At 41.6% G+C, this 72,089-nt stretch overlaps 2 protein-coding genes and 1 long non-coding RNA gene across 5 annotated transcripts in view; all 3 read right to left on the reverse strand.

Annotated features, from left to right (window-relative positions):
• Positions 1–10,342: 10,342 nt before the first annotated feature.
• On the reverse strand, positions 10,343–40,203 carry PRRC1 (proline-rich coiled-coil 1). 3 transcript variants are annotated; one of them, XM_014954813.1, is made up of 9 exons: positions 40,071–40,203; positions 32,629–32,739; positions 28,688–29,074; positions 26,906–27,063; positions 23,868–23,970; positions 19,243–19,406; positions 17,795–17,898; positions 15,505–15,607; positions 10,343–11,868 (listed from the first exon to the last, which is right to left on the reverse strand). In XM_014954813.1, exons 2-9 carry the CDS (start codon positions 32,723–32,725, stop codon positions 11,659–11,661), a joined length of 1,326 nt encoding a protein of 441 aa, XP_014810299.1. In that variant the 5' UTR covers positions 32,726–32,739; positions 40,071–40,203; the 3' UTR covers positions 10,343–11,658. The 3 variants fall into 3 exon arrangements, with proteins under 3 accessions (XP_014810299.1, XP_014810300.1, XP_014810298.1); XM_014954814.1 differs by having other exon boundaries at positions 39,958–40,100; XM_014954812.1 differs by lacking the exon at positions 40,071–40,203 and adding an exon at positions 39,781–39,910.
• A 17,761-nt stretch (positions 40,204–57,964) lies between these two features.
• On the reverse strand, positions 57,965–65,232 carry LOC106895402. The gene is made up of 3 exons (XR_001413414.1): positions 65,177–65,232; positions 63,373–63,579; positions 57,965–62,401 (listed from the first exon to the last, which is right to left on the reverse strand). It is a non-coding gene; the product is annotated as an uncharacterized LOC106895402 (long non-coding RNA).
• Positions 65,233–66,203: 971 nt separating this feature from the next.
• The window catches only part of MEGF10 (multiple EGF-like-domains 10), a 99,862-nt gene continuing 93,976 nt past the window's right edge, over positions 66,204–72,089 (reverse strand). The window contains exons 21-25 of the mRNA XM_014954815.1: positions 71,136–71,263; positions 70,843–70,966; positions 69,212–69,256; positions 67,408–67,614; positions 66,204–66,436 (exon numbers count right to left, since the gene is read on the reverse strand). Coding sequence (XP_014810301.1) covers positions 66,276–66,436; positions 67,408–67,614; positions 69,212–69,256; positions 70,843–70,966; positions 71,136–71,263 — 665 coding nt within the window. The 3' untranslated portion in view covers positions 66,204–66,275. The remainder of the gene's footprint in view (positions 66,437–67,407; positions 67,615–69,211; positions 69,257–70,842; positions 70,967–71,135; positions 71,264–72,089) is intronic.

The raw sequence follows: 72,089 nt of genomic DNA on the forward strand, positions 1-72,089 counted from the left end.
TTCTGCCCTTGGCTTTGGACGGAGTAGAACATGGCAGATTTATGCAAGCATTCATGTTCAGTAGAGACACACCAGGTAGATGGAACTGCACCAACTGCAACACCCAACACAGGGGTCTGGCATCTCTCTGGTTTTCTCCCTTGCTTTCTTGGCATTGGTATCCCTGGAGTGGATAATTACAGGACTGCTTTCAGAGTAGCTCATCCCCCTTTTAGAGGAGTACACAGAATGAAATACAGTGAGGGATTACACATCCAAAATTTAGAAAGCCAAATGCTTTCAGCCCAGTACATGGCATGTGCCACCTGAAAAATTAATATAGAAGCCCAGCACTAAGGCTGTCGTATGATTAGTGCTAAACGCACGCAAAGAAGGAAGGATGCAAACACAAGCATTTGCTCCATGGGAACTTGCCATTAGCAAAACACTGGCATAGTCAAACTGAAAAGGGGCTGCTGTCACGTGTGAAGTGATTTAGCTTGCTCAGCAAACAGCCCCACATCCCATTAGAGGAATGTCGAATATTTGGATTCTTTCAGTTGTAACCTCTCATGAATACTACGTCTTTGCTGAATGAAGTAAGAGATAAAGAAGCAAAATCTTTAATGTGCTAGGGTACTCAAACACAATGGGAAGGCTATAAATAAATAAATGGATATATGCAAATTCTTTTCGTTCTGATACTTTTGCAGGCAACAGTCACTTTTATGCAGATAGCTCAGTAGAATGTGCAAAACCATATGGTGTTTGTGACTGCGCACAGACGACTTGGGTTTTCTGCCTCTGAGCTGCTTCCCTACAGTGCCTACTGCATTGAAGGTGTGTAGAAAACACAATTACATTCTTTACCAATAAATGTTTCCCCCTCACTATACAAACCTAAAGGGAGACGAGCTGAAACTATATTATTGTAACATTTACTCATACCAGTGTACTAGAATGTGCTAGAATTTCCTCTGCAAGTAGCAATTTTCTGAGTAGGTGCTCTGAATGGCTTCAAAATGTTCCGCAGAAATATGCCTTTCTTTTAAAGCTAAATTTAAAGGTAATTAGGCAACTCCGCAGTTAGAAGGATGCTACATTGGCAGAGGCAGGATGTTCTGCTCAACTTCATTCTGAAAACATGTGTCAACACTGACTAAAGGGATATGCTCTCACAAAACAGTGTTTATTCATCTTTTCTTTTTAATGCCAGATGAGTTCAGCTAGCACTAATGAGAAGGGTGTTTTTGATCACAACCAATGAGTAGCCACATTCATTTCTGAGGCTACAAAATACCGGGCAGCATATGAACTCGTTTCAGTCCTCAAAACTATGAGACATTTGCAAGATTAGATTTTTGTGTGTTTCATTCAACCTTTTTTTTCATCTGTGGGTTCAAACCCAGTTTGTTTTGGTTTTGCCGTAACTCAAAAGTTAAAACAAACTGCAAAGAAAACATTTTTTCCTATTAAATTAATTGTATGGGTGCAATGGATTGGTATGAGCCAGTTCTGCGGAACTCTGAAAAGTATTTTATGACCTGCTGCCTTTAAATGAAAACATATCAAAATAATGAAAACATGGGGATACCTCATCAGCCTGCAGGCACTGCTATGTTTCCACTGATGTTAATAAACCAACACTGATTTAAAGTAGCAAAGGATTGAGAGTTTGACCAAAACCAGCCATGTTTCCTTCAACTGAAATGGGAGAATGGGGTGGGTTTGTGCATCAAGAAAAGAAAGAGCAAACTTTAGGTAATATAAAAAGGCTGCAGTGAGATGTAACCAAGATTAGCAAAGCAAATCAAACAGATCACTCAAAATGTTACAAAAGTCTTTTGTGGACGAAACGACAAAACTTTCCCTTTCATACTAGGAGAAATTTTACTACTAGAAATGAATGTAATAAAAGGTAGCCCTCTTTTTGTTTCTCTTGTCTAAAACAGGGTGCATTCACACACATGACTTTACATAGATATTGCTTCATATGCATGAGATAACAGCTAGTCTTTATTCTGTTTCAGTGTACCAGTCTAATCTGTAAACGCATATGTTCAACCATTTCCTACCCAGTATCTGACAGTCTTCCAAGAATAAGTAAGAAAAGCCAAGTTGCTCTTGCAGTGGCTTCCAAAGTTATTTTGGACTGTTACAGTGGCCAAAAAAAGATACGGCAACATCCATCATCAAGATTGTCTGGATTTTGCACCAGCTCTGACCCACGTTTCCACTCCCTTCACACTCTTAATACACACTCTTAATACCCCAAAATACAGCTTCAACTCCTCATCCTTATAATTTTACTCTATCATCTTAAATTAGGCTCACATTCCTCCTTCCCTCCTCAGCTTTGTGCCATATATTTCATCACTGGTTAGCTCTTCCACAGCTTCCTATGGCAAAAGAACCATTTCCACCATGGATGGTTGCTAAACAGCTCATGGGAACCAGAAACAAGTTCTGAAATCCAGGTGAAGTCAGCCATGGCATCTGCAGGCATCACCTTTTGTTCCTTGTTTGCACCTAAGAATCCAGAAAGCAACAAGAAATTGGGAGCTCACTCCCAATTTTACAGCCATTAAAAGTTGCTTACTTAGTAATTTGGCTGTCACTAGTGGCAAGAGAACCTGCCCTCATAGATTCATGGGATTTGTAGTACTTAAAAAGTAGTGATAATTTTCATTTCTTAGACTCATCAATTTAAGACCAAATGTTGTATGTCCAGTATTACTGAGTTGCAATGTCCAAGAAAATAAGCTCTGCAGATACAAAGGATTGCATGTACATAGGAGAGAGCGAGCTTATAATGCTTACATTATAATGCTTACAACCTTTTACGTATTGGGATGTGCATTTTTATAAATACCCTGAAATCCACAAATGAAAAGAACGGTGCAATTATTGATGACACTGGTTCGCACTACATTAAAAACAAACACTCTCCTGTCCTTTCCTCTTCAGACATAAGTTTGTTGGTTTTGTTTCGGTTTTAACACATTTCATTAAAAACAAATTGTAGTATCTGCTGTGCATACTCATTCATCTCACAGCAACATCTCAAGTACACTATTGGTAGCAGGATAAGCATTTGGCCTGTCTGGGAAGACTTTCTAAACCTGCTCTCTTCAAGGTAGGTGTTTTTTACCTCTTATTGGACAGCATAGCTATTTCAGAATCCCACCGCTGGTCAAAATATTCTCCCTTACACAAAATACAACTTCCTGCACTTTTTCAAGAACTCATGGAACAATGACCCTTTATTTGCAACAGTTGTTCCTGCAACTGTAAGAATTAGATCCTCAAAGTGATTCCCAAGTACTATGTTTCATGTGTGGTCTATTTTAAAAGCAGACAGAACAACGCTCTGTTTGATACTTGAGGAAAAAATAAATTAGGGTGCTTCTTGCTGTGGTTAAATGCTGTTCTTTCCACAGCCTGTTCCAGGTTGGTAAATTAAGCCTCTCTTATCTACTCGTTTTCCCACCAGAAGACATAATCAATCTGTTTTTAGAATACAACCAGGGCAACAGCTATACTCTTCTGTTGTTACTGAGCTGCCTCTAGCATCCCGTCAGCTGAGAAAAGTGTTTGCATCCATTAGGAAATAGCCCTGTAAAGTTCAGAGCAGAATTGACTCAACTGCACAAGATGTAAGGCATGAGCATGCAGATACTCAAACTAAGCCTTTTCAAGTGAAGACTTAGAGCTCAGAGAATTTCTGATGGAATACAAGATAAAATTGAGGGAGTACTTTGACTCGGTGGTTTAATGCATTGCTCACAACAAAACAACCTCATTAGTTAATTTTAAATTTGATCTTCATAAAATACATGCTGCTTGCATTGATCTGACAAAAATAGATTAGGAGAAGCTTAAAAGTCTTAATGTATAATTTCTTGCACCAGATCTTAAAAAAAATTTAAAAGAAATCACATTCACTCCTGTGGCAGTGTATACTTCTGAAGGCGGCATGTTTTTGTGATTAATATCAAAAAACCCAGACATAACACAGAATTCTATGTTATTTTGTACTAAAGAAAGCCAACATAGCCATAGAAAACCAACTCATCTCCTCTCTCCTCTGCTATGCGAGGTGCTTCCCTATTTGGCACGGATGTCCATATCTGTTCACTCACACTTGTATAACATAAAGCCAGTTGGAAACCCCTTTCTCAACGTAAAATATTTCAAATTTGCCTGCAAATATGAAGAATCACTGCCTTAGCTCAGAAGCAGTAGTTGAGTGGTTTTGGATCTGTTATTCCTCTGTAGCACTGTGTACTCACAATTTAATTGCCAGTTCATAGTCTGGCTGCTTTACAAAGTCAACTGGCTGGAATATCTAACACTTTGACAGAATTCTGCACAATGAGACGATAAATCAAACCCATTGGAATTTTTTCCTTTTAGGAACTGTAGCTCTGTACACCATTCTTTTATGTGAATAGTTTTTCCTTAATTGTATAACTATGGATGGAACAGAGCCATAAAGTCAAAGCCAAATGGCTCTGAGATTCAGGATGTCAAAATGTGAGTTCTTGACAGATTACAGGCAGACTTAATTGTTGGAGTTAAAATCCACATTGGAAAATTAACCAAGTTTGAAGCTATATTACTCTGGTTTTCAAGTCTGTTAACAACTTTTGCTGGGATACGGAATGTTCTCATTTGCTACTCAATCCAGTGTCTGCTAACAGTAGGAAACAAAGAAAGGCTTTTTTTTTTTTTTATTTGCTTGGTCAAAAATTATTAAATGTAATTGTAAACTAGACCCACAGAGTTCTATCTTACAGAGTGAATACTGTTCAGTGATAAATTTTTATTTTCCATCTGCAAAGTTTACATCACACCATTCTATTATGAAAAAAACGCTATTTTTACAAATATCCTTATGAATTTTTACTAAAATTCTCCTTTCTGTAGGTTTATACATATAGAAGTTATTCAAAAATCTCCCACTTGAACTGAAAAACCTACCCTGTGCTGCATGCAAGGGTAAACGTCAAAAGCAACTGGTAAACTTCATCAGACACTGAATCACAATTAGGCTAAACCTCTCTGCTGCAAGATTCACATGTGTGTTGGTGCTCTTCCACAGCTGGGCAAGATCAGCAGTAGCAGACATACTGACTGCTTCCACATCCTTTCATACTTCATTCTTTTCTTTGCCCTCTTCTGCCTTTGCTCACTATCTTGTCCAAATTGAGCAGGTGCCTAAAAAAGAAGACTTGTACTGGAAGGCATTGCTAAACACCTTTTGTTAAAGGAGATCATTCTGGAGCGTACATGAGCAGTCCTCGATGCTGTTTTGTTTCTGATTTTGAATAAAGATGTTCCATCAAACTACATTTGCTGTTTCAGCAGGCCTCACATCCTTTCTTCACAGATACTTACAGGAAATCTTGAGACAGGGCAGCTGGGTGAAAGTTATCAGATTAGTTTCAACAAATGCATGGGGAATTTTATAACGAAGGTTTTTCTAACAGAGAAACGAATGGTGGTGCTCTGATGAAAATCCCAAGGCCAGGCCTACAGCAGTAACTTGTCAACTCAGCCAAGCTGCAGAGTGTGAGAGCAGCCCCATGTAACTTCAGACGATTGTGAGTAGAGAGAGCTTATTCTTCTAGGAAACCTGCAGGGGCAGAAGCCTCCACCAACAAGCCACTGCAGCTGTTTGTAAAGTCAATGTCTGACTACGGCCACAGCGTAAGAGCTGGGATAACTATGTACTTTCTAAGGCAAAAAGCTGTTGAGACTACTGACTCTCTGCAAACAAAGTCCAGAAAAAGAAGTTTTGTCCAAGCAAAGCAGGTTTTGTCCACTTAAATTTCCAGCCCTTCTCTACTGATAACCCAGTCACACTCTCCTTCAAAATCCTTATCTGTGGCATCGTGCCTAAAATCCATCTACCTCATCTCACAGAGAGGGCATGCTAGCCTAGTTGTTCTAGAGAGTACTTAGGCTATTTACAGTTCCTTAAATGTGTAAGTAGTAGTTATTTGCTCTTACTCATGGCTGCTGTATCTTCAGTGAAATCAAATCAATTGCAACAGGACTCAATTCGACCCTGGCTCACAATTCATTCTAACCTTTGCGATTACACATCGTGTATTCTGAGGGCAGGGCACCCTAACAAGATCGAGGTGGAAACGCAGCACACATAGACACGCTTTTTTCCACCTGTACCTTGACACAATTAGTAAGCGCTTGAAAAAGCAGTGCTGAGGGTTGCATTGCAGAGTCTCAACCAGAGCCCAAATACATCCCTGTGTTTTTCCTTCTGTTGTCCTCTGCACTAACTAGAATAAAATTAGCACATGTATGCTCTGCTGCCACCCCATGCACCCTGTGCTTCACAGGTACACCTGTAACTGGTAGGCACTTGTTCCTCTTTTTAAAGATATTGAGACAATTAGCTGGCTTCCTTTTGCAAAGCTTTCAGCTTGGACCTCTGTTGGATAACTTTTAAGCAGGCTCCAGGTATTTTGGGGAAAAAAAAAAAAAAGAGCATCCTTGGTTTTGTATACTAATGATGGGACAAACAATATTGGGAAAAAGAGATAAAATGACAATATTGGGAAAAAGAGATAAAATTAAGTCTAAATATTTCGCTCTCTCCTAAATGGTCATTTTTAAACCAGACAGGCAGGCAAATTGAGTGCTTGCAGCAAGCTTCTGAGAAACTTCCTTTCTGGGTTCTGGCCTCCCAGCCTTCCGGTCACGCAGTTGGGTCCAACTTTCACAATTCATACATTCTGCTCCTGGGAACCTCTCAGCCCATTAAAGTTTTCAGCCTCCCTAGCGCGTGGGATTATTTGTGGCAATATTCCTTAGCTGAGCCACCCTTTTACATTTTCTGCTTAGTTTCTTTAAACGTTATCCTCTTGGGGGGGGTGGTTACTTGTTGTGAAGCTGGACCAAACGGGCAGAGTGCATTCATTTAAAAAAAAATTATCAGAATTTCCCAAGCCCATTGATAATAAAAACTACCCAAAACTCCTACTTAATATGGGAAAGGATCATAGTGGCCACTAGGAGTAAGTTGTCACAGAAAGTAAGTGTGACACAGAACGTCTTTTTAAGAGGATGGCTGATGACATAGCAGTTTCTTCCCCTTCAGGAAAACAAATTAGAATAAAAAAGCTGGAAAAGTATCTTTAGCTTTTCTCTGTTCTACTAAAATCTCACTAGCAGAAACAAACAAAATGTCCTTAACCGATTCTTAGAACTGGCATTACATAGACATAATAAAGGAACTTCAGAGGCTCCTACATTCATTAACAGGCGCTAACCCTTATGTCTTAAAACAGCTTCATGAAGTCAAATTTGGTGGTCTTCTACAACAGCATTACAGCATGGGTGGATAAAGGAAGAGCAACTGACATCACCCATCTGGAATTATGCAAAGCACTACACACTGTCCCACATGACATCATGGTCTCTAAACTGGAAAGGCATGGATTTGATGGATGGACCACTCGGTGGATCAGGAACTGGCTAGATGGCCACACCTAAAGGGTTGCAGCCAAAGGCTCAATGTCCAAGTGACAAGTGGCATTCCTCAGGGATCAGTATTAGGACCAGTGCTGTTCAATGCCTTTGTCGGAGACTTGAACAGTGGGATTGAGTGCACCCTCAGCAAGTTTTCAACGACACCAAGCTGTGTGGTGTGGTCAACACGCTGGAGAGATGAGATGCCATCCAGAGGCACCTGGACTGGCTTGAGAGGTAGGCCCATACGGACCTCATGAAGTTCAACCAAGCCAAGTGCAAGGTCCTGTACACGGGTCATGGCAATCCCAAGCACAACTGCAAGTTGGGCGGAGAATGGATTGAGAGCAGAACCGAGGAGAAGGACTTGTGGGTGTTGGTGGATGGATGAGAAGCTCAACATGAGCAGGCAACATGTGCCTGCAGCCCAGAAAGCCAACTGCATCCTGGACTGTATCAAAAGAAGTGTGGCCAGCAGGTCAAGGGAGATGATTCTACCCCTCTATTCTGCTCTGGTGAGACCCAACCGGGAATTCTGTGTACAGTTCTGGAGTCCTCAGCACAGGAAGGACATGGACCTGTTGGAATTAGTTCAGAGAAGGGCCATGAAGATGATCAGAGGGCTGGAGCAACTCTCATATGAAGACAGGCTGAGTGAGGTTCTTCAGCCTGCAGAAGAGGAGGCTCTGGAAAGACCTTATGATGGCCTTCCAGTACCTAAAGGGGTCCTACAGGAGAAATGGGGAGGGACTCTTTATCAGGGAGTGTAGCGATAGAATAGAGGGTTAATGGTTTTAAACCGAAAGAGGGGAGGATTTAGATTAGTTATCAGGAAGAAATTCTTTAGTGTGAGGGTGGTGAGGCACTGGAACAGGTTACTCAGAGAAGCTGTAGATGCCCTATTCTTTGAAGTGTTCAAGACTAGGCTGGATGGGGCTTTGAGCAACCCAGTCTAGTGGGAGTTGTCCTTGCAAATGGCAGGTGAGTTGGAACTAGATGATCTTTAGGGTCCCTTCCAACCCAAACTATTCTATGATTCAGTCCTGGAACTATCTTCGGCCTCAGAGTAAAAATTTAATATTCTTCCTACATATAAAATCATTGTGCTGATTTTTATGAAGACTCATCTACCTCTTATTAGCCTATACATATCCGTCTTAAGTTCAACCTGAATTTATCACAGCTCTGCATATTTAGCTTTCCATTACAAAAACTAAAATCCTGCCATTTTGCAATGCACAAGTGACGTAAGAGAGTCACTACCTGAAGGTGTACAAAGCAGTACATTTAAACACTCAGTGTGAGAGGGGTTGCCCAAAAGCCGCAAGCTGCCTAGAGCAGCAGGCAATGGCAGAACTAACAAACTATCTGCAACATTTTAAAAACTCTGCCTCAATTTAAAGATCACGTAGAACTGCTTCAATTTAATGCCATCTGGAAGAATATGGCTGCACCTATCTGAAACACTCTTTAAAGAACAGTACAACGGACTAATATATATTTCGGTATTCATGCCAGCATGTAGAGGTTTTTAATCAGGACATCTTTGTCAGAGTGACAAAATAGCAATTAGGCAGTGCTGAGAAGCACTGGTGCAATCATCTGCCACATTCCAGCCCCCAGGAACTGAAATGACCACGGGTGGGCAGTAAATGGAATCACAGTTACCATTATAAAGATGTGCAACAAAAACAACCAATGCCACCAACGTCACAGCAGAGCATGCAGTTATGACCTTTTGGCTTTCCTACAGATGCAGACCATGCCCCGCAGCCTGGCCTTCTGCTCCCTGCTGATTATGGTGCTTTAACATTTGACTGCAGAAAGGCTGGGGCTACAATAGAAGTGGGTCAGGCCAAATTACGCTCTTTTCACAGTGTTACTCATCAACGAGTATTTCCTTGCTGAGGCAAGTATCTCCAAAACATCATGAGAGTACTGAACGATTTTTCCTTTCCTTGGCCTTTCAGGGAAGAAGCTAAGATCCTGACTTTTATGTGAAGATGTTGTTCTTTTATTCATAAACAAGCAATGCTCAGTAAAGGGAGGGAACTAACCAAAAGTTATCAAGTTGAGCCATTTCTTGGGTAAGCAGTCAAAACTGTATCAAAAGACCTTCATTGATCCAAAGATTTTGAATGGAGAAAGACTGTTTCACTTGACAACGTCATATTCCAGGACCCAACCATGAGGGGAAAAAAAGAGAGAAGAACAGCATTTGCTCTAATTTTGGCATAAAGTAAGCAGATTTCTACGGGATAATATAGACACAAAAATTCTCTATGGCAGGCCAGGGCAATCTTGCAGTATGCCACATTAGCAGACTCAAAAGAATGCTGGGCCAATGTCACCAGAATGAACCAGGTACTGCAAAACAAGAAGCCACCTTCTGGCACCGCTCTTATCACTTATGAAAACAGTGAAGGCCAGGTCCGGGACCAGGAAAAAGAGAAAGAAAATGGAAATTCCTCTTCAGTTTTAATTTTAACTCATGCTAGTGCACATAAACCTACTGAAGATTTCATATCCTCTTCCTCTGCATCATGGAGGAGGCTGTAAGCAGGGGATAAAAACAGTATTAAACATATTATACACTACAAACTGAAATTACAATAAAAGCAAAGATGCCTTTGATGAATAATGACAAACAGAATTCCCTGTATCATCCTTTTAGCTCCTTTAGATCCTTTTAGAAGTGCTCCCAGTGAGAGACCTCAAGACCACAAGAGTAAAGTTCTGATTATTTTGTTTTCAGACAAGATATTTAACTGTGCCAAATTTGTAACTTGATCATGTAAATGTAATTACAATAAACAGATGTTCATCAGCTATATTAAAAAAAATAAAACCTTTAAAATAGATACACTCCTCTAGGAAAAACATTTATTCAACTAATTTACAAAGCAAGCCAATTAAGGCAAAATATATTACTTGGAAATAGACAGGCTTTCACTGGGTACAAATATGAGCTGGCTCAACAGTATATTGTATATAAAAATGTCCTTTGAAAGCACCTAAGAAAAGGTAAAGGCAGAGCAATACAAGCTGAAAACTGTGTCTTTAAGGCAAACAAAAATTATTTGTTTATTCTTTGTTTCTTAAAAAAGGTATTATTACCAAAATATTTTCTTCACAATTAATTCCATATTTCTAAATAAAGATTTAAGATTGTGTGAGCATGGATAGAGGGCATTTATAGCCACGAAGAAAATCAGACACCACTGAAGACTTGTATGAGAAACAGTGAGCTCATGACATCAAGAAGGCATTTAAGATTTAAAAATGTTTAGAAAACCCAGAAAAGCAAAGCAAGTGATACACATCTCACCATTTTCCACATCAAAATACTGACAACCATAACTTGATAGAAGAAATTACATAATTCCATATAAAATATGAAGTTTGGAAGCACTGGAATAAATTATGTTTTTGTAACTGCTAAGATAATTTCATGCATATGTGGTACCTGATCTAAAACCCACTGAAGCAACTTGAAATTTGTCTAGTGTTTTAATTGGACGTGAATTTCATTACTGTTACATAAAAAGACGCAGCATAGAAAGCAAGATTTCAAAATTACTTAGCAATTACTTCAACTAATGGGCATGGATTTGTGCTCTTCTTCAGCAGCTCACTGTTATGTATTGTAAAAACTACTCAGCATGACTCCTGAGAACTTATACAGACAGCAAACCCATGATGTGTTAAGTACCACCTAAGAACAGGCACCAAGAAAACATCTAATACAGATAATAGTCTCTCTGGATTGAAATGCATATATAACATACATGTTATGCTGCCAGCATGTTTGTATTACTAATATAACAGAAATAACTGAACACTTAACCCCTTCTTTAAAAAAGTATACTAACTAAAGTATCTCCATAAATGTCTCGTAAGGTGTCAAATAATAGCACATTCCACTTACAAGCTGTAATGCTATTTATCCCCCTCATAAATATGTTTGTTATGATTTCCTGTTCTGTGAATCATATTGGAAATCATATGGTAGTTAAAAATTGCAATCCCTCATTTCCACTATTGGAAGTTACCTTCACTTCTTAAAAAGTAAAATACAGTTTACAGTTAGATTACAGATCTGTGTTGTATCCACTGAGAATTAGAAAATATAGCCTTCAATTCCAGAATCAAAAGCTGTATTCCTTAGTGTTCAGCCTTCTTTCAAACGGTCCTGGGTGGTAACTGTTGTTTGTACATTCCTGCTAGAGCCTTAGCTGCACTGTAGATCATCTGTCGACGGGACATGCCAGTGAAGACCATGTGCCAATCAGTCCTGTTGACGTTCAGTAGACTCTTCTCAAGCACTTCGCCCACCGTCACCAACAGGCCTGACCATCTCAGATTGTAGTCCTGAGGGGTAAGACTCCTAGCCTGTGTAACATTTTGAGAAGTGATTATTGGAAAGAGTTCGAAATAAGCAATTTATTTTTTTTCCTGTCTTCACTTTTACCAACTTTTGGTAGTAATCATTCCTATATCAATAGGGTTACGTGGCCAATTAAAGGGTATCAGAATCCAAATTTCAGATTGCCCCATAACTTGCTTAGTCAGTTATACTGTTTGGATTTGTACATATCATGATCCAAATGACATATGAACAGCATAAAACTAAAATACAACACTTAGGAGAGTAAAGCCATTATGTCATTACTAGGAAGTAGTTTTCTCTTTTGAAGTAGTTGATAGATGGAATCAATAATGATACGTATTTGCACAATGACTCTAACCCTCCAAAGGTTTTAAAAACGGTTAAGATGTCCCTCTGAAGCTGGCAAGTAGCCAAATACAAGAAGAAAACTGAGCCTGGTAGAAATGAATGACTAAGATATTTGCTTGAGATCACAGGGGGATTACACACTGTAATTCCCTGAAGTTGCAAGAGAAGGGAAGCAGTGGGGGAAGTATCGTGGCTTTTATCTGTCTGATGCTCATCCTAGGCAACCACCTCTGGTCATTGTTGCACACAATGAAGAGCAGAAGGCTTCTAGCCTCCGCAAGACTGTTCTTAGTATTACTCAGTTTTTCACAGCATTGCACATTAGGCCAAATTCTGCATAAAGATTTTATTTTGACAAGTATTTGTTTCCATTGCACATAGAGCAGATCAAAGTTCATTAGTGTGTTCCAGCCTTCCTAAAGCTACTGTCTTGCAACAATAACAGGATATAAAATTTTGTTAAGAACATGCAGTCTGCTTCAAATATTGAAATAATTTGTTATTATCAAGAAGTACACAGAAGATTTATTAAGCTAAGGAATGGGAAATTTTCCTTGTTATTCAGAACATATTGGCAATAAGAAGTAAATAAGAGTCCATCTAGCTGCGAGTAGGGACTGAATATCTGATTATGAGATTCCCATTATGATCTACAATTGCACATAACTTCATAAATTAATTATTTGGTGTTTTTACTGCTGCAAATCAGTGAACTTCAAATAAAATAAATAAAAAACACCTTGCAGTAGTTTCCCGTCATAGTTGCAATTTCTGGCTTAGCAAAAAACATCATGACACCCGGACTCTCAACACAAAAAGGTTCTCAAAACAAACCCCCAAATTCCCCTTTTTATCTCTGCAAATTAAGCTACATTTAGTGTTACTAACAGCTATGAGTCTCGTATTATGTGTTGAGAAAAGCCTATGCCATTGGTAAAGACATTAATAAAAGAGTATTTATTCTATACAAACAGTTTTACCACTATTTCCATTACATAGAACAATAAAGCACATAGCTAGCAAGAATTTTCAAAGAACATAATTGTGTTTAGTCTAGCCTCTAAACATTGCCTGTCTAACATGTATTTTTTCTCTGTTCTTAGTTTGAAATATAAGTATACAATTGCTGGGGTTTTTTCCCTATCATAAACTAGATTTTGCTTAAAGATATTGGACTGGATTTCTACAAATGTATGTTTCTTGCACACCCCTGAAAGAAACCTACTCTACTTCGAGAAAAGAAATAATGGGAACAAAGGTAACAACTGGTGCACACACACAATCAAGAGCCCGATGAATCACCATCACCCATTGTGCATAAGTTAACTAAAATATATAATGCCAATACTAGGAAAACTTTAACTCTGAAAGTATAAAATAAAGCTATGTTTTGCTGTTCAGGTCTATACAAGAACAGTTTTCTTTAAACAGAGAGTAGAATTTGATCTAATTCAAGTTTAAAGGCTTACAGTTCTACTGAATCTGTATTATACACCAAGCTATACACCAAAGAGGTTGCATAAAAATTAAAACAAGAATATTTTTTGCTATTACAAGGTAAACATTACTTTTCCAAGTTACAAACTATCTTCATCCAAGAGAAAAAAATGCTAAAAAAGCTATTAAATGAAAAAACAGAGAATATCTGTGATTTTGTAAAGGAAAAATTAAAGATACCTACTGTGCATTATGTTAAAAAAAATGTTTAGTTCATATAAGCATTCCATAGAGAATGTGACAAGTACTTAAGTAGCAACTTCACAGTGCTATGCCTATTTTCATAGCTTCATAGAATGTTTTGGATTGGAAAAGACATTTAAAGATCATCTAAGTCAATGAAATTGTATCTGCTTAATTAGTAATACTTTTTTTTCCTGTAGCTTCATGTCTTTCTCTACTCTTTTTGAAAAGCATTCTGGAAAACTACAGAGAGACAGAGCAGTATTTCTCCTTTTGCTTCATCAGCTTTTCAAAGTTGTAAGAACTCTGGAAAATAAAAACTAAAACTAATCCCACAAATGTTCACTCTATTGGAATTGGTACTAAAAATACCAAAAAAACCCCCAACCCATTAAACAGTTACTATTTGTTTTTGCAAAACACCCCCTTAGGATAAAACCCCAAAAGGTTTTGTTTTGAAATTCTTCACAGAAACGTTTATTTTAAAAGAATTTTCAGACCACAGTTTACTAATGCATGACTCATATCTGCTGTCAGGCCACATGCAGTGACTGGAGTCTGGAGTAATTCCCAGTGTGTGCCCCAAAAAATGTAAACAGTCTTATGAAAAGCTTCTATTGGTGATAATAAGAACTGCACAGTACTACGTTATTTACAATGGAATGAACCATGATGTTTCCAAGATTTAAGTCTTTCCATGTCAGAACAGCACAGTCAGAAGAGGGAATGAGTCTTGCATTTTAGGTGAGAGTCCAAATGTTCATGGGGGCACCAAGTTCAAGCACAGATCTGAAGAATGGGTATTCTTTAATTATTTATTAGGAATGAGTTTTCGGCATACTAATCAGTATAGTATGCTGTCTGTCTGCTGGTAATTAACAAAATAAATACCAAGGCTTTATAAGCTTTATTTACAATTGAGTGGCAAGATCTCAATTTATAAACTTGTGTCTAGAAGGAGTGCAAGTTACTTCACTGAACTGCTAACGTACATGTGTGCACCATAGACACCTCAATATTACACAGTTTTGTTAGCATTAGATGAAACTGCAATACATTTGTGAAGTAAGTTAAGGAAAGAAAACCAAGCCTTTGGATGGATAGGAGTGCTTACTGCACTCTCTTGGTGCAGGTGCTTAGTGCAGTTAGACTAAGCTGCAGAGACTTCTGCACCTGAGGAAGAGTCAGTATTTTACCTATGTAGATTCACGAGGGCTAATTCTGAGTCACTGAACCAGACTGATGACAATATTTCAACGATTAAAGTTATTTTTCTTTTATGAGGGAGTACTTCTTTGTGGCTAATTTATTCTTTTTAATGTTACCTTTTGGTTAATTTCTTCTTGGCATATTTATCCTTCGTTAATAGAAAAGTAAACCTGGGACTTCCAAGTGCCATGTAATGAATGAGACTCCTGACCAAGAACTGCTTTGCCACAAATGCATAAAGATTTTTAGGTAATACAGAAATACAATTCAAAAATAGTTTTTATCCTAGTTTCATAAATTAAAACATGCAAGTGGAGCAATTGCCAGTAAGAACTGACATCATAAATTAAAATAAAACTTATGTCTCAACTATTAATCTAATGTTGGTAACTAAAACTCACCTGCTGAACATACTGCAAAGGCACTGGTGTTGCTTGGGTAAAAGCTTCCAGATGAATTCCATGAATTGGATCCTCAATAATCAGACATCCAATGTCAAACCATCTGCAATGACATGCAAGCTACTTTACTTTTGAGTACTGAGTATCAATCCATTGAAAAACAACATGCTAGCAGTTGAATTATTGCCATTTTATAAACTCTACTACAAATGTGGCAATAATGCAATAATGATTTTCATCAAAGTGTTCTAGTACCTTTCAAGTAAAATTTGCATATATAGCAATTTATATATATACAAAATCCTAACGTAGTGCATGTGTATGCATGCAAAATACATAATATATATAAAAATATACAAAATACATGAAACATAGATCAAAGAAAGAAAGAAAGCTGGTGGGGTGGGCACATGTGCAGATACGTTCTTTTGGCTGTATTTATTATGCTACAGTTTTCATTGAACCATTGAAAGAATGTTTCTCATTAAGACAGCCTTCCCTAACAACTGAAAAACCAATATTCTATTTACCTTTCATGTTCTACATTCAGAAGATGTTTTAGTATGTCTAATCCTATAACAATTATTTAAATGATTCATTCAGAGAAACACTTCTGCACCTTTGGTGCCTGCTGTAGCAGACACAATGAAGGCTATTGAAGCAGTTCCCAAAATGATCCCTTATCTAGCTTGCAAAAACATTGTCATTTCTCCCTATCAACAAACAACACTGACATGATCCAAATAAAACCAAAGGCAATATATCATCACTACCTCACTGTATTCAGTTCCTCTACCAGTTTTACAGTTGAGTTGCCACAGGAGACACATACTTCAGGGAAAGCACAAACACAAAATCAAGCTCAAGAACCATAAAACATGTAAAAAGGAAAATACTAATGTAGTTGTTGTTTCATATATATATTATACGTGTCTACATAGAAATTGTATTTTATTCTTTAAAGCTTAGTAAGGATGTTGTTATACAAAGAAAGACAAGACTGCAGTTTTAAGAAAAGACTGGCTGGGCTACACTGGCTTCATGTTAAGAATTTAGCAGAGCAAGACGGAAATAAGTACTTCCCTTGCATTATCTTCACAGTGGGGAATAGAGCACAGTAATGCTCTGTGACAGAGGACTACCTCACTTGCAATTTTGAAGAACTGTTCAGAAAGCTTCATGGTTTAAGATAACTTCCTCCTAGTTAATAAAGGACTTAAGAGTCTAGAGGATAAAATACAGATAAAAGAGTTTGCAACCTTTTCTGCAAACAGTATCCAAGATTTGTAATTGGGAGGGGAATAGTCTGACAGGCAACTGAGAAGCTTAGCTGTGCGCTGCGATTGATCTGTTAGGTGCTAGGTCCAGAGCTCTCACTATTGATGGGTGGTTCCTTGGAAACTCCTCTGCTTCAGACCATTCTGCGTAAGTGTGGTAAACAATATCAGCAAAACACAGTCTGCATCCCCCATATTAGAACTGTAACACTATGGTGCTCACTTCAGAATAATAATAAATTGATTACTAGCACTCTGACCTATCATTTCATTGCAGAAAAAACCAAGGGCCGATAACAGATCACATGATTTTCGTAACATCATGCAAAGAAGCTTTCAATGTTGTCTACTGAGTAAAAATTAAATCATGCATTAAGTTATTCTTTGTCTCCACTATAACTAATATCAAATATCAAGACATTCTTGGGGTCTCTAATGTGTGGACAGAAGAGTTAGCATTCCTTTCAGTAACACTGCAGTCCTGGGTGAGCTCTTTCTTGCCAAATACTTTAAACAACATTTTCAGATTTAGGAATGAGCAAACTCAAAGGATGAAAACAGCTATTATTTTAAAACAGAGATGTCACTGTCATACTGCTTTGTGGAAATATGATAAAACAGACTAGATGGAAATAAATATGAAATAAAAATTTAAACACTTCCTAATTCTATTTATTTTAGAAAATTCACCATCCATCTTCCACTAAGGATACTAAATGTACCTTTACAAATGGAACAAAAGCACAGCAGGTGTAAAAAAAAAAAGAAAAACACTATTTAGAAAAACACTACTTAAGTTTGCATTAACAAAACCCACGACATTGTCCTTAATGTTTTGGAAATCAATTATAAAGCTACTTCAAGAACTATCTGTCAAAAAGCATGTTACAAAGTCAAGTTGGTAATATATTTGAAAACGCCATTGTGATGTGTGTGCAGTGCAAATTAAAATTAGTAAGTACATTCTCTTTGAAAAGAAAAGAGATATTCAGTAAGATATTCAAAGTTCTTACTTGTCAGGAAGCAATTCCTCAATGAAGTTTTCTACTGACACAGCAGGCTGTTTTTCATGTATTACTCCTGTCCGACGCAAGCTGTCTATCCTTTCTTGTGCTCCCTAAATGGTAATATAAGCTGTTAAACAACATTCTCTTTGAATCACAACATATTACAATGCTTATAGATGAATGCAAAAAGAAGTCTAGAACATACTTTTCAAGTTAAACAGAAAATATGAGAGATTTTTAAAAATTACCCTTATTTCAACGTTAGAAAAACAGAAAATAGAACTCATGAAAAGCCACAATGGAATCTCAAACTAACAAAGCCTATGATAAAATTAACTGAATCTTTTTAGTTTGTTATTTGCCATGCAAAAGACCGAGATTAGCACGCAAAGAATTCCTAACCTCTACCTGTGTGAAGTTTCACTATTAGGTAAAGCATCAGTATATATTTCTGTTACTGACACTGGTGTTTTTGCAGCTTAAGATTTGCCAGGTTTAGATCCTTTAAGAGCTTTGGACCAACTCTGCAATAAGACCAAGGGAGAGAAACTCTTTGTTGTAGTATCTATCCAAATAAGATGTAGGAATCATTCACTCCAAACATGTTATCACTCTGAAGATATAATACTACTGCTACTACATTGCAGTAGCTAAACAGGTAAAGGAATATATACAGATATATATATTACCCTTCTGTACCTCAATATAAAATTGTATCAGGTAATATATTGCTATGACAATAGGCTTTACTCAGTTGTGAGCATTGCCACAGCAGTTAGGAGAAAATACTTCCTATTTTTAATGAGTAAATCATTTGCCTACATTTAAGAAGCAGAGTACTGAAGAATTGTTTTGAGAATTTCTAGTTACTGGCCAGTAGATACACCTGATGAACGTGTACATTTTTACAATCTGGTAAAACCTTTGCTAACCCTTCCTCTGGGCCAGCACAGCTGTTTAGAAGGCTGCACGGTGAATTTTTACTTTTTCAACGTAACATAGATCTGTTCAGGACGATCCCTGACAAGTGTTGATCAAACTACCTTTGATCTACAGAACTAGTGGGGCAACAACTTAGTTTCAGAGCTTCTCTTAATTTCTAACATTCCCAACATGGTGTGCTAATAATAGACTAAGAAGAAATGCCTGATATACTTTTAAACTACAGTAATATCATAATGTATGCCAGATTTGATGTCAACCAATGATAGTACAAGATGACTGACACAAATACTCTTCATTTGCTGTGAATGCCTTTGCAAAAAAAACCCAACCAAAACTATTTCAACAAGGAGCTTTAAACTGATCTAATGATTGAGATGACAATACAATAACAAATAAAAATTAAAAAAAGGAGATATTTACCTATCCCGCAAATTTACCTTCCCCTTATGGAAAATCAGATTCTTCTGAGTATATTTGAGGCACTTCAGTACTCTCATATATCAACTTACTTTTAAACCTGCAGCATAACCCACTGGCTGGGGTGCGATGTTAGACTGTGCGGCCTCTCCAGTAACGACAGCCATTCCAAAGACTTCTTGAAAGGCATCTCTAATTGCTGCGACTTTTACCTCTTTATTAGAAGTAACCACTATGTCCATTTCTCCCCCAGTTTCTGTAAAATACATATACATGCATATATTTTTCATCATTCCCATTATAAACTAGTTCAAATATATTTTAGATCTTAAGAATATGCTTCAGTTGTTCTTCTCCTTCTCACGCACAGTAAAAGATTCTTTCATGAAGCAGAAGTAACTTAGGAAATAAAATCTAGATGAAGGGCTAAGTGATTCAGGGATGAAAGACAGAAAACAGGAATGGATGGTTGTTTAGCATCTGAAAAGAAGCCCACTGTTCATTTAAGGTGACGATTCATGGGTTTAGGAGATTAACCCAGACATCCATTTCTGAGGATGTTTTGGTGTTCTGCGAAGTGGTGTGACACACAAACTCTTCCTGTGCCATGGACCAAGAACACAGATGCAGTTCATAAAATCCAGGGAACAGCTGTAAAATTACATAAGCTTTAAACGAAAGGCTTGCATTACTGTCTAGTTGTCCTTGGACTATGAATTTCAGTGTCATTTTATTGTCTGTCTACTTACCTAAACCTTTGTCTTGTTTTTAGATATTAAATATATATGGAACCAAAAAGTTCTAATTATTTCTGAACCGTTTCCATATGGTGGTATCTCCATAAAGAAGGATGAATTTTCACTAAGCTTTGTTAGGATAAAGCAGAACAGTTCATAAATTAAAAGAAATCTAAAACCACTAGAAAAGGTTGATGGACTCAATTATACTTCACATCTGTCTGTATCACAGTTGGATCATTTATATTGTCAAACTTAATTTATGCAAAAACATCTCATAGAACTTGTCCCTTTCTGAAGAACAGCTTAAACTATTTTCAGACATGGAACATGACATCAGAGAAAGCTAGATAAGTAAATTGCATCAGCAAGTGTAAAGGACAAATTACTGGACATGTCCACAAACAGGCACTAAAAGTAATAGTTACAGAGATGCTTCTTGTCATCCTTAGTCCAATGGCTCTGGATCATGAAGAAGTACAAGGAGAAAGGATTACAGAAGTCATGAGATCTACTGTCATTTACCATACAGCATCTCCTGTTGCTTCAATATTCAAGACAGAATATTGAGCCACATGAACGACTGGACTAGAGCATCTCTTCTACGAGGAAAGACTGAGAGAGCTGGGAATACTCAGCCTGGAGAAGAAAACATTCGGGACAATCTTACAAATCATACAAATACTGAAGAGAGGCTGCAAAGAGGATGGAGCCAGGTTCTTTCCAGTGGTGCACAGTCTCAAGACCAGAGGCAATGGGTGCAAACTGAAACACGGGATGTTCCCTATGAACATATGGAAAAGGTTTTTTACTGTGAGGGTGACTGAGCACTGGCACAGGTTGACCAGCAAGGTGCTGGAGTCTCCATCCTTGGAGATACACAGTCCTGGGCAACTGGCCCTAGGGGGCTCTGGTGAAGGAGGGGTTTCAGACGACCTCCCTTCCAACCTCCATGACTTTGTGATCCTGTCATCCAGCAGGGCATTTCTTATGACAACAGTAGCAAATGCGTGACAGCCTTTTAACCTGGAATTTACAAACAGCCTTTGAACCTGTATTTTCCCAGGCCCGCTGAATGTAGAAAATACATTAAGCTACCTTGTAAACGAAAAAAGAACAGGCCCCAGTGGTTTTGCTTTTAAACACTAACACTCCACCTAATTATACATGCTGGCAAAGTCTGCAGTATTTATCCTAATGTAAGAAAAATTTCTCCATTGATAATGACAAGCCTGAAGCTTAAATTTTAAAGAAAAAAAACAATTTATTCTTTAGCTTTTATTACTTAGCATACCTCAGTTACAGGAAACATCTTCTTTTTATGAAGAATCACGAGAGATATGCCAGAACCCTAGCAGACGTTCTATTTGGTTTTTAGATTATTTTTTAACTTTTTATTTATAAATTGCTTTACTGAATGGAATGGGATGTATGCATCTCTGAACTTTGGGCAATTGCTTTAGAGACTGGGTAACAACTGGCCAAAAAAATTATTGTCTCCTTTCATTGATTCCTTCTTGATAGATATCAAGTTAACATAAGTAAACAAGTGCTTAAAAGTGACTGCAAGCTTTTGCTGAAGTTAGCCTTTTTGAGTGCTTAGGGATAGAAACACTGTTAAAAGTTTTTAATGCACATAAAAACTAGCCCATAACATACCTAGTAAATGACTGCATAGTAACTTAAGAATGCTAACTGTGCCTCATGTTTGTGTATTGCAACAGCAGAATGCAGATTGTGTTCTTTCTATTAAAGGATCATTGTGGATCAAATCATATCTCTGTTCATCGCAGATACTACAGAAGGAAAATAAAGATATTTCATACATTAAAAGAAACAATTTGTGACAAGATCTGTCACACACCATGGTAATATGGAAATATTAAAACCTAAAATATAAGGATTAGATACACCCTGGCAAATTCAGACACGGAACTGTCACATTAAGTTAAGCTCTGACACTTGAACATGAAATATCATTGTACCTTGTGTATTATAAACTGAAATGACAGTTCCACATGCAATTCAAGATTCCCTGTCATCTTTTGTTACAAAAGCATTGATGCTTAGAAGTTGACCATTTCCTGTGCAGAAATTTTCTATTCCAGGTGCTTGCCTCAGATAACATCTTCACAATGTGTCAATGAAAACAGTTCATCTCTTTTCAAGAAAGAGATTACAGAAATACTATTTGCTCACACACACAAAAAAAGTCAACCACCTCATCCAGAAGCTTGGTAATTTCAGGCTTTGGCATGAGGAATCTGAAATTTCTTTGGAATTGCAGCAGTGGAGAGAGAGCAGAGAGAAGTGGGGCTGTCTGTTGTTGAGGACATGGCTTTTGTTAATCCCACAAAACATTTCTAGAAGGAAGTAAATACTAAGGTTACAAATCTCTACCCTGTTTCCACAACCTGCAACTACAAAAAACCCACAATATATCAATAGCCAAGGTGTGTATAGATGCTTTCCCTTGCAACATGACTTTAGAGAACTTTGAGATAACTACTGAATTTGCTTTAACTGAGTTTTACAAGTAAAGCTTTTATTAGAATTACTTCCTCCTCCAGGTAATGTTCTTGTGTCCAATGAATACTGTGTCAAACTATCCAAACTATCATTGGAGACTGACAGATCCTATTTTAAAAAGGGATGGTCACAACTGCAATAGAAACCTTAAATACAGTTCACCAAATTGTGCATAATCAATATTTACTGTAGCTTTGCATTGCATCCTGCTATTCCTCTCAAATACTTTCTCAGTTGCTGGCCTGGCCTTCTCGCTGATTTCATGTCCCACTATCTCCTCACTAGTCAGATGCAGGAATATGTTCCCCTAAATATAAGACATTTAACTACTACTCAATAATTAGATCATCTTCCCCTTTTATTCCACATATTGTTCACTAGATTAGTACAATAGTGCAGCAACACGGTTAGCTGGATAACAGCACGGATCCAGCTGAAAGACGGCTCAGAAAAACAAAATACAAAAACATTTTAATAGTTTCTTCTCAGCCTTATCTGTTTCCTGACCATCTTCATCTACATGCAGACAATGGGCAGTACTGGCACAACTAAGAAGGACTAACTACCAGACTGCTGGATGAAAAAACAAAAAAACAACCCATCAACCAAAAAAAACCCCCACCAAAACCAAAAACCAAACCACTACCCTGGACAAATTGCAACTTTTGCTTCCCCATTTTAATGAAGTAGAAATCTTCCATCAGTGGTATGTGACATGTAATATGTACTCAAGTAGAACAAAAAATGATGAAGTCCACAATGCTTCCCCTTCCTATTAATTTTCAAGCTGTAACTGAAATGCTATGCTTTTCCTTCCAGGCTTGATAATCAGCAGTACTTCAGACTTCATTAGACCATTTTAGAATTTTAATGTTCCTACTAACTGATTCAGGAACTGCCTCAAGTTTGCCGAATTTCCTAAAAAAATTATAAATACTATTAGGCTAGAAAAGCCAAACACCTGAAAGTTGAAAGAAAGCCACGAAAGCTATGTAAATAACTCTACCCTATGACTCTCTGAGTATGCTTACCTTTTGGTTTGTTTTAACTTTAATGTGATAGCTTTTACAGTAGTACTTAAGCATGTGATCCAACAGAACACATACAGTGTATTTTAAATCTAAATCTGTAACAGCACGCAACTTAGGGATTATAGACAAGGTCTATTCATTGTTTTTATTTCTTTTTAACTTCCTAATCTTTCACAATCTGAATTAAATTCACTATGCCACTGTCTGAACTATAGCAGGATACAAATGTCAAATGAACCTCAAGACAGACATAAAAAGCCTCCAGAATGAGAGATTCATATTTGAGAAATTAGTACAGTATTGCAAGTTTGAATTAACACATGACATACACAAACTTCAAGTGTAAAAGTAGTGTGCTATATTATATTAACCTCTCTAACATGTACATACATTGCTTAATGGTTTGTCACAAATACTTACTGATATATGGAACCATTCCAGGATCCAGCGTTGTGATCATGGTCTCGACTGAATGCTTGGTTTTATCAAGAACAGACTTCACCATGGGATTCTCAGCTACACCCTGAATTTAAGCAAATAGATTTCCATATTATCTTGTGTTTTTTCCCAAGTAACTAAAAATGTTACAGTTAAAAACAAACTACTGTGATTTAGGCTGGGTTGGCCACTAAAAGAACATGGCAGATACTCTCTTTTAACCCCTCTCCCTTCCCAGAAGAGAAGGGAGAGAGAAAAAGGAAGAGTTATGGGTTTAAAAGAAACTAAAACTAATGAAACTAAAACTACTAAAAATAAAAATATAATAATAACAAAATAATGAAATATATACAATATATACGTAATCAGTATCGAGCTCCCAGACTGGACTCAGTGACAGATGGGAACTGGATTCAGCAACTGGATTCAGGAATGCACTGATCGGGGTCAAGGACAGATGAACAAACAGAGTCCTCTTTAGATGCCACCCATTGAAGAAAGACAGGTGCCCCCTTTGATCCCTCAGCTTTCTACTGAGCATGACACAGATGGGATAGAATATCCTGTTGGTCACCAGTCCTGTCCACTCCTCCCCACAAGTGTGACCCCTCTATGCTTTTCTGCTTCCGATCCTCCAATTTGGTCCATACCAAAGTTAGCTGGCCGTATTTGTTATAGCAATAAGCATAAGCCAGAACCTCTCTGTGTACCATTCCTTGGCCTTAACTACAAACATCAGACCTTACCTGCTAGAGGCAGACACTGTCCAAAAAATGTGCCTTTAATTTCAGAGACTGAAGTTAGTTAGAAGCGACTTAACTGAAAAGTAAAATTACTGAAAAGAAAATTGGTTTGATTTTATCTCAAACCAGGACACAAACAAACAAAAACCTTTGTGTTTTTCCTACCACATTTATACAGTAGGTGTTACCAAGCATCTCACTCACACACTCAGCACAAACACTACAGGATATGACTATTAGTGCATATGACTTTTCAGTTACAACATAAAGTTCAAATATCATCTCTATCATCCTTTTCTGCACTAATGCAGAAAGAGCCCCATCAGTGATGGTGGGCATAGAGGATGGGACTTGATCTAGTCCTATTCTGGGACCGGAAGTCTTTAGCAAAATTGTAGGTACCCAATGTTAATTATAGGTATCACCAGACTAGGCAGCTACATTTAGACTGTGATAACTCAGGCTGAAGAACTACTCTTTTCTAACCTTCTTAAAGACAATAGGATCTATTTTAGAATGGCCCATTACTAACAAATATTTCCAGAGCAATTGAGCTGGAAGTCCTCAATTTATAAATAGATTCTAAACATTGCTGGAAAAATATTCTACATTCTCCAGCCAAATCATAGATAGAGCTTCTGACAGACTATATCTCACTAAATATAAACACAAACACTGTCCTGTGTCTTGCAAATAGTCTAATGAATGTCTCTGTCTTGTCAAAATTTTATTTAAATTCAGATAAGATCACAGGATGAAAGAAGAAAGATACCAATGCTGGATCATTGAAAGATAAAGCACTGGAAACTATTTTACAGAAACCTTTTATAAAATTTCTTTAGTAAACAGACTAATATTAGAACTGCATATGCTGGTATTTGTTTCACCATTTAGTGAATTACAAGTATTACACAGGACAGCCCTGTGCACATACGTTCTTTCAGAAGGTGCTTGCTTAATACATCTACACAGTATTTCAGACAACTGCAGAATCAGAATAGTTTTAACTATCTCAGAATAACTTTTTCTCAGCAAAGCTTCTTTCCTATAAATCACAGAATGGTTTGGGTTAGGAGGAATCTTACAGATCACCTAGCTACAAGCCCTCTACCACTGGCAGGGAAACCTTCTACTATATCAGGTTGCTCAAAGTCCCATCCAACCTTTGAATGTTTTCTATTTCTTTGTAGCAAGTTTAACAAAGGAAAAAAACCCACACACTTCTACAACGACTGAAATATTGTATAGTTACTAATAATGATTACTTTATCCCTTGCCTCATGCTGAAATAGTTCACTTCTAGGTTCAAGTACTCTTCTCACCACTGTGCAGAACGCTAAGCCTGACTGTAGAATTTGATAAAGAAATCAAAACTATTACTCACTCTAGAACCACTATGCTTTTTCAAGCCATAGCCCACTGTAAACATTTGTTTCTCAGGAACATAACATGAGATTTTTCTGAATGGCAGTTTTCACTGAGTAATAGACATACTCTTGTGACTACTCATGTACCCACAGGATGCCATCAAGAACTTTATATTCCTCCTCCTTCAGCTCTCTCACTATGTCATCTGTTGTTTTAACATGTGAGTACTATGAGACCCTCAGAAACATTTTAAGTAGTAACTTCCAGTTCTTGATGTTGCTGCTTATTTTCTCTGTATGAACAGATCACACCACAAGGAGTATCTGTTTTGCACTATATACACTCCATGCCTTCTAGCAGAATAGAAAAATACTTTAGCTACTTCTTAGTTAAACTGTTCTTTGGCAGAAAAAATATCTATTTGTCTGTCCATGAAGAGACTTGTTTGTTATAGAACAGGCAGATTGATCCCATAGAAATCAAACTCATTTCATTAGGAAATGATAAAGGAATGGGATATGCAAATAATTCTGGTGAGATACAACAGATGATCTTTTTCTGCATCCAGTTGCTGTGAAGTAAAAACTAGCTTTCAGGTCTTAAAGAGGTTCTAAAGCTTTACTTGATTTAAAAACATGTGACAGAATGTGCTAGGTATGCATATCTTCCTGTCACAAGCACTAAAATTAATGTAGAACACCTGCATTTGTGTAGTCCTCTCTCTTCTATACAGACGAAAAACAAAAGCATAGTTTCAGCAAACATCAATATTAAGAACAGCCACCTTGCTCATGAGACCAGAGAAAAGACAGGACTTACAGCAACGTGCATTTAAAAAAAATCAGCATGTTTTATCATAGTCAGTAAAAATGTAATTCCTTCTGAAGGGTAACAGACAAAACCCCATACCTTTATAAACCCCCACAGTCCTCCAGCAGGTGCTCCACCTTGGGCAGTAGATACTCTGGGATCTTCACGCTCCTCAGGAAAAGTGATTGCAGAACCAGTTCCAGGAGCCAAAGGTGATGAGAAAGTTGCTTGTTGAGTAATGGGATCTGTCAAAACACCTAGGAAGAGGGAAGAATATAACTCAAGGGTTCATTCATTTTACTGCATTTAATTTGTTATATTGTAGCAACATGCAATTGTTTAACAGGAAAATGAGCAGGAAGAGTAGAAGAATACTAGTCTGTTTCGCTTCATTTCTTGAAGTCCCAAGAACAATTCTGCTTGTTAAAGTTACTAGATATAGCTACTGTAAAGGAGTTCAACAATATCTGCTAATAGAACCGAGACTGCCTGTATATTACATATAAAATTAAACAATTGTTTCTTAGCAGGTTACATTAACAGTGGTGCTCTTTATTGTATTCAAATTTTAATAATAAGCCCTCAGCAGAGGAAAAAGGAATGGGTGTTGCTCTGTGAACAAAGAGACAGGAATATTCTCATACATAATAAAAGACAGAGACGTAGGAAATTTTTTAGTCCTGAGTGGTGGAAATTGATAGCAAAAGGAGCAACAAAGGAATAGTGCTACATATTTTACAAGAAAACAAAAGGAACTCAAACAGTAGAAAATTTAAGCATGAGCCTTTACCCCATTACTCAGGCCTATTCTAACAGATTTTCCAACACTCGCCTTAATCAAGAGCTATTTTTATTTTACACTGCACAATATCTTTTTAGATATTCTCCTAATACAGATTACTTAAAAGAGATATCACCAATAATAGTAAAAGCCTGGCCCAATTGCAGTTGGAGAGCCAAGTTTCCATTCCACTACCAGAAAATGACATCAGTTTAGCAACTACAGCAACTACTTGCATGGAAGGTATGTATTTTTAGCTGTCCTAATACAATTTAGTGGCTGGAAACAAGAAAATAGAAGCTGGTGTCACGTGATAGATAGCTTGTTATAGATAGCTTTTCAGAACAAAGACCTGAAAATTATGAGGTTACGGCCTGAAGTATCATATCATTCTCTGGAAATATCATGGCTGAAGTTGACCCTCTGATCTAAATAAAACATATGTATATATGTTCAGCTGGGCTTTCCTGTGTGAGTTAACAACAAAGAAAGTTCTCAAACAAAGATTTTTCTGTGAGCTCGAACGCTAGCAGAACTCTACTGAAGAGGCTACTCTCCCTTCTTCTGAGTGCAGCTACATTAATTAAATTTAACCAGAATTACAAAGCTGAACTTGCAGGATAGAGGGAGTTTGGGGAGCCGGAGAAGAGGAGGCTCCAAGGAGACTTTATAACGGCCTTCAAGTACCTGAAGGGGACCTACAGGACAGATGGAGAAGGAGTCTTTATCAAGGCCTGTAGTGACAGGATGAAGGGCAATGGTTTTGAATTGAAAGAGGGGAGATTTAGATTAGGTACTAAAAATTCTTTACTGTGAGGGTGGTGAGACACTGGAACAGGCTGGCCAAAGAAGCTGTGGAAGCCCCAACCCTGGAAGTTTGAACAGGCCAGGCTGGATGGGGCTTTGAGCAACCTGCTCTAGTGGGAGGTGTCCCTGCCTACAGCAGGGGGGTTGGAACCTGATGATCTTTAAGGCCCCTTCCAACTCTAATCATTCTATGATTCTGTGATTCTCTGACTCTAGCACAGTGGTGGAAAAAGCCACCCAGGAGATTCTTCATCCTGTCTCACAAAGACAAAAGGGCATAAACAAAACGTTACCTGTGACTGGAGGTGCAGAAAATGATGGCATCAGTGGGCTCTGTGGTGCTCTACCAGCATGACCTCTGGTAATATCATAGACTGCAGACACGGCAAATCCTGAAGTGGGGGGACCAGTGGGAGGTGCAGGAAGACCAGGGCCAGCAGTAGTGCTTAATGGAGGAGGTGTAGAGAACTGGGACATGGGGGTACTAAAAGCCGAAGGGGCAACAGAAGGGGGGGCAGGAGTTAGAGGTGGTGCAATAGTAGAAACCGTTGCAGAAGGCACAAGTGGAAGAGAAGCTGAAGTCATCATAGGAGGAGGAAGTGGAGAGACTCCAGTTGGCAAGGGTGGCGAGTATGCAGGCGCAGATGACATGCTTGGTGTACCAAGGGGACTGGACAAAGCTAGGAAAAAAAAAGAAAAAAGGAATTTTTGAAATGTTGTCCTTTGATCCCCCAGACTCAGTTATAGAATTGTTCAGGCAATTTATAAATCAGTTTTGACCCTGTCTGCCTTTCTCCCTTCAAAGTGAATTTTAATTCTGCTTGGGTTTGCATACAACATCAGTTGTGCTCAATTTTTGGTGATAGTATCTTGTAAGCCACAACTCTTCTTGCACGACCCTACTTGTCATAAGCTTAAAAAGATGAGTCAACATTTGACTACTGAATTTATAGCAGCTGAAGTATGCCTTAGAAATTTCTAGCCAGTACAGTTCTTTCTGAGTGACTGCTTAATCAACAGGCATAATGATGATGCTGGAAGTGCCTATATTTTGGAATAAAATGTACCTTTATAATAGCTGGCAAGGTGACAGTTACTTCTATGAGATGGGTTGAGCACCAGGCAGCCCTCTTCCCTGGCACCCAGAATTCTAATCCCTCTGCTTTTAGTGTTTCAGATTGGCCCTCAGCTGATCTTGGATAAACAAATTTTGCTCTGTAAACCAACCTTCACCAGAAAAACAGAAACAACCATTTTTGAAAGCAGTAAGCTGTTGGATCAGCTCAAGCATCTCAATGGCCTCAGCCTAAACATCAATGACAGCCAAGTGATACGCCACATTGCACTAATGCGGTGGTCTCCAAACTCTATTATGCACACCTATCAGTAAAAATTTTTTGAGCATGCACCCTCCCAACATACGTAAATTTATTTATGATTTATATGTACCACTGTTCTAGTATATTATGTGTATTATAAAACACACAACAGAAATTTTAAAAGTATGACAAAGATGAATTAAAAAAATTAAAAAATAATTTATTTACTACTAAATTAGTACTTTTCTGCTCCCACTGAAAACTGTTTTATTAATAACATGTTAAGAATGGTTATCATATTATACAATACAATTATTAATTTTATTTTTTTTTTTATTGTGAGCAATGTGATTGAAGGAGCCTCATTATCTTTTTAATTTTGGTTTAACCACTCATGATACAGCAATTTGAAGGTCTCGTTCTACGTTCCGATTATTTCAATATTTGGCTTTAATGGCTGTCAGAGCTGCAAAAGACACTTCACAGGGATTCATAGCTTCCAATGGAAGGACTGCATTGTTGGCTGTGCTTACCAAACCATGCTATTTGTTTCCCACTCCCACCCACCAATTACATAAAAGTTTTCTTGAAATTCAGCTAGCAAGTTTCCATCTTTCCTGATATTAATCAATTATTCTTGCAAACTAATGAGAAGGTGTTACACTTTGGCATTTTTAACCAATGGGTTCAAACCACACTTGAAATGGTTCAGTTGGAAGATTTTTTCACAAGTCAGGAAATTCTCTTTGCAAATTTATGTGTACAGATGACAGCTTTTATGTGACACTTGCATTATTTTTGGCAACAGGATTGTGTAACAACGGTAACATTTCCAAATATCAATTTTCAAAATGCTCTCTCAAAAGAATGACTTCCTTACAAAAGGTAGCTACAAAAGTGTCACCCCTTACTATAAATGTCACCTTTACCTTGAAGGGACAAATTATGAGAGTTGGGGTTATTTTCAAATATGTACTAGGTAGCACATTCCTGACAGCCACCTGTCATCACAAAAAATGTAAGCAAATCTGGGAGACTTGTCTTTTTGTAAAAGAAAAACATTCATGTCATCATTAAATTCAATAACTCCTTTTAACACCTTGCCCCACAACAACTAGCAAACCACTATGCAATACAAAAAGTTTTCATGGTCACTCACTGCATTTATTTACAAAGTTTTGTTAAAAAAATCTACTATTTAAAGGTTATTTTTATAAAATTAACAACATTGATGACATCTTGTAGCACTTTGTGCACTTCTGGCTTCAGTTTCTTTGCTGCAATAGCTTGCCTAAGAACGAGGTAGTGAATAAGTTTCATGTGTGGCAATACAGTAGTTCTTTGTGTATTTTATTATTGTAACAGAATTTAGTAAACCATATGCTGAGACATGTTAGGGACATCTATACTTTCAGGCAATATATAAGTAACCCTCCAATGCCATGTGATTTGTTCTAATACTTGTTTCTTCAAATGTTAAGCAATGTTTTCTGTATGTCTTCCACCAGTATTTGCTGATGAATGCGTTCTAGTTTGTCACCATATTGTGTTTCCATGTATTATTTTAGACATTTTTACCAAGTCAAGAAGAACAAGTGTTTCCTCAATGCACATGGCTTTCGTCTTCACTATTAGCTAAGAAATCTCCAGAGGCTTCTAAAGATTTATCATTGAGTCTACTGAAATTTTTTAAGTACTGTTTTGAGTACTGTATGACTTGAAACATTACCAAAAAAACCTGTAGAGGTTTGTTTTCATATTCTGCTTAGTTTTAGACATTTAGACATCTGGCTAATTATAATGGCTTCATACTATCCTTATCTAATATCTCAATACGCACTTAGGGCAAGATTCATCATTAACAATGGTGGATATAAATTTAGATTTCAAACAGTCCTCTTGAAAATTTTGGACTTTTCCTGGCCAACTTTTTGTCAGATCTGATTAGATTGTTACGCATATTATGAGATAAAAACAATGGCAAAGAGCTCATAACTATGAATCAGAAAAGTGTCAGCTCTTCCATTTTCGTGCTGCTTGCTTGCACTCCTATTATTAGCGGTATTTTCAATCCATGGTGTCTCTGCAGTGTCACCCATCCACAAATCCACTTAAACAGGCACACAAACTGCAAGGCATTGCAATATGATGAAAGTGTGCAAGAGTGAGGGTGCCACTGTCAACCCCTTTTCATCACAGAACACCCACACTTCTCTCAGGACATGTGAATGTCCAACATATGGACCAAATGAGTGTGGACACCAGAGCCAAGGAGTATATCAAGCAAGCATTACTGAAGTTCATTTCTTTCTTGTTTTTTAGATAAAAATAAGTATTAATGGAAGTTCTAATATTTTCTTCGTGCATCTCAATGGATTGCCTTGCATACCCCCCGGGATAAGGGCACTCCACTTCAGAGCCCACTACACTACTGTAACCAATACCAGATGTGTCAGAAAACTAAATATTTGGTATTCACAATGCGGTGTATCTGATTTCTCAAGAATCTGAAAAGTGCTTTGATTACCACCCACAATATTAAAACCCAAGTGATTATCCAGGTTCAAGACTGTAAATTAGTTTTAACTCCCTTCTATGCTGCTCATCGAACTGTGGGCTGTAGTGGAAGGCATTACTTCCCTGGCCCCACATCCTGTGCATGATGAGCACACGAGTGCATCCACATGATTTCATAAAAAAGTTTCAAGAATAAAATAAAAAAATCTTTAAAATATTCTGTGTCAGATGCATGTCAGATAAGAAGCACACTTCCATCATTAAGAAACAATTTAAGTTCTTCTAATTAGTCTCAAAAAAAGCCCTGTAATTATGCTGATTGCAACATTTTTGGATGAAATGCCGTGCTTCAGAAGACAGGAATAAACGTGAACAAGTTGCTGAGTAAGTTTCTGTACCTAATGAGACAGGTGTAGCGGCGGCGGCAGCAGCCCCTGCTGTGCTTGGTGGGGGTGTGCCAGGTGGAGTTGTCTCTATTCCACTCTCTTCCATCATGTTCCTACAAAAATCTGTGAAGAAAAAAAGTGTATCTTGAGAAACAAGAGAAAAGATTTTAAATCAGAATGTAAAGGCCACACCACAGTGATTTACATTTCTGAACGGAGCAGGTAATTCAGATGTAAACTCTAGAAAAAAGAAAAAAGTTGACCGATCTCAAGTACATAATTATCCAGTTTGTCTCATTTCTCCTGTATCTTCACTTCATTTTTAGCACAGTGATAATACCTCAAGCTCCAAGCATCTTTCTAAAAAACCTCACTGTGGATGCCCAGTTACTGCTTCCAATACCTAGAATAGAGAAGTAATTACACATCACAAAACCCACTGCAAGAAAAACTTCACTGCGGGGTAGCATTCTGCTGCATAATTGAGCTGCAGTAACTCAGACAAGGACCTGACCTATTTTCAGAGCTGATGCAGGACAGGATGCAAGACATGGCAAGAGGCAGGACACAGAACCCATGTGTGCCCCTCTGGCAGCGAGGAATCATGACTACCCAAGAAGCTGTAGCCCTCTCCAGCTTAAGCACTTCAGCAGATGCTCCTGAGCATCACCCCTGAGCGCAAGCACCTTGCTGAACACCAGCAACAGTGGCAGAGCTGGCAACAGCCCAGGAGTCCTGGCTCTGCGACTTAAACTTGAAGCAAGACCTTGTCTACTTTAAAGCAGAAGAGTTTTTGGGTAAGCTAAATAAAACTACAGAAAAGCCCAATGACACCAGCTGAAATTCACTTCCAACATGAATAAAATGATACTGAAATTAAATTACACTGAACAAGATTTCTGGTACAAACAATTCCTGTGAAATCCAAGCAACATACTGCTCTGGTAACACTATGAGAAATGAAAATAATTGAAAAAAATGGCTTTTATTTTGAAGGCTATATTACATTGGAAGCATCTTTTAACATCTTTGAGTAAACCTTTGAAAAATACTACTTCTGGAAAAGTAAAGCTATATGTTTATTTAAAAATCTTAAATTAACGTAAAAGGCCTTTGGAGAAGAAAAGGAGAGGGGAAAAAGATTAGGACTTTCATGAACACCTGGAGATTTTTGTTCTTTGCTGCACAAGCAGCTAACAAAAATCCCCACCTCCTCCCAAGTCTGGTAAACTAGAAAGCAATGAGTTGTAGAGCTTCCTGAGGTAACAGTTCTTAAGGAAATTTTAATGAAATAAAAAAATCTGTATAAAGGATTTATATGTATGAAAACCAGACAGACTCAAACATTTTCCACAATATCCATTATATCAGCATCTACTGAGGACCGCCAGTAGGACTTAGTGCCTTTAACAATTTTCAAAGGAAAATGCTTAAAAAATGTGTTAAGCTAAAATACCCATCTGTATATAAAAGAATTCCACCTACAAAAGTACAGGGCTTTTCCTCTTTAAAAAAAACCCACAACCTTAATTGTTGTTTTAAATGTATATACAACTATTAAGTTTAACATGGAGGAAAAATTACTGTTATCACCAAACTGAAAAATCCAGAAAGTAGGATGTCAGTGTTACTCTTGACAGGCTTACAAAGAGTCTCAAAAACAAATAAAGGCATCAAAATCACATAGGAAAAATTACAGTCCCTCTGACAAAACAGTATGCTTTGCACAAGCTATTCAGGATTAAACGTTTGAGCCCAGCCTCAGAAAGCAAGTAAATGTGGCTTATGTGCAGCAGTTTTCACGATAACTCTCATGAGAGAGGGATTTTAGGTTCTGAGTACCTCTTCATTTAAAAGCTTCTCTTCAGATGAGATGAAAGAGTCAGTAATTGCCTGGTGGGGAACAGACTGTCCTTGAAGATTAAGTATATATCATGCTGCAGAAAGGAACTGAACAGTCTTCCGTTAAACATCGATAAGCAGAAGAATTTGCAATAATAAGGTTTTGTCTTCTAATCAAGCTACAGGAGTTTACATTCCCCCTCATACAAGTATTTTTAAAGTCCGTCTTCTTCCAATTACACACTGCAAAGCAAGAAAGAATTTTCCATTGTGCAACTCAAGTAATCACTGACCAAAACCTCCTAGAAACATTTTATTTTATCAAGGCTCTTCTAATCTGCTGCTTGATTTCACCTAATGCCATGATTAAAAACTGCTGAGAGGTGCTTATTACTTAAAATAAATACTGAGGCCATAGAGATTGACTGAAAAAGTTCTACTGAGCAGCTTTTCAAAAACTCCATACAAAGCTTTTTCAATGCTTCAAAAAGCTATTAAAGTTGGGGGGCTGGAGTGAAAACCCCCCTGAAAATTAACCTAAGTGACATCAGGAAAGTTAGGAATTAGTAGAAATGTAAATAACTGTCTAGTAACTTTTCTCTATTAACTGTACAGTAAGAAAAGTTACGTGAACATTAAAAAGAAACAGCAATCCCAAACTTGCAAAAATTATGAGTCTGTTGCTGAAATACAGTGATAAAAACCACATCAAACTGCTTAAAATCTGAATTTTAAAAAAGCCAAAATCTAATTCCACATTTTCTCCTCTCACTTGCAAGTCTCTCTGGGAAACCCAAACATCTGCAAATCCATCCTGGCCAGGAGATGGAAGCTTGAGAGGGGAACGCTGCCAGCTGAAGGGTTTACATCTATTTCCTTGGACTTTGCCTAGGGGTGCATACCTGGACCCACAATGTGTCCCAGTAAGCTGGATACCCTCAGAGTGATGCCCAGTCAGAAGCATATTGCTATCTCCCTTCTATTCTAGCTTACATTTTATCCTTTGACCCCAACGTATTCCATACTCTTTCATATATTATCCACTACGATCAATTGGAGTTTTGCCACTAGCTAGGAAAAAGAAGACTTCTCCATACCTTTTGCTAAACGAGCAGACAAATTCCTTTATTCTCTCACATAATGTACAATCACGATAACTGGTCATATTTTCCTCCCACTCAACTTTCTCTGTCACTCTTTTCCCTTTCATCTACCTACCCCCATGCCAATTAGAGAACCAAAGCCTAAATGCTCCTATATCATTTTTCCTTTAGCTTACCCATAATTAAAAAAAAAATAAGGATGAGGAAAAAGATAAGACATGGGAGCAGGGAATAACACTAAAGGAAAAGAAAGCAAAAGTACAATAGGTGTAATTGGAAACTAATAGCTCATCACACTGAAAGAATTCAGCACTATATATAATTAAAACTGATCCTACAGGACATACGGATTAACACTTGAATCTAAATGGTCTATTTGAAACATTTTTTTTGTGAAAAATTGGAAAGCATTGGGGTGACACAAAACCAAGCCCAAGCAATACACAGACTTTAACAGTGCCCAGTCCTCAACGAAGTTTCCGACGACGGTTCCCCAACTTCCTTTAGGCAAGCTGCAGGGAAAAACTTCCCCAGTAAGGTCAGCCCACAAATCCTTAGTGACTGCTGGGTGTGGAAGTGGACTGTCTTTTCATTGACTTAAAAAAAAAAGTAATAGTAATAATTTTTCACAGTCCACAAACACTTAATTTGCAGCAAGCAGTGTGTGCAAATTCAACCTAACTTCTTAAAAAGTGATTTCTATGCCCTCTTGCCAATTAGAACATTTTGTATTACTAAATCAAAAAGACAAATGAGAACCTCTGAGACAGGGAAATCTAAGCATGTGCAATTACGTTAAAATAATAGCTGTACTGCCATCTAGTGATGTGTGATCATAAACTGATTTTATAAATTTGATAATCTTAGCTAGAAGAAAAACTTGTCTTATGCTTATTCAAAAGTAAAGAAGGGATATGGAAAGGAGAAATACAGAAAAGCACAGAAAAAAACCACATTCCTAGTGGTCAGCCATCCTTAAAAAAAATCCTTTAAGAAGGGGAAGCATGAATTTTGTTACGCTTCCACGAAATATTTGGTTATAAAATAGCCCTTGTCAGTACTAATGAAGAAACTACAGGGATTATGTTTAAAACCCCCCATTACACAAAGAAAAGACAGTACACCCACAAGCTTATCCTTAGTTGACCGATAACTACATTTTACAGATTATCAACAGCTGATTCTTAACTTAAAGCCCATCTCAGCTACTAACATAACTCCCAAATGCAAGGCCTATGTATAATGAAGGGAATACGAGGATAAAGAGCTGACTGAAAATTTTAATAGGACTCGTGTTAAAAGCAGGTATTAAATAATTTGATTTAGAGACAAAAAGGCTGAACTGGTAAATCCCTCATCTTTTGGCTTAAGTTTAATAGGAAGTAATTATATTTGCACTAATATTTTGGAATAATCTTAACAACATCACCATACTTCAAAAGCATTCTTCAGGTTATTAATCTAAAATATAGAAATTCACAGTTAAGATTACTTACAAATGGAGATTAGTAAATTTCACGGATAAAAACACATTCTCTAGAAATCAGTCATACTTCAGAGTTTATAATGAGGCCATTATTTTCAGTCATTCTTATTTAATCCCTTCTTGTACTTCAGTAGATGCTCTTGCTAATAAAAAAAGAACCTATGACATACTTAAGAACCCTAAGAGGCAAAACTATCCTCTAAATGGAGCCTAAAATGAAACAAAACCACAGCTGGAATACTAAATTCAAATGCTACTAAACTTCTCATCTTTAATCATAAGAGGCATAGCTTTTTAAAGTAAGTGTGTGGAACAGTACTGTTTACACATACAGTTAATGGCTAAGCACAAGCTGACAACTGTCCAGAATAAGGCGCAGTCATTAACTTATTTATTTGAACAAATCCAATTGTTTGAAGCCACTCCCATTGCAACAACTTCTTTAAATAAAATGTTACATCCTAGGTTGCATTAACTAATAGGCAAATTCACAGACACATACAATATACTTCTGTTCAACAGGAGAGAAGTCAAAGGGGGAAAAAAGCCCAAGAATTCATACAGATGCCAACAGGTGAGATTAAAAACAGAATTACCAAGAAGAAAGCAAGAAAGAAAATTAAAAAAGAAAAACCTCCAGTTATAAAAATGGAGTGAAGTTGATGTCAATCAAAAAGACAAAACTTAAGGAAAAAAAAAAAAAAAAAAAGTTAGAAAATTACTGTATCTGCAAATAACTGTTACTTGTTAACAAGGTTATTAATTTTTAACATGCAACAATGTTGTAAAAGTAGTCGGGTGCATTATCTACTCAAGTGTAGTCCTATGCAATAACAGTAGTTCTACTTGTATTATTATCAAGCCTAGGTGTTTCCCAGAGGCCACGTCTGGTGGTTGGGTAAAACAAAAAAAAAAAACTTAAGAAAAAAAAAAAAAAAAAAGAGTTGAATTGTTAGTATAGTAAAGTTTCAGTTGAAAAAATCTCTCACATTGGTTTACTCCATTTTAGAAAGGGAGAGCACAAAGCCAAGGACAAAACTTCCTTCAGACTCTTGGTCTGTTAAATGCATGCAGGTCCCAGAGGACATAAAAAGCCTCACTGAAGCCAAAGGAAGGGCATAGAGGGATCGTCTTTTTAATCACCTGATATTAAATTACTTGCTCTAAAGTCCAAAGCCTTAAAGACAGGTAATCAGGAAAAAAAACTTACCACCGCACCCCCCAAAAACAAACCCCAACAAAATCACAAAGAATTCTCCTACACCTGTTTTATAATCATAGCATAAATAATGTTAATCACAACACCAGCATCACTTTTACACATTTTAACAACAACAAAAAAGGTCTGTTCACCAAGCTGAATCCAGTATGCCTCAGACCTAACACGGTACCAAGATAGCTCAAAACACAAGGCATGCCAGAAGGGGTTGCCCTTGTCTATAGATTCCTGCGGGCAGAGTTACAGTAGTACATAGATACAATAAAAGGTTCCACTTTTATAAAAACTTCGAAATCTGAGAATTATTTAGTTTCCCACATTCTTAGTGCCATTGCTAACCCTTGGGCTTTGTTCCAGGTCACACCCCCCCCCTTTATCATCAAATACTTATTTTTAAATATCACAAAACTCATGTAGCTCCATGGATTACCTAGTTCCACATCACTGATGGCCACAATCAGAGAACTACTGATCTGGTATACCGTGTTACATATCACTACATAAAAATCATCAAAGAAACAGCTACACAAAGCCACGTACACTCTGCCTATTTTCACCAGTAGTTAATCATATAATGTGCTGAAACAGCTGTAGCACTTTCAGAGTTTTTCCCCATAAGAAATAATGCTTCTTACATGTGACAATAGAAATAAATAGATCATACAAATAAAAGGCAGATCACCTCAACAATGTCTCCAGAGACATTATAATAGCTAGTAAACCTCCTGAAGCATCACTTCTATCAAATACTGACAGACCCTCGAGGCTGAGGATTTCCACTGCCAATCACACCAACTGAAACTGAAGCCACACAGGTTCATTTCCATCCCTAGCTGCAAGGCTGGAAAGCACAGCCCTGAGACCAGACATCCAAACTCCCTACACAGTACTTAGAGGAAGTGTGGTTGCTGGCAGGGCGACTCACAAAAGCAGAAAAATATACATGACCTAGCAAGGTACCAGGACCGGCCAACTGGAAATTCTATGATATGCTGGTCCCTGTGTGTGCTCCCAATGTCACCGGTCGCTGAGGCAGCAAATCTTTATAGCTGAGACTGCTGTAAGGACTCTGACCGGCACTGACAGCTCATCACCCACACCTCACAAGCCCCAATGCGAGCTACTGTCAACAGGGAGGAGAGGAGCCGCTGCTGCCCTTTAGGACAAGCTGGTTCAGAACAATAGGACCGGGCCAGAGCGCCCGTACCAGGGCCAGGCCCCTGGCTGCTCTCCGGGGCTAAGCCTGGCGAGGGCCCGACACGCCGCAGCCCTAGGTGTGCCGGTAAGGGGGAAAGGCGCCCCGGCGGGAGGTTCGGGAGGCCACAGGGGCTGGGCCCGGAGAGACCACACGGGCAAACGAACACCCCCGGGCCGGCAGCCGCCCTGACGGGCCGACAGACCAGCGCGGCCTAGGCCGGGCGGAGCAGCGCCGACCCCGCCGAGACCCACCCGCCGCCGGCAAACACCTCCGGCCCCCCCCCATCCCGCCGGTCCCGCCGCCCCGACCTCCGGACCTGTCCAAGCCGCTTTAGGCCCCAACGGCCGCAGCCGCCACCCAGGAGCGCGGGGAAGCCACCGCTGCGGGACAGACACCGCCTGGCCTCGCCCAGCCCTCCAGCCACTCCCTCCGCGCCGCCGGGGACGACGGGTGCCAACGCGTCCCCTCAGCCCGCCGCCACACGCCGCCTCACCGAGCCCGAGCGGCAGAGCCCGCCGCGGCCTGCCGCCGCCGTCCGCCCGGCTGCGGTCGCCCGGCGGGGAAGCCGCTCCCTGGGCACCGCCGGCGATGAACGGAGGCACCTACCGGCTCAGCTGCCGACTACAGCTCCCAGCAGCCGGAGCGGCGCCGCGACTTCCCGTCCCCGCCCCGCGCTGCCACGTCTTCGGCGGCGCTTCCCGGCGCCCTCTGCCCGGGTCGGGCGGGATTCCGTCCCGGCGTGCTCCTGGCTGCCTGCACCCAAAATGGCGGCGGCGGGGAGCAGGGAGCCTCCTCTGCCACGTTCACGGGCGGCCGGGGGGAAGGCAGGGCAGGGCGGGCCGAGGAACTCCGCCCGGCGCCGGGGAGAGATTCCTTCCCCGCCCCGCGCTATGGCTGTGGGTCTCTCACGTCACACCCGCGCCAGTCACCGGCTGCGCGGGTATCTACAGCCCCGGGCCTTATTTCTCTTGTGAGATGGAAGAAAATGGTACATAATGGACTTAAATTTTACAGCCTTAACAAGTCCTTTGGCGCTATTTTCTAGATTTCTAGTTATGGGGATTTATGTTTTAGTTACATTTGTATTAAATCGGTGACAACCTGTCTCTGATGGATGTCCCTCCAGGCTCTGAGTCAGCAGGGACCTCCGCAGACTCCCATGAGCTTTATTGATGATTGGGAGGGATCCTGCTGTAATGTCCACTAGCTCCTTCAGTGCTCTGGGATGGACCCCACCAGGTCCCATGGGCTTAGGAACATTGAACAGATAAAACCAGGCCGTCAAAATTTGGGGTTCCACAAATGGAAGGTTACTGTTTCCACAGTAGTGGTCCTTCAAGTCAGAGGACTGGGCAGCCCAAGGTCTATCATTAGACTAAAGATGAAGGCTAACAAAAGCCTTCACTGCCTCTTCTTTGTCCGCATCCATGTGTGCCAGGGGACCATCATCATCAAGTATCAGCCCAATGTTTTCATCCTTTTACTATTCTCATACTTCAAAAGCCCTTTTTTGTTCTCTGACACAACACTGACCAGTTTTAACCCCAGTTAAGCTTTGGCTTTTCATGCCATTGGGACTTGGGTCTTCTTTGGACCTCTACAGCAGCTCTTGGTGCCAAACCCAGCAGCCGCCTTCTGTCCTTCCCATTGTCTTACATGGCTGGGTGACTGCATCAAGAGCTGATGGAGCACTGTGTGAGAGGTGGGCAAGCAGCCCTGGGGAGCACAGGTATGATGTGCTGCAATTTCTGCGGGGTTTGCTTGCATCAGAGAGGAGCTGTGTTGGGGGAAGTCCTGCAGAGACCAGGAGACAAAGAGGGGTGTTGAGGGGTGCTGGGGAACAGACAGACAGCACCCATCTGCCGAAGTGGGGACCGTTCCTAGCTGAGGAGAAGATATGCCAGCACCAAGGCTGGATCAAGAAGAGCCAGGGGAAGCAAGCAGGTTCTTGATGGCAGCAGTATATCCATCCATCTTCCTCAGCTCCTGGCCCAAACTGAATGAGGGAAAAGAGGGCCCAGCAAGACCAGACACCATGAGTTGGTGGCATTGTGCCAGGCTGCATGGCGCTTGAATCAGTGGAAGGGGCCCCTGCAAGAGCAGAGAGCCAGACACCATGGCACATTATTGAAGGAAAAGGGGGCCTAGAAGAGCAGAGGGCCAGAACCCATGGTGCTGTGCTCTGGGGAGAGATGCTCAAACAGAATTCCAATTAAAGTTTACAATTTATTAAACGAGTAAAGACAAGCAAACAGCCCAGTAATAGTCAAAACAGGGCAATGAGGCCATGCAAGCCCAGAGAGAGGAGCCCCATGGTGCTCTACTAACAACAATAAGAGGAGACAGCAGGCATAGCCCTGGCAAAAAGGGGCAGAAGGCAGCACAGGTGGGGGTAACAAAATCACCTGTGCTGTTAGTAGCACCCAGGCTTCTTCTGCAGCCTTAAGGCCTTTATTTTCTTTCACTCTTTGATAATTAGACTTTGAGAACCGAGAGCCCTTGAGGGTTGGCACATTCCCCAGCTGCTGGCCCAGTGGTATTTTCAGTAGTGCCTGGGGTAGTGTTCTAGTGCTACCAGTGAGGTGTCTCTCCCTCCCCTTTGGGAGTCACCATGGCCCCCCAGGGGAGCATTCCCTGCCTGTCCCTGCCGCAGGGACTGTCTGCGGGCCCTCTCCATGGTCGTCCTTATGCGCAGGTAGGGGGACAAGCCGACCACATACGCTTCTTAGTGGTTGTCCCCTTGCACTGAGTGCAGCGGCTGCTTGAAAGGCTGCCTGCAGCCTGGGCAGGTCTCTTGGCAGATGCATGCAAGGCAGCAGCAGTATGTGATAAATGATTTAGCCTCAAAGAGGATTCCAATTAAAGTTTACAATTTATTAAATGAGTAAAGACAAGCAAACAGCGCTGGGTGTGCTGGGAGGCTCTGCTCAACCAAGACGCACACTGTACAGTTCCCGTTTTGGGTTTATATTTCTTCTGCTGATACATATTCATAGAAAAGGTTGGCCTTTGCTAATGATTTCCAGGGATGGGTGTTGTCTTCTTTGGCGCATGCCCTCCTTACGTTCTGGAATCTTCTTGACTCCCACCTGGTGGTCGGTGGATGAAGCCAGCAGTCTTCCTGAGCTCATCCCCAGGACGACCCCAGATTCTATGCACGCGCCCTACAGGCCCCTCCCGCTCAGCACCATGCGGTTAGCAACAAAAACCGGTTTAAGCTGGTATACTAGAATGTTCATTAGGGGGTTTTTGCAAGAAATAGAAACTATATACATCCTGCTTCTCCTAAGCCCGCGGTTAAACAAGAACAAACAGAACGGTTAAAGGTTACAGAATCACAGAATCACAGAATCGTAGTGGTTGGAAGGGACCTCAGAGATCATTGAGTCCAACCAACAAAAAAAAAAAAAAAAAACCAAAAAACCACCCCCAAAGTTCTTCGAAGAGTCATTCCCTTCAGAAGCCCCCCATGGAGAGTTCTGTCAGTGTGCTTTAGGCAAAGCTACCAAACTTTAAAGCAAATGCATCAAACTTCAGGGGTTCTTCATGCCACGTGAATGCAAATTTCCCACATGAGCCCATAGTTCTGCTGTGAAAAGACAGAGACACTGATACCACAGTAGGAATCCATCCTGTTTTCCCATAGTCCCTATCTTATCAAAGCCAAAGACAACCAAAGTTAGAACAAGTCACCATCATCTAATGCATAACGGTGTTAACATTAATTACTACTGGGATTTAGATTCCCCAGCAGTAAACTGTCATCACCACTCTTGTAACCCAGGTCAGTGGGAAGGAGGTGACAGGGAACAGATGAACAGAATCCTGCTCTGAAAGCGGCATCAGTCCAGAAGCAGCAACTCAGATCCTGAATTAGACTCTTTTCTAAGCACATGGGAGAGAACTAAACGAAACAGGACACAGAACTGAACTGACTCAAGACATTCCAGGAAAAATTTTGCAACAAAACCACCAGTCTGTTATGTAAGAAAACATTTCTTAGGCCTTTATTTACAAAAGCTTTAAAAACAAATACCCTCTGTTATGCAAATTATTTGTTGTTTAAAAAGGACCACCCAGTTACATCATCAGTAACTCAATGAAAAAAAGGTGTTTGATTTTTTTTGTCGTTGTTGTTGAAGTACAAGGTAAAACAGAATAATTTGGCGAACATTTGGAGATTTGTCTACGATTGATTTCCATGTGGAAGATGCAGCCACAGCCGCAGGCACACAACGTTGCATGTTCCATCATTCCAGGCTCGTTTTTAGCTATTCAACACCAAAAATCCTTCCCGCACCACTGCTCTGTAACACATGCTATGCAGAATTAAGAATGTCCTTTAGGGTCCTTTAAAACAATATATCTAAAATATATTGTGAAGATCTACTCAAAAATAAACTAGCATTACACTCCTCAGGTAACTTTATTAGCTATAAGTTATTTATAATTTTGTTGTTTTACAACAAATATCTGTAACATGTCTTTGTAGCAACTACAAAAAAAGCACGATGTAATTGTCCTTCTAATTCAGTAATTCAATTAAATAGTATTTTTTTTTTCAGATCTTTGGGTTTTATCTTCAACTAAACTGACTTTCAAAAAATCATCAAGTCAAGCACATAATAAATATGACTTCATAAAAAATATCTGAGGTGTACGTTACGAGAATAAAAGCTAAGAAGTTAATCAAGGGAAGTGTGCCGTGACGAAAACTCCTACTATTCCAATAGCCTTCAACTCTCAGCTTAATGGCAAAAAAAACTTGAATTGCAGGGGCTTCACTCTGCTCCCCGCCCCTGCCTGCTAGTTCAGGGGTCTGGATATTTAGGGAACCCCCTGTCCTACTACTAAAGACTGAGGCAAAGAAGGCATTTAGGACTTCAGCCTTCTCGTCATCTTTGGTTACTATGTTACCTCCCTTATCCAGTAGAGGATGGAGGTTCTCCCAAGACCTCCTCTTGCTATTGATATATTTATAGAAATTCTTTTTATTGTTTTTAACATCCAAAGCCAGGTTGAGCTCTAGTTGGGCTTTGGCCTTCCTAATCTTTTCCCTACATAACTTTGCTATACCCTTGTAATCTTCCTGCGTGGCCTGCCCCTTTTTCCAAAGGTCATAAATTCTCCTTTTTTCTCTAAGCTGTGATGCTATCTCTTTGTTCAGCCAGGCTGGCCTTTTCCCCCGACGGCTCGCTTTACAGCGTGTAGGGATGGCCTGTGCCTGGGCTTTTAAGACTTCCTCCTTGAAAAACACCCAGCCTTCCTGAACACCTTTGCCCTTCAGGAATTCCTCCCATGGGACTTTTCCAACCAGTGTTCTGAAAAGGCTGAAGTCCGCCCGCCGGAAGTCCAAGGTTGAGGTTTTGCTAGCCCCCTTCCTTACCTCTCTAATAATTGAAAACTTGACCATTTCATGGTCACTAAGCCCAAGACGGCCTCCGACCACCACATCTCCCACTAGTCCCTCTCTATTTGTGAGCAGCAGGTCTAGAGAGGCACTTCCCCTGGTCAGCTCACCTACCAGTTGTGTCAGGAAGTTATCTTCCATACACTCAAGGAACCTCCTAGCCTGCCTGCTCTCTGCTGTGTTGTATTCCCAGCAGATGTCCGGTAGGTTGAAGTCCCCAACCAGAACAAGGGCTGGTGATCGAGAGACTTCAGCCAGCTGCTTATAGAGTGCCTCGTCTACCTCATCATCCTGGTTGGGTGGTCTATAGCACACTCCCAGCACCAGATCTCCCTTGCTAGCCTTGCCCTTCATCTTTACCCACAAACACTCAACTCTATCATTGCTGCAATCAATTTCCATACAATCAAAACACTCCCTAACGTACAGAGCCACACCCCCACCTCTCCTTCCTTGCCTATCCCTCCTGAAGAGCTTATAGCCATCCATCACAGCATTCCAGCTATGACCATCATCCCACCACGTTTCTGTGATGGTGATTCCTGGTTGGGTGGTCTATAGCAGACTCCCAGCACCAGATCTCCCTTGCTAGCCTTGCCCTTCATCTTTACCCACAAACACTCAACTCTATCATTGCTGCAATCAATTTCCATACAATCAAAACACTCCCTAACATACAGAGCCACACCCCCACCTCTCCTTCCTTGCCTATCCCTCCTGAAGAGCTTATAGCCATCCATCACAGCATTCCAGCTATGACCATCATCCCACCACGTTTCCGTGATGGCGATTACATCATAGCTGTCCTGCTGCACGATGGCCTCCAGCTCATCCCGTTTGTTGCCCATGCTACGTGCATTAGTGTAGATGCACTTAAGCCGGGCACCCGATTTCACCCTCATCCACGGTTCTTTCCCCCCAGGCACGTTACCAATGGGCCTGGTATCCTCCCCTTCCCCCTTCGATTCTAGTTTACTCCCGGGTACCACTTCAGCGACCCTGGTTCCAACCCCGTCCCCCTTCAAATCTAGTTTAAAGCCCTCTTAATGAGCCGTGCTAACTCTTGTCCCAATATCTTTTTTCCCCTTTGGCTTAGGCTTTCCCCACCTGCCGCAACCATGCCTGATGACCTATAAGTCTGCCTGTGCTCAAAGAAGCCAAAGTCCTGGCTTTTACTCCAGCCTTTCAGCCATAAGTTGAACTGTTGTTTTTTCCTATTTATCCCTTCATCCTGCCCTGTGACTAGTGGGATAGAAGAGAACACAACCTGTGCTCCTGATCCCTTGACTAGTTGCCCCAGCCTTCTGAAATCCTTCCTCATTGCCTTGAGGCTTCTAGTATTTAACTCATCATGGCCCACCTGAAATATCAGAAGGGGGTTATAGTCCGAGGGCTGAACCAGGGTGCGAGTTTTATTTAGTATGTCCCTAGTCCTGGCCCCAGGGAGGCAAGTGACTTCCCTACGGGACGGGTCCGGCCTACAGATTGGGCCCTCTGTACCATGCAAAAGGGAGTCACCGATTACAATGACCCTTCTTTTTTTCTTAGTCGTTGAGGTCCTGAGACACGGGGCTGGGTGACTCATCCAGGGAGCCTCACTGGGGAGTTCATCGTCTCCAGTATCATCCGCCTCATCCCCAAAATCCAGATCACCAAACAAGCGTATCTGAGAGTGTGGGGGAGGCTGTCGAGGGTTCCGCTTCCGACTCTGAGGCAGGACCCTTGGTTTTTCTGGTGTTTCCAGCCAAAGTGTTCCATTCTCTTCTCCATCAGCCAGCTCCTCCTCCAAGATTCCATATCGGTTCTGGAGGGGTAGCTGGGGAGGTGGGAGGGGCAGGGAGATTTGCCTGCTTCTCCCAGCAGAGACCTGTTTCCATCCCCCCTCCTCTCCGAGATCCCCTTCTACCGCCGTGTGAGAAGCGGGAAGGGGGTCCTCTGGTGTATGTGGGGCCCCAACATGTTCCCTTACTCTCAGGGAGTGGGCCCACCAGTCTATCTCCTTCTCGCACTCCCTGATGGTCCTCAACCTTTCCACTTCCTCCTTCAGCTCAATCACCAGGCTGAGGAGGTCATTTACCTGTTCGCATCTCACGCAGGTGTTGTCTCCACTACCTTCCATGGCAAGGGCCAGGCCCCGGCACACCCTGCAGCCAGAGGCCTGGACACCCACATGTTTACGCGGGGCCTCTGTCTGAGTGCCCATGGCTTTCTTAACAACGGCCTGTGACCTAGTTCTAACCATAGCTTCTGGTCTGTTAACAAGCAGGAGGCTCAGTACCAGTCGTGTGACTACTGAAAGAAACTGAACTTACCTTGTACAAAGGCAGAGGTTCAGGACGCCGTTGTCCGAGTCCGAGTCCCAGCCACGTGAGGCAATGACCGAGAGAGGACTCATGCTGCTCTCTGTCCTTTGCAGCAAAGCTTCTCTCCCCCGTAGCTTTCTCAGCATGTGGCACTATGTCCTCAAAGAGTGATGTGCAAAGTACTGGAGCTTGTCTGGCAGAGGGGACACTCAGGCTTCCTCTGAGCCCACCACAGGGTGCAGCTGTAACAGAACTGGAAGACACCACACCAGGTGCCCTAGCAGATGACACACAGGTCCTCTAGTTCCATGGCCATACTCTTCACGTGCTGCTGTGGGCTCAGGAAAGCGGAAAGGAAAACAATGCAATGCAATGCAATGCAATGCAATAGAATAGAATAGAATAGAATAGAATAGAATAGAATAGAATAGAATAGAATAGAATAGTTGCAGTGGGAAGGGAGCCTCAACAATCATTAACTTGGATGGTCTAATCACTCCAGGACTGACAAAAGATTAAGGCCTATTCTTAAAGGCATTGTCCAAACACCTCTTTTTAAGGCATTGACAGGCATGGCGAGGAGCTCCACTACCTCCGCCCGTGAGTGACGGCTCCCAAACATCCGCCGCAGCTCCTGGCGCATCCAGGTCCGAACGGTCCGGAGGAGAGCGGGGTGGTCGCGGAAGAGGGAGGCCCAGGTGCTGGGCTGGAGGCCGCCCAGATGAGGTGGTGTGACGAAATGTTCTTCAAAGTCGTCATCCGCCTCCACCAAGTGCAGGATGGAAGTGATCCTCCTCTTGCAAAGGGGGCACTCGGGCTTGCTCTGAGCCCAGTGCAGGATGCACCGGTAGCAGAACCGGTGCAGGCATGGCATCAGGTGGCTGGGCTCCTCCCAGCTGTCCAGGCAGATGGGACAGCGGTCGTCCAGCCCGGTGGCCATGCTCTCCGTGGGCTGCGCTGGGCTGTGGGGAGCTGGAGATGTTGAGCCGCTCCCTCTGGCTGGCGCTGCAGCAGGCGCTGTCACGCTAGAGAAGGAAAAGAGGCCACAATGGTTGGTTGGCCCTGAGGAGGGCTGGAAGAAATGCCCAGGTCCCGCAGGAAGGAAGCCCTGGCGGCTGCCCAGGGGGAGCTTTCCCCTCCCAGCTCACCTCCGCTGCTGCGAGCGCGCCTCCTGGGTTCCCCGGCTGCCTGAACCTGGCAGGGCCGAGGAAGAACCTTCTTCAGTGGCTCTGGGGTCAGCTATGGAGAGCTGCAATGAGCAACTCCCCAGGCACCCCACCAGCACCAAGGCTTCGCTCAGCACTCCAGCCTCGCCAACTTGCTCAGCTGGAACGCGGTCACGAGCCGGCTGGCTGGGACTCGGTGCCCACATATAAGCAGCGAGGGGCACCTGGTCACCATCCCTCCCCAGCAGACTTCACAGCCCAGCTCTCGGTGACATCAGAACCCATCTCTCAGGGACGTCATGTCAGCGGGCCATGGTGCTCGCCCCAACAGCCACAGCCCCAGTGGCCACAGTGAAGGCATCTGTGGTTATGTCAGCGCCACTGACCACTCCACCCATCCATCCATCCATCCATCCATCCATCCATCCATCCATCCCCCCATCTCCTGTCTTGCTCTCGGCATCGGTGTTTCATGGCAGTCACCAAGACCTTGCCCGTGTCTTCTCGGGGCCCCAACAGGTCACTCTGGCTGTCGGAGTCATCTCCAGGCACATGCGGCAAGAGGGTTCATTGGATAACCCCTCGTGCCTCCCTGGGAGGCTGCAGGACAAAGTTGCCCAAGCTCTCCCCACACCCCAGCACTGCTGGCCAGCCCTCTGTGCTCCCCCGATTCCTCCCACGGCGGGGGAGGTGAAGACGGGGCATAGGCAGGACATGGTTTGCTCTCATGGGTTTTCTCCCATCTTTCTCCCCGAGCCAAAGGGCACAAGGGTGATCCCCTCTGCTCGGTGCCCGTCAGGCCCCATCCAGGCACTGCATCCCTTTGGGGGTCCCTCTCTTGCTTGCCAGGTTTCCTTCTTTGTTGAAACTAAAGGAGAAACATGGAAGACGTTGTCACATTGATTTACAATAGAAGTACAGAGAACTTGGAATAGATATTACACATCTTATTTTTTGCTGTTGTGGACCTAAAGGAGTGTATTTGGAGATGGGAGGGAGAAGTGGTACCTTTTATTAATAACTGTACACTTAAATGCATTAAGAAGTTGTCCGCTGTCTAATGTGGGCAGTGGCCTTGCTGAAACCCATAAGGCCTATTTTGTGAGTGATGTGAAGCCACATTGAACGCAGGAAAGCAACCTTATCTCTGGCAGAATATCTTCCTCTTCTTTGCTTGTACCCCGTTAGAATGTGTACATTCTCCCACATTTTCTCTGAGAACTTAAATGTATTAGTAGAGAGAACAGAAGGATGTGAGAGGTAATCACTCAAAAGCAGGTACCATGGGTACATCATAGCAGAGCTGGCTGGTCTCTGCTCCGCCCAGACAGGATTCCCAGTTCTTTTCACACAGAACTGCCACGTACAGGAATTAAATGAATTGGAATGGAAAGGAATAGAATAGAATAGAATAGAATAGAATAGAATAGAATAGAATAGAATAGAATAGAAACCAATGGGACAGGATAGGATGGGATGGGATAGGATAGGATAGGATAGGATAGGATAGGATAGGATAGGACAGCATAGAATAGAATGGAGGAGAATAGTTCCAGTTGGAAGGGACCTAGAAGGATCATCTAGTCCCACTGGCTGCCCACTCCAGGGCAGGAGTTAAGGTCTATTCTTAAGGGCATTGTCCAAACGCCTCTTTTTTAGGCATTGACAGGGTTGAGGCATCTCTGCAGGAAGCCGGTTCCATTGTTTGTCTACCCAGGAAAGGGTGGGCCTAGCCCCAGGCAAAAGGGGTAGAAAGTAATAGAGGTGGGGGTGAGGGTTAGTGACACGCAGACACTTTCTCCAGTCTCAAGGCCTTTATTTTCTGTTAGAGCCTGATGAGGAGGCTGAGAGGGCTGGGAGGCCTTGAGGGCCGGTGCATGCCCCAGCTGCTGGCGCAGCGGTGGTTTTGGCAGTGGCTGGGGCGTTGTTCTAGTGCTGCTGGTGGGGTGGCCTCTTCTTGGCTGGAGAAGAGGCCTCGTGGCTGCCGGACCTTCTCTTTGGGGGATGCCGTGGGTCCCCCCGGGAGCCTTCCGTGGCGCCACTGGAAGTGGATGGAGGTTCTGCGGCGTCCTGGGGCTCCTCTTGGTGCCCGGGGAGAGGAGCTGGGGCAGAGGGAGAGCTGCCGGCAGCCCCGCGAGGGGCAGCTGCTGAGGTGCTGGGGAGCTCCTCCCTGTTGGCTCCTTGCAGGCTGTGGGAGGGGGCCGGGCCAGCTGTAGAAGAGCCTCCTCGGGAGGCAGCAGGTCTGGAGGAAGCCGCGGGGCTCTCCCTCCGCTCCTGGGCAGCATGGCCTTCCTCCAGGCCCAGCAGACGGCAGACCTCCCCGCTGCACTCTTGCACGGCAGCCTCGATCAGGCGGCGGACGAATGTTGCTGTGCGGTTTTGGAGGCAGGCCCTCAGCAGCTGGACCAGCATCTCTTCATCCAGCCCAAAAAGCTCCAGGAGGGGCATGGCGAGGATCTCCACTACCTCCGCCCGTGAGTGATGGCTCCCAAACATCCGCCGCAGCTCCTGGCGCATCCAGGTCCGAACGGTCCGGAGGAGAGCGGGGTGGTCGCGGAAGAGGGAGGCCCAGGTGCTGGGCTGGAGGCCGCCCAGATGAGGTGGTGTGACGAAATGTTCTTCAAAGTCGTCATCCGCCTCCACCAAGTGCAGGATGGAAGTGATCCTCCTCTTGCAAAGGGGGCACTCGGGCTTGCTCTGAGCCCAGTGCAGGATGCACCGGTAGCAGAACCGGTGCAGGCATGGCATCAGGTGGCTGGGCTCCTCCCAGCTGTCCAGGCAGATGGGACAGCGGTCGTCCAGCCCGGTGGCCATGCTCTCCGTGGGCTGCGCTGGGCTGTGGGGAGCTGGAGATGTTGAGCCGCTCCCTCTGGCTGGCGCTGCAGCAGGCGCTGTCACGCTAGAGAAGGAAAAGAGGCCACAATGGTTGGTTGGCCCTGAGGAGGGCTGGAAGAAATGCCCAGGTCCCGCAGGAAGGAAGCCCTGGCGGCTGCCCAGGGGGAGCTTTCCCCTCCCAGCTCACCTCCGCTGCTGCGAGCGCGCCTCCTGGGTTCCCCGGCTGCCTGAACCTGGCAGGGCCGAGGAAGAACCTTCTTCAGTGGCTCTGGGGTCAGCTATGGAGAGCTGCAATGAGCAACTCCCCAGGCACCCCACCAGCACCAAGGCTTCGCTCAGCACTCCAGCCTCGCCAACTTGCTCAGCTGGAACGCGGTCACGAGCCGGCTGGCTGGGACTCGGTGCCCACATATAAGCAGCGAGGGGCACCTGGTCACCATCCCTCCCCAGCAGACTTCACAGCCCAGCTCTCGGTGACATCAGAACCCATCTCTCAGGGACGTCATGTCAGCGGGCCATGGTGCTCGCCCCAACAGCCACAGCCCCAGTGGCCACAGTGAAGGCATCTGTGGTTATGTCAGCGCCACTGACCACTCCACCCATCCATCCATCCATCCATCCATCCATCCATCCATCCATCCCCCCATCTCCTGTCTTGCTCTCGGCATCGGTGTTTCATGGCAGTCACCAAGACCTTGCCCGTGTCTTCTCGGGGCCCCAACAGGTCACTCTGGCTGTCGGAGTCATCTCCAGGCACATGCGGCAAGAGGGTTCATTGGATAACCCCTCGTGCCTCCCTGGGAGGCTGCAGGACAAAGTTGCCCAAGCTCTCCCCACACCCCAGCACTGCTGGCCAGCCCTCTGTGCTCCCCCGATTCCTCCCACGGCGGGGGAGGTGAAGACGGGGCATAGGCAGGACATGGTTTGCTCTCATGGGTTTTCTCCCATCTTTCTCCCCGAGCCAAAGGGCACAAGGGTGATCCCCTCTGCTCGGTGCCCGTCAGGCCCCATCCAGGCACTGCATCCCTTTGGGGGTCCCTCTCTTGCTTGCCAGGTTTCCTTCTTTGTTGAAACTAAAGGAGAAACATGGAAGACGTTGTCACATTGATTTACAATAGAAGTACAGAGAACTTGGAATAGATATTACACATCTTATTTTTTGCTGTTGTGGACCTAAAGGAGTGTATTTGGAGATGGGAGGGAGAAGTGGTACCTTTTATTAATAACTGTACACTTAAATGCATTAAGAAGTTGTCCGCTGTCTAATGTGGGCAGTGGCCTTGCTGAAACCCATAAGGCCTATTTTGTGAGTGATGTGAAGCCACATTGAACGCAGGAAAGCAACCTTATCTCTGGCAGAATATCTTCCTCTTCTTTGCTTGTACCCCGTTAGAATGTGTACATTCTCCCACATTTTCTCTGAGAACTTAAATGTATTAGTAGAGAGAACAGAAGGATGTGAGAGGTAATCACTCAAAAGCAGGTACCATGGGTACATCATAGCAGAGCTGGCTGGTCTCTGCTCCGCCCAGACAGGATTCCCAGTTCTTTTCACACAGAACTGCCACGTACAGGAATTAAATGAATTGGAATAGAATGGAATAGAATAGAATAGAATAGAATAGAATAGAATAGAATAGAATAGAATAGAATAGAATAGAATAGAATAGAATAGAATAGAATAGAATAGAATAGAATAGAATAGAATAGAATAGAATAGAATAGAATAGAATAGAATAGAATAGAATAGAATAGAATAGAATAGAATAGAATAGAATAGAATAGAATAGAATAGAATAGAATAGAATAGAATAAAAACCAATGGGACAGGATAGGATGGGATGGGATAGGATAGGATAGGATAGGATAGGATAGGATAGGATAGGACAGCATAGAATAGAATGGAGGAGAATAGTTCCAGTTGGAAGGGACCTAGAAGGATCATCTAGTCCCACTGGCTGCCCACTCCAGGGCAGGAGTTAAGGTCTATTCTTAAGGGCATTGTCCAAACGCCTCTTTTTTAGGCATTGACAGGGTTGAGGCATCTCTGCAGGAAGCCGGTTCCATTGTTTGTCTACCCAGGAAAGGGTGGGCCTAGCCCCAGGCAAAAGGGGTAGAAAGTAATAGAGGTGGGGGTGAGGGTTAGTGACACGCAGACACTTTCTCCAGTCTCAAGGCCTTTATTTTCTGTTAGAGCCTGATGAGGAGGCTGAGAGGGCTGGGAGGCCTTGAGGGCCGGTGCATGCCCCAGCTGCTGGCGCAGCGGTGGTTTTGGCAGTGGCTGGGGCGTTGTTCTAGTGCTGCTGGTGGGGTGGCCTCTTCTTGGCTGGAGAAGAGGCCTCGTGGCTGCCGGACCTTCTCTTTGGGGGATGCCGTGGGTCCCCCCGGGAGCCTTCCGTGGCGCCACTGGAAGTGGATGGAGGTTCTGCGGCGTCCTGGGGCTCCTCTTGGTGCCCGGGGAGAGGAGCTGGGGCAGAGGGAGAGCTGCCGGCAGCCCCGCGAGGGGCAGCTGCTGAGGTGCTGGGGAGCTCCTCCCTGTTGGCTCCTTGCAGGCTGTGGGAGGGGGCCGGGCCAGCTGTAGAAGAGCCTCCTCGGGAGGCAGCAGGTCTGGAGGAAGCCGCGGGGCTCTCCCTCCGCTCCTGGGCAGCATGGCCTTCCTCCAGGCCCAGCAGACGGCAGACCTCCCCGCTGCACTCTTGCACGGCAGCCTCGATCAGGCGGCGGACGAATGTTGCTGTGCGGTTTTGGAGGCAGGCCCTCAGCAGCTGGACCAGCATCTCTTCATCCAGCCCAAAAAGCTCCAGGAGGGGCATGGCGAGGATCTCCACTACCTCCGCCCGTGAGTGATGGCTCCCAAACATCCGCCGCAGCTCCTGGCGCATCCAGGTCCGAACGGTCCGGAGGAGAGCGGGGTGGTCGCGGAAGAGGGAGGCCCAGGTGCTGGGCTGGAGGCCGCCCAGATGAGGTGGTGTGACGAAATGTTCTTCAAAGTCGTCATCCGCCTCCACCAAGTGCAGGATGGAAGTGATCCTCCTCTTGCAAAGGGGGCACTCGGGCTTGCTCTGAGCCCAGTGCAGGATGCACCGGTAGCAGAACCGGTGCAGGCATGGCATCAGGTGGCTGGGCTCCTCCCAGCTGTCCAGGCAGATGGGACAGCGGTCGTCCAGCCCGGTGGCCATGCTCTCCGTGGGCTGCGCTGGGCTGTGGGGAGCTGGAGATGTTGAGCCGCTCCCTCTGGCTGGCGCTGCAGCAGGCGCTGTCACGCTAGAGAAGGAAAAGAGGCCACAATGGTTGGTTGGCCCTGAGGAGGGCTGGAAGAAATGCCCAGGTCCCGCAGGAAGGAAGCCCTGGCGGCTGCCCAGGGGGAGCTTTCCCCTCCCAGCTCACCTCCGCTGCTGCGAGCGCGCCTCCTGGGTTCCCCGGCTGCCTGAACCTGGCAGGGCCGAGGAAGAACCTTCTTCAGTGGCTCTGGGGTCAGCTATGGAGAGCTGCAATGAGCAACTCCCCAGGCACCCCACCAGCACCAAGGCTTCGCTCAGCACTCCAGCCTCGCCAACTTGCTCAGCTGGAACGCGGTCACGAGCCGGCTGGCTGGGACTCGGTGCCCACATATAAGCAGCGAGGGGCACCTGGTCACCATCCCTCCCCAGCAGACTTCACAGCCCAGCTCTCGGTGACATCAGAACCCATCTCTCAGGGACGTCATGTCAGCGGGCCATGGTGCTCGCCCCAACAGCCACAGCCCCAGTGGCCACAGTGAAGGCATCTGTGGTTATGTCAGCGCCACTGACCACTCCACCCATCCATCCATCCATCCATCCATCCATCCATCCATCCATCCCCCCATCTCCTGTCTTGCTCTCGGCATCGGTGTTTCATGGCAGTCACCAAGACCTTGCCCGTGTCTTCTCGGGGCCCCAACAGGTCACTCTGGCTGTCGGAGTCATCTCCAGGCACATGCGGCAAGAGGGTTCATTGGATAACCCCTCGTGCCTCCCTGGGAGGCTGCAGGACAAAGTTGCCCAAGCTCTCCCCACACCCCAGCACTGCTGGCCAGCCCTCTGTGCTCCCCCGATTCCTCCCACGGCGGGGGAGGTGAAGACGGGGCATAGGCAGGACATGGTTTGCTCTCATGGGTTTTCTCCCATCTTTCTCCCCGAGCCAAAGGGCACAAGGGTGATCCCCTCTGCTCGGTGCCCGTCAGGCCCCATCCAGGCACTGCATCCCTTTGGGGGTCCCTCTCTTGCTTGCCAGGTTTCCTTCTTTGTTGAAACTAAAGGAGAAACATGGAAGACGTTGTCACATTGATTTACAATAGAAGTACAGAGAACTTGGAATAGATATTACACATCTTATTTTTTGCTGTTGTGGACCTAAAGGAGTGTATTTGGAGATGGGAGGGAGAAGTGGTACCTTTTATTAATAACTGTACACTTAAATGCATTAAGAAGTTGTCCGCTGTCTAATGTGGGCAGTGGCCTTGCTGAAACCCATAAGGCCTATTTTGTGAGTGATGTGAAGCCACATTGAACGCAGGAAAGCAACCTTATCTCTGGCAGAATATCTTCCTCTTCTTTGCTTGTATCCCGTTAGAATGTGTACATTCTCCCACATTTTCTCTGAGAACTTAAATGTATTAGTAGAGAGAACAGAAGGATGTGAGAGGTAATCACTCAAAAGCAGGTACCATGGGTACATCATAGCAGAGCTGGCTGGTCTCTGCTCCGCCCAGACAGGATTCCCAGTTCTTTTCACACAGAACTGCCATGTACAGGAATTCATAGAATCATAGAATTTCCCAGGTCGGAAGGGACCTCCAAAGGTCATCTAGTCCGACCTCCCCGCAGTCGGCAGGGACACCCCCAACTAGACCAGGTTGCCCAGGGCCTCTCTTTGAATATCTCCAGGGATGGGGCCTCAACCACCTCCCTGGGCAGCCTGTTCCAGTGCTCCACCACCCTCACAGTGAAGAACGCTCTCCTAATCTTCAGTCTAAATCTGTTCCCCTCCAGCTTAAAGCCATTGCCCCTCGTCCTGTCACTGCAGGCCTTTCTAAACAGGTTCTCTCCAGCCTTCCTGTAGGCTCCCTTCAGGTACTGGAAGGCTGCTATTAGGTCTCCGCGGAGCCTCCTCTTCTCCAGGCTGAACAACCCCAGCTCCCTCAGCCTGTCCTCATAGCAGAGGTGCTCCATCCCCCTGATCATCCTTGTGGCCCTCCTCTGGACCCTCTCCATCAGGTCCATGTCCTTCTTATATTGAGGGCTCCAGAGCTGCACACAAGACTCCAGGTGAGGTCTCACCAGAGCAGAGTAAAGTGGCAGAATCACCTCTCTGGACCTGCTGGCAACGCATCTTTTGATGCAGCCCAGGATGCGATTGGCCTTCTGGGCTGCAACTGCACACTGCCTGCTCATGTCCAGCTTCTCATCCACCAGCACCCCCAAGTCCCTTTCTTCAGGGCTGCTTTCCAACACCTCACCCCCTAGTTTGTATTGGTGGCGAGGATTGTTCCGGCCCAGGTGCAGAACCTTGCATTTGCTCTTGTTGAACCTCATGAGGTTCACATGGGCCCACCTCTCCAGCCTGTCCAGGTCCTTTTGGATGACATCCCGTCCCTCTGGTGTATCGACAACACCACACAGCTTGGTATCGTCCGCAAACTTGCTGATGGTGCCTTTAATCTCCCTGTCTATATAATTGATAAAAATGTTAAACAGTATTGGCCCCAGCACGGACCCTTGAGGAACAGCACGGACCCTTGAGGAACAAACAGAAATCCAGATAGATCACATCCATAGGAATTAAATGAATTGGAATAGAATAGAATAGAATAGAATAGAATAGAATAGAATAGAATAGAATAGAATAGAATAGAATAGAATAGAAACCAATGGGATAGGATAGGATAGGATAGGATAGGATAGGATAGGATAGGATAGGATAGGATAGGATAGGATAGGATAGGATAGGATAGGACAGCATAGAATAGAATGGAGGAGAACAGTTCCAGTTGGAAGGGACCTAGAAGGATCATCTAGTCCAACTGGCTGCCCACTCCAGGGCTGACCAAAAGATAAGGCCCATTCTTAAGGGCATTGTCCAAACGCCTCTTTTTTAGGCACTGCTGGCCAGCCTTCTACGCTCCCCTGATTCCTCCCATGGCAGGGTACAGGCAGGACATGGCTCCCTCTTGCCTGGTTTCTTTCCCATCCAAATCATTCTGTTCTTCTCTTTTCCTATGATTAGTTTTTAATGCCACATCTCTCATGTTTGATCTGAGTGTGATCGTAAAGAACAATTTTCTTCTGTTGCCATAGCTTTAGTTTTATCTTAGTAGATAAGTATTACAAATCAGAAATTACAATATGTTAGCCCATTTTATGCCATGTTTGTACTTTGGTGATTGCATTTTGAATGGTTAATCAAAGGCTACTATCCTACTAAAAAGGGAATTGCCTTGCTTTTGGCAACTCAGCTTTCCATCTTTTTGAAGGTTGAAGCTTTAAGCCTTCAAGTGAGAGGCTTGAAAGACAGCCTCAGTTACAGAATTAACTCCTGTAGGAACAGATAGTAATCAAAGTTCAGCAGTTCAAAATCAGCCTTGATTTTCCACAAAGCACCTCATAATACACATTACTTGGTGGTCCAGCACAGGCAAGGACAACATTTTTTGTATTTCCCATGCTATTTCAAGATCCATCTTAAGCAAATGAAAAATAAAGGAAAAAAATTCAAAATATTTCCCATCTTATGTTAGAAACTTTATTAAATTAACCTAAAGGCATGTGAAGTGAAATAAATGGTAGTGAAGGGCAGAATGATGAATATCAGTCATCTTTGGAAAATATATATATTTTCACAACAAAACACTTTTTTGTTACAGCTAAGAAAAAACAAAGCCAGGCATACTTGATAGGTCTTCTTTAAAAATATATTACAGTTCAATCATATCAAAGTGAAGTCTTGTGGGATAAAAAGCTGAAGATAAAAGAGTTAGGTTCAGTGCTCTAGTGCTAGTATGAGCATACCAAATGGCAAGATTTTTTGTACAGTAATTAATAACCATGCACTGATTTGTTTTCAGTCATTTACACTACTACCAATACAATCTTTAATATAAAGCATTTTTGTCAAAATTAGCTCTGTATTCTTTAGTCTGGACTTTAGAGCTTCAGTTTAAGGACTATTATTTGGACACATATCTAATAAAAATGAAACTGTAGTCACAGTTTTGGGAAAATCCAATATATTTTAAATAACACATTCCCCACTTTTGAAACTTTCTGTTTTATCCTAACTTCAATATTAACTTCGCTTTGCAGATTGTCTCAGCGGAAAGAATGAGTACAATGAAATCCTCTTACCCCTGTAATCTGCATGCGCATCTCCAATTAAAATTAATGGGAGTTCTCTGGGTAGATCAAGATAAGGACTTTTTTTGGGGGGGGGTAACATTGTGCTGTGATTAAAAATCTTTGATACAGTAAAAAGCCATGAAGTTCATTATGCTTCTACATGACCGGAATTAATATGCCTACAGTATTTAAAACCTAAAGTTTATACTCACTACTTACCTTAAAATCAGCTATTAACTTTGTGCAGCATTTTTCACTTTAATAAACTGAGAACATCTTGCTAGGGGATAGCTATCTCCATTTTCAATGCTGTATTTCTCACTATTGTAATGTGAATGTATAGAGGCAAGGCATCTCTTTCCATTCACGTCTATGGTGAAGCCAGTTCTCTGAGTAGATGGCGATTACAAAAATTATTTTATCGTTACTCATTAAGTCCCCATCACAATATGTATGCATGTTCTGAAATTGAAGTTCTCTAAAGAGCACGCTGGGATCTACAGAAAGGCAGTGTGACACTCATGAGGATCAAGTTGGGGGTCTTTTAAATTGACAGCAGCGTGTACTCCACAGCAAGCCTCCCTAGCCAGGCAGGAGACAGCAGGATTGCAAGTCCCATGAGCCTTTTTCCTCTGGAATGATACACAGCTATCGTTTAACAAGAATACCCCTGCAGGCAATCTGTTTTCTGAGTGTCTATCAATGATCACTCACTGAAGTAAATTTACAAGTCATTTACTTGACCTATATGTAATGCAAATCCGGCTCAGATATATGCAGACATTGCTTATGCTGACTACACAGAAGTTTTACCCACACGTAGAAAGAAAGACTTTGGTAATGCGTATATTTAGAACATACACAATAGGCAAAATTATCAGAAACTCATCTTTTTTCATGAGTATTTGGCTGATTGTATCACTTGAGGATATGTGACATACTGGAAATTTTCAACCAATTATATTCAGCTCTTCACTTTTTTGCATAAAAAAGAATTGTTTATATCATGAAGATTAATTTACCTAGTGGTGTCCAAATTTTACACACAGTAAGAAAATAAATTTTTGTGAGCTCACAATTGCTAAATACAGCATTTGCTATTCATGGCTTCAGAGAAGAAAGGTTTTATTTCAAAGTCTGTTTCACACAGTACAAAACACATGTATATACCAGTAGCTCTACATGTTATCTATTCGCACACAAACCAAATCAATACTTTGTCTTATGGAGGGATTAAATGGTAACTGGCTTTTGAAATCCTGTAGTTAATTTCTGTACTTGCAAAATCCAAAGACGATCAAATTAATTATTCCAAGGATATACAGGAAATGCCCAGGGTATTGGAAAACTGCCAGCACCCATGGCCAGTGAGAACCAAGACTACGGGGCACTTCATAAAGGCATATACCTTCTCAGGCTTAGGCACATCCACAACGATGTCTTTGGATGCAGATCTCTCATTTATCACCACTTCAGTGACAACAAATCAAATTGTATTTCCATTTCAGCTCTGGGGTTCCTTTTAAAAAAACTCTCTAGAAGTTTTGTTCAGTTTTTCTTCCAGTTGATCCTCTGCTGCATTTGGTATTCCAAAGGCAACCGGCTGTGATTTTCTTAGGAAAATCTATCAATGCTGTCACAACAGCGATAATTCTTTGTCTCGGACTGTATTGCAGTCCATATGTACAGATATAAATGGTTGTGGCACTCCCTGTGGTAAGCCAGAAAGTACATACACCAAACTCTTGACCTATCAACTGCCCATCCCATCCTTACAGTGTATCACAGGCCTCATGTGCCAAAATGTGAACCCCACAGAGAAAGAAGAAAGGACTAGTGCTTCCCATTATATGCTACTCATCGTAACTGCCTGTATCTTTTCCACCTCAATCAGGAATATACCAGCCCTTGCAACAAGCTATTCAGAACCAGCTGTGGAGCTACCGCCAGGCAGAGTGGAAAAGCCTGCGTGGGTTCTGTTACAAGCATGTTAGCAAGCAGCATCACTGACAGCAGCCGCAGCTGAAAGTAGTACTGCCACATCACTTTTAGGCTTATAAAGCTGACTTTCCACTGGAAGAGAATGTCCAGTCTGTATCAACCATTTTTTTTTTCAGGTTGACTTCCTTGGGGGACAATTTTCCTTCAATGGATGGGTACTTTGGCAAATTTAATTTCCACGGGACTGCACCGTTCATAACAGACTATTTTGTTTGGAGGGAGAGAAAGAAGTCTTTTGAAAAGATGGTCTCCATCCATATCGTCAATAGAGTAAGCTAAATTTTAAAGAGGGACTGGTTTTTACTTTTGTTCTGCATTCTTATTATTATCCTCAACAAAAACACCTTGATTTTTTTCCCCAAGTAATTAATTAAATTCAACTATTCTGTATTAGCTAACCCACTCTGTTTGATAGACATTGGTATGACATGAATTCTTTCTTTAATCCTCTCCTTCTGCCCAGAGGTCCCTTTAACCAGACAAAATAAAGGCCAGTTGGCAAAAATGCAGAACAAATGGATACACAGTAGAATATTTTTGCAATTACAAGCTAGATCACTAGAAACACAGACACGCAGCATAAAAATGGAGACACAAGTTAATGAAGAATGGGGGGTACATGTGTCACAATATTAGCAATGCAAAAGACCAGCTTAAGCATGTGTTTTTCTACATCAACTATAGAAAAGAAAAGGTGCATTTTTAGCAAGTATGCACAGAGATTGCTTAGTTATTTCTAAGAAAAAAAACCCATCAGAACACTTTACTATTTTATTCTATATTACAGTCATTATTACTACCTGTTTATAAAATGTAAACCTTTCCTTGAAGTTAAGATTTACAGCAGTCATCACCTTTGTCCACTCCTTACATAACCAGTCCATGGTGACAAAAATAAACTGATTTAATTTACATATTTTATGAAGTAATTATTGATATGTTATGGATTATTAGTTGTGTATGGCATAAATAGTGGTCAGTATTGCAACATATGCAGCTGAACGGTAGCAAAGGACTTGTTGCAGACTGGTGCTGGGTCTGAAGTACCAAGAGATCTTGAGGCATCATATAATATTGATGTATGCAATGCTTTTATCTCCAAAACTATTCAAGCAAGGTTTGCCCACCACAAATAATGGACAAAAGAAGCCTGATGATGGATTTTCAAAACTGCAGTATTGTTCTTATTTATCCCCATCAGATCTTGTTGCTTAATATGTCTTGACTAAAGATCAGAATGGAAGGTAAAATTTGGCAAGACAGTTTATCTTCTACATAACTAGCAAATCAGATCACCTGTATGAAGTGGTATTTGGTAAATTGCACTGTCCTGGGAGTATTTCTACTCTGAAACATGACAAATGTGAAGTCTATATTGAAAGTCGCTGAAATGGGATGTTATCAAAACTGATCTGCAAACTAATATTTTTAAGCCAGTATATTACAGTATAAATGTGTTGCATACCTGTTTCTATAAAATTTACTGCCATGAAAAAAAGAATGATCAGGATCCCCAGAGTGTGGCATTTGTCCATCTGTCACTTTTATACAGAATACAAACCTCATGTTGAGATTCTGTTTAATGTACAGCAATTGTCTGCTGGACAGATTAGGAGCCAAACATGATGGTAAACTAGAGGAAGGAGCACAACCATGCCACTTTGCCCCTTGGAAGTCCCACTGTGCTCCCACATCAGCTTTTGGGGTCATTCACTGCTGATCTCCTTCGTAGAGGATGTGGGGCTATCTCGAACTGGTAGCAAGTCATAATGACACGGAATATGGCTGTTTTTTGGAAGATCATACGGGTCCTGGCTGAAACGTCCGCTGCTGCTGAATGCTCCCTGGACAACGCTCACAGTAGGTTCTGTGATAAAAGAGAGCACATACATTCAGCACTAGAAGCTGCAAACAGAAGGCAAACACCGTATTTTATTTCAGTTTGCATTACGAAGTATCCTCTCCTTTCTGCTTCATTATAAAGATCCCTTGTCCTGCTGAGTCCTGAAAAGCAGGTGTAGAACCAAAGTTTGATGTTAAGGTGTTTTGGCTTTACGCTACATCACACCTCTGCAGCAGGGACCCGCCATGAATATAGTTACTGACAGAAGCAAGAGGACCAGCATCTGTTCTTTGTGTCTTGACAAAGAAAAAAAAATATGTCCATGACTGGGGCTTTTAATCAAGGTTTTATAAAAATCCTTAGAAACACAATGGGGATGTTGATGGATTTCAGAGGAATCTCTAATTGGGGACAAAAATGGAAAACAGTATCCACTGGTATCCACTAGTATGTAACATACACTTTATACCAGTCCAGATATCATTAGGATAAGTACCATTCCACAAGCCCCCGAAGTTTTCTGTAGCTACAGAAATAAAGTAATCAGATAGTAATCAAATACTATGTCTGTGGGTGAAGATGCTGGTTTTTCTGATCAAGAGAAGGAAACGGATCTTTTCAGTTCTTCCCATACACGTACTGCTGCGTGCAGTACTTAGCAGCCTAATCCAAAGCTGAATTATATTGCAATCAAATGTTAAGCTTATCTTATGCTGTTGTTTAAAGAAAGGCTTTCAAACCAGGTAAATTCAGAGGTAGCTGTAGGTTATAGAACAGACTTGAAGGTATTTCATACTCTGTTCTTGTGAATTACACCACTTATATCAAAAAATATTAAGATTGTTGTTACAGTTTTTGAGCAGAAAACAAAATCTGAACACATAATATTTTTTTTCAGTGATTTCTCCTCTTTTTGATTAAACTGACTCAAAGAAAAAAAGTCCTGTGCTCTTTGTTCTTAACCTTCAACATCTAGAACTAGATTTTGTACTTACCAACTTCATAAACATTCTTATTGGCTGAAGCAGAGCCAGCAATCTCAGCATATGGGGAGTCCCTGCGCGCTGGTGACTTCATTTCAACATATCCGCATTCTGAACTTTTTGGTACAAGAGCTGGTGGGTCTTTTATAGTAGCATATGGGTTCTCAGAACTACTTAATGAGCAATTACTTAAATTGTATTCTGAGTTCTTCACGAGATCTGCAAAAATGAAAACATATTACTCTCTCAATCATGCTACATAGTATGGACATTGCTCCTAATCAGGGCATTCTTTAATTTTGAGTTCTAAAAAATCACTCAAAAATGAACATTTCAATGGAATCAGTCATAACACTTCAAAATTGTTATACAGCAATTAAGAAAAGCACCTCTACTGCTACACTCTTTTATCGGGCTGCTATGCTTTTATCGATCTTGCTATGGTAAATGCAAATTCCTGTTGCAAAGACTGAGCACCTTCAGTTCTGGTTAAAATAGCAGCTAGCATTGAATACAGATAATACGTACAATCAGTTTTTAATAGGCACTTCAGAATACTTTCTGCCTTTCTAAGAGCTGAAATCAGGATAAGTGATCTAAGACTGTTCCCAATAGTAATGTCTAGGCAGATAGTGACTCCCAGGATTGGCTGTTTGCTGCGAAGTTCGAGCATGAAGCCACACAGAAAGAGTGAGCATACCATTCTTATAAATTTCTGTAATACGCACATAGAACTGAAAATGAAACATCAGGTGGCTTGACATATCAGGATTTAACTGAAGGACAAATAACTGTAGTTTAAGAGAAGTATTTTCTTATGCTGGGAAGAGATTTTGTGGTATCCATGTTACTTTGTTCTCTGTGTTGTTTTGTGATATGCTATGTTAGTTAAGCTTCATAACAGAGACTTTCTCAGATTCTTCCCAACTCTGATTATCCAGCATGAGACTGACCTTGGTGAACCTGTCAGTGGATAGGTGCACATAACTTTGTGACTCCTTTAGATATTTTAAATTGGGCTTCTCCTAATCCTCCAAAATCAGGAAATGTCAGGTATAATGAATCCTTCCTTCAGCTAAATTGTCCTGTATTATACACAAGGTGACAAACCAGCTGCTTTTTTCTACATATTTAACTCATTATTTGTATGGACTTAGATCTAAGCTTTTTTCTTTGTTTGGATATCCAAGCATTCCAGTCACCCTTGGCATGACTTAATCATACAACAAAAATAGTGGCACACACCAGTATGGTCTAATATAAAGTTCAAAGATCAAAACATCATCACTACCCTGAATTTCTGAAGCCTTTTTTTCTGAAGCCTCTCTGTGTATTCACATTTTTATATCCTTTCCAAAGGCCTGCAGTGACTGTGATGAAGCACTGCAGGCTCACAGTCATGCAGTCCTACATTGACCGCGCCATTTCCAAGAGGAATTATTTCTCTTTTAAAAGCCTTTCACAGCTTGCATGTAAGAGGCAGCGTGCACCCTTACCTGGCTGAATTCAAGGGCCACCCCTCTTCTGTTGTTTAGCATAGAGCCATTCCATGACTCAAGCATTACAGAAACATTTAATGTATGTGACACATAGGGGACTTAGAAAGGCTTGCTTTGGTTTTGGTTGTTTTTTTCTTTACATCCCTCCCCTCAAAAAAAATAAAAAGCAAACAAACTTCAAGCATTGATTCAGTGTCTAGGAATAATTTAGTCCAAAATTATTTTACAGTCTCTTCACCCAGAAGCCAAAGATAATTTAGAAGAGTAAACTGAATGTCTATGTCATTTCATGTAAATGCATCAGAAAATAAACTCACCTTTCAGGGACTTTCCCAAATATCCCCTATCAAGTCCAAAAGCACCTGAGAAAAATTATAGGAAAAACAATAGTTTTAAAATCAAAGAAAAGTGACTGGATAACATCTTCTAAAGCTTTAAAAAATGCTTTGGGACTAATTTCTACCTTAGCTGAATAAGGTAGAAACTGTGAAACTGCTCAGTACAGAGATACAGAAGCATTGTTGGTATTGTGCACTTTCAAACAGTAGTTCCTGAATGGAACGGTGGTTTAAGGTCATATGGGACCATTAAATTATCTGGTTTGTCTTCACATATGTCACAGGACATTACGTTTCCCTCAGTTACTCTTGAATGAGCCTAATAATTGCTGTTTGATTAAAGTGTATTTTTTGTTTGGATAAACCATATCTACCAGAAAGGCAAAATTCTCAGGGTACGCAAAGTTCACTCCAATTCTTGGTACTTTGCTTGCAAAGTTAATCACTCCCATTGTGTTGTCCAAGGTCACTCTGTTCCAGTCCCTTGATCTGCAGGAATGGCCTAAACACCAAGTGCCCAATCTTTGCAATTATCTGTTAGTAACAGATTTCTCTCCATAGAAACCCCAATATAAGCATCATCAATCAGCAATGCTGACAACTGTCTTCAGAGACCTGGTACTTACATGGTTACTAATTCATTCAAATAGCTTTTATTGATATTATGAAGTATTAATTTTTTAATCCAATTGTATTCTGGCACTGTGCCAGAACCCTTAAAAAACGTAAAATCATTTTATCTACACAATATCTCTATAAACAAAACCATAGGCAGTATCCCTAGGAGTCTTAAGTGCTAGTACAAATGCTCTAAGAAAATGTAAAGTTGAACATTGAGCACATGACTGAAACCCTTTACTAAAAAAACCCGGATTTGAGCCTGAATTTTAGTTAGACCAAGACTGTGGAAAACAACAATGTTACATACTGTTGTTCTGATTCCCAGACTCTGATACTGATAAGGACCAGAAAGTAAGGTAATTAAATAATCTAAAGTCTGGTAAACTAGAGGAAGGAGCACAACCATGCCACTTTGCCCCTTGGAAGTCCCACTGTGCTCCCACATCAGCTTTTGGGGTCATTCACTGCTGATCTCCTTCGTAGAGGATGTGGGGCTATCTCGAACTGGTAGCAAGTCATAATGACACGGAATATGGCTGTTTTTTGGAAGATCATACGGGTCCTGGCTGAAACGTCCGCTGCTGCTGAATGCTCCCTGGACAACGCTCACAGTAGGTTCTGTGATAAAAGAGAGCACATACATTCAGCACTAGAAGCTGCAAACAGAAGGCAAACACCGTATTTTATTTCAGTTTGCATTACGAAGTATCCTCTCCTTTCTGCTTCATTATAAAGATCCCTTGTCCTGCTGAGTCCTGAAAAGCAGGTGTAGAACCAAAGTTTGATGTTAAGGTGTTTTGGCTTTACGCTACATCACACCTCTGCAGCAGGGACCCGCCATGAATATAGTTACTGACAGAAGCAAGAGGACCAGCATCTGTTCTTTGTGTCTTGACAAAGAAAAAAAAATATGTCCATGACTGGGGCTTTTAATCAAGGTTTTATAAAAATCCTTAGAAACACAATGGGGATGTTGATGGATTTCAGAGGAATCTCTAATTGGGGACAAAAATGGAAAACAGTATCCACTGGTATCCACTAGTATGTAACATACACTTTATACCAGTCCAGATATCATTAGGATAAGTACCATTCCACAAGCCCCCGAAGTTTTCTGTAGCTACAGAAATAAAGTAATCAGATAGTAATCAAATACTATGTCTGTGGGTGAAGATGCTGGTTTTTCTGATCAAGAGAAGGAAACGGATCTTTTCAGTTCTTCCCATACACGTACTGCTGCGTGCAGTACTTAGCAGCCTAATCCAAAGCTGAATTATATTGCAATCAAATGTTAAGCTTATCTTATGCTGTTGTTTAAAGAAAGGCTTTCAAACCAGGTAAATTCAGAGGTAGCTGTAGGTTATAGAACAGACTTGAAGGTATTTCATACTCTGTTCTTGTGAATTACACCACTTATATCAAAAAATATTAAGATTGTTGTTACAGTTTTTGAGCAGAAAACAAAATCTGAACACATAATATTTTTTTTCAGTGATTTCTCCTCTTTTTGATTAAACTGACTCAAAGAAAAAAAGTCCTGTGCTCTTTGTTCTTAACCTTCAACATCTAGAACTAGATTTTGTACTTACCAACTTCATAAACATTCTTATTGGCTGAAGCAGAGCCAGCAATCTCAGCATATGGGGAGTCCCTGCGCGCTGGTGACTTCATTTCAACATATCCGCATTCTGAACTTTTTGGTACAAGAGCTGGTGGGTCTTTTATAGTAGCATATGGGTTCTCAGAACTACTTAATGAGCAATTACTTAAATTGTATTCTGAGTTCTTCACGAGATCTGCAAAAATGAAAACATATTACTCTCTCAATCATGCTACATAGTATGGACATTGCTCCTAATCAGGGCATTCTTTAATTTTGAGTTCTAAAAAATCACTCAAAAATGAACATTTCAATGGAATCAGTCATAACACTTCAAAATTGTTATACAGCAATTAAGAAAAGCACCTCTACTGCTACACTCTTTTATCGGGCTGCTATGCTTTTATCGATCTTGCTATGGTAAATGCAAATTCCTGTTGCAAAGACTGAGCACCTTCAGTTCTGGTTAAAATAGCAGCTAGCATTGAATACAGATAATACGTACAATCAGTTTTTAATAGGCACTTCAGAATACTTTCTGCCTTTCTAAGAGCTGAAATCAGGATAAGTGATCTAAGACTGTTCCCAATAGTAATGTCTAGGCAGATAGTGACTCCCAGGATTGGCTGTTTGCTGCGAAGTTCGAGCATGAAGCCACACAGAAAGAGTGAGCATACCATTCTTATAAATTTCTGTAATACGCACATAGAACTGAAAATGAAACATCAGGTGGCTTGACATATCAGGATTTAACTGAAGGACAAATAACTGTAGTTTAAGAGAAGTATTTTCTTATGCTGGGAAGAGATTTTGTGGTATCCATGTTACTTTGTTCTCTGTGTTGTTTTGTGATATGCTATGTTAGTTAAGCTTCATAACAGAGACTTTCTCAGATTCTTCCCAACTCTGATTATCCAGCATGAGACTGACCTTGGTGAACCTGTCAGTGGATAGGTGCACATAACTTTGTGACTCCTTTAGATATTTTAAATTGGGCTTCTCCTAATCCTCCAAAATCAGGAAATGTCAGGTATAATGAATCCTTCCTTCAGCTAAATTGTCCTGTATTATACACAAGGTGACAAACCAGCTGCTTTTTTCTACATATTTAACTCATTATTTGTATGGACTTAGATCTAAGCTTTTTTCTTTGTTTGGATATCCAAGCATTCCAGTCACCCTTGGCATGACTTAATCATACAACAAAAATAGTGGCACACACCAGTATGGTCTAATATAAAGTTCAAAGATCAAAACATCATCACTACCCTGAATTTCTGAAGCCTTTTTTTCTGAAGCCTCTCTGTGTATTCACATTTTTATATCCTTTCCAAAGGCCTGCAGTGACTGTGATGAAGCACTGCAGGCTCACAGTCATGCAGTCCTACATTGACCGCGCCATTTCCAAGAGGAATTATTTCTCTTTTAAAAGCCTTTCACAGCTTGCATGTAAGAGGCAGCGTGCACCCTTACCTGGCTGAATTCAAGGGCCACCCCTCTTCTGTTGTTTAGCATAGAGCCATTCCATGACTCAAGCATTACAGAAACATTTAATGTATGTGACACATAGGGGACTTAGAAAGGCTTGCTTTGGTTTTGGTTGTTTTTTTCTTTACATCCCTCCCCTCAAAAAAAATAAAAAGCAAACAAACTTCAAGCATTGATTCAGTGTCTAGGAATAATTTAGTCCAAAATTATTTTACAGTCTCTTCACCCAGAAGCCAAAGATAATTTAGAAGAGTAAACTGAATGTCTATGTCATTTCATGTAAATGCATCAGAAAATAAACTCACCTTTCAGGGACTTTCCCAAATATCCCCTATCAAGTCCAAAAGCACCTGAGAAAAATTATAGGAAAAACAATAGTTTTAAAATCAAAGAAAAGTGACTGGATAACATCTTCTAAAGCTTTAAAAAATGCTTTGGGACTAATTTCTACCTTAGCTGAATAAGGTAGAAACTGTGAAACTGCTCAGTACAGAGATACAGAAGCATTGTTGGTATTGTGCACTTTCAAACAGTAGTTCCTGAATGGAACGGTGGTTTAAGGTCATATGGGACCATTAAATTATCTGGTTTGTCTTCACATATGTCACAGGACATTACGTTTCCCTCAGTTACTCTTGAATGAGCCTAATAATTGCTGTTTGATTAAAGTGTATTTTTTGTTTGGATAAACCATATCTACCAGAAAGGCAAAATTCTCAGGGTACGCAAAGTTCACTCCAATTCTTGGTACTTTGCTTGCAAAGTTAATCACTCCCATTGTGTTGTCCAAGGTCACTCTGTTCCAGTCCCTTGATCTGCAGGAATGGCCTAAACACCAAGTGCCCAATCTTTGCAATTATCTGTTAGTAACAGATTTCTCTCCATAGAAACCCCAATATAAGCATCATCAATCAGCAATGCTGACAACTGTCTTCAGAGACCTGGTACTTACATGGTTACTAATTCATTCAAATAGCTTTTATTGATATTATGAAGTATTAATTTTTTAATCCAATTGTATTCTGGCACTGTGCCAGAACCCTTAAAAAACGTAAAATCATTTTATCTACACAATATCTCTATAAACAAAACCATAGGCAGTATCCCTAGGAGTCTTAAGTGCTAGTACAAATGCTCTAAGAAAATGTAAAGTTGAACATTGAGCACATGACTGAAACCCTTTACTAAAAAAACCCGGATTTGAGCCTGAATTTTAGTTAGACCAAGACTGTGGAAAACAACAATGTTACATACTGTTGTTCTGATTCCCAGACTCTGATACTGATAAGGACCAGAAAGTAAGGTAATTAAATAATCTAAAGTCTAGTGGCACTTAAAGTCCCTTTTAAGGCTTTCACTGGTCAGAGATATGGTCAGTGCAATATAGCCTTTTTGGAATCTGTGAGATTGGGAACGATGAAAAGGCAGCAATTCACACTACTTCTCAGGAATTTTTTTCTTATGGGCAATGCTCTGTCTTTTAGCAAACAGGAGGCTTAGCTGGGAAGGTGTTGCTAGAGTTTACATCTGAAGCAGCTCAGATGATGAGAAACTACTTTATAAAGCATTGATTCCATTTATTGAGGATTTAAAAAAAAAAAGGATATATGCAACCTGTCAATTATTTAATAAGAATATGTAATTTTGCCAAAGCAGGCCCTTATTGTTCAATACCCATTTTTTTTTGAAACTAATTAATATGAGATATTTCAAGTATCATTTCTTCACTGTGCACTGACTGCTCCTCACACGGAATTGCTTTTTTATCTCTAAGGGTACTCCCTTAAAGGAAGGTCAAACCCATAACCCTGAACCTCACACAGTCTGACAAGCCTGGCATTGCCCTGAGTGGAGGACCAGGAAAACATCCCTGCTTTCCAGTCTGTCCCAAATGCAACGAATAACATTGATGTTCTCCTCCTTTTCTCTTTCTTACCAAGTTCATTGAGGTAGCCACCATGTTTCCAGTCTGCAGGCAGTGTCCCTGTGTAATCCATGACAGTGCCTCGTTTTCCAGGTTCCACATTTTTAAGGTTCACAAACAGCTGTTTGTTTTTTGCCTATTTCAAAGAAAGATAGGTAATAGAAACTGAAACTGACGGGAAGTTGCTGAATTTCCAGGTGATAAGCAGGGAAAGCAAAAATAAAACCAAACATGAAACATCAGGAAACAAAGTAAAATAAACCGAAGACTAATTTATACAGAAACATCCAGATTTTATGCTTTACCTTTGCCAGGGTCAGTCTTTCCATGTTGTTGACATGAGGTGGGGTAGTGCATTGAGTTAGGGTATGATAACTAGGGTTAGAGAAATAGTGACTGTTAGCATTTCCACCATTACTGTGAGGGATGGTTTCTGAAAAGAAAAAGAAAGAAAAATGAACAACTGAAACCAACATATCCTAAGAAATATTGAAGAATCCTAATTTCTTTCTTAGGATATGTTTTTGACAGTGCTGCACTGATTTCAGAATCTGATTTAGAGTTTCTTGAAAAAAAATAATCTAAAGATCTTGCATTATTTAAAGAAATTATAGATACAGGGCAGTAACTGACTAGTCATGTCCTCACTTTCAGCAGAGAGCATTCACAAATGTGACTTCTAACTTCTCTTTCTGCTGTGGTCCCTTGCTCTCTTTTGCCTCTGCAGTCACAGCATTGCCCTGATTACAACAGACACTTTTACCATCAAGCTCTCAGCAATGCCTTCTGGTGCTTCAAGAGCACCACCACCTCTGCTGATACATCTTCCTTGATTCCGGCAGCTGCTTCTGCTAGCTTCTTTACCTGCTGCCTTCCTTAATAGCTGTGTACAAAAGACAGCGTTGCCTGAAGTTTCCTGTACCCACTGCATCACAACTCACATGCACTTTCATAGGTGAAAAACTCCTGTGTTGCAGGAACATCACTCCTTCCCTTCGTTTGTTTCAAGCTCAAGCTGCTCTGCTATCTGCCTCTCTACAGAGTCTTGCCACAGCTAGTATGAAATCCAAATTTTCTACACCTACAGCAGTCTTTCGGTATTCAAGCTGTTGGCATTGAATTTAAAGTCTCAATAGCAACCACAGTTTGCCACACTTTCCAGTTCTGTTTAAAAATGGCACAGAGGAAAGAAATGCCATACTTCCACTGTTTAATGTAGAAAAACATGAGGGTGGAAAATGGTACACAGTAAAACAAGG

The sequence above is a fragment of the Calidris pugnax genome, unplaced genomic scaffold, assembly GCF_001431845.1.
Source record: "Calidris pugnax isolate Ruff unplaced genomic scaffold, ASM143184v1 scaffold157, whole genome shotgun sequence".
Lineage (NCBI taxonomy): Eukaryota > Metazoa > Chordata > Aves > Charadriiformes > Scolopacidae > Calidris > Calidris pugnax.

Bases quoted from the DNA above. Each gene is read 5' to 3' on its own strand.
- PRRC1 (XM_014954813.1), bottom strand. From the start codon at position 32,725: ATGATGGAAGAGAGTGGAATAGAGACAACTCCACCTGGCACACCCCCA. The intron at 23,971-26,905 runs GTATGGGGTTTT...GCTTAAATTCAG, and splicing joins GACTGTGGGGGTTTATAAAG to GGTGTAGCTGAGAATCCCAT. The intron at 19,407-23,867 runs GTAAGTATTTGT...TGTATTTTACAG, and splicing joins TGGAATGGTTCCATATATCA to AAACTGGGGGAGAAATGGAC.